The 72,089-nt window shown below is 36.9% G+C and overlaps 1 protein-coding gene across 2 annotated transcripts; it reads left to right on the top strand.

Annotated features, from left to right (window-relative positions):
- Positions 1-17,299: 17,299 nt before the first annotated feature.
- On the top strand, positions 17,300-45,462 carry MYL1 (myosin light chain 1). Of its 2 annotated transcripts, none has more exons than XM_056111810.1 (7): positions 17,300-17,542; positions 28,813-28,840; positions 33,599-33,742; positions 41,026-41,199; positions 41,909-41,986; positions 44,813-44,855; positions 45,304-45,462. In XM_056111810.1, the coding sequence occupies exons 1-6, from the start codon at positions 17,429-17,431 to the stop codon at positions 44,839-44,841; spliced, it is 567 nt and encodes a 188-aa protein (XP_055967785.1). In that variant the 5' UTR covers positions 17,300-17,428; the 3' UTR covers positions 44,842-44,855; positions 45,304-45,462. The 2 variants fall into 2 exon arrangements, with proteins under 2 accessions (XP_055967785.1, XP_055967786.1); XM_056111811.1 differs by lacking the exons at positions 17,300-17,542; positions 28,813-28,840 and adding exons at positions 27,738-27,810; positions 28,534-28,558.
- Positions 45,463-72,089: the final 26,627 nt, after the last annotated feature.

Below are 72,089 nucleotides of genomic sequence, written 5' to 3'. Positions count from 1 at the left end.
GGTCACCAGTTGCCCCCCACGAGCGGCTCTCCAGCACAGCCACAGCCCCAGAAGCACAAGGGCTTAATGCAGAACCCAGCAGCTTGGAGCAGAAAAGTGAAAGGACTATGCGTTAATCCAGGCAATCATTTCTGCCCAGAGGGGAAAGGGTGTTGCTCCCTTCCGCCCTCCTCCCTCTGGAAAGAAAGATGGCGGCCACATGGGAGCCTTGTGGACAGCAGGTATGAGCCGGGGGTGTGGGGGCGACTAAAACTTCATGGGAAGGGGGGCGTTCCGGTCCGTCCTTCACGCCCTACCGAGGTCACCAGTTGCCCCCCACGAGCGGCTCTCCAGCACGGCCATGGCCCCAGAAGCACAAGGACTTAATGCAGAACCCAGCAGCTTGGAGCAGAAAAGTGAATGGACTATGCGTTGATCCAGCCCATCAAGTCTGCCGGAGGGGAAAGGGTGTTGCCCCATTCGCCCTCTCCTCTCTGGAAAGAAAGATGGCGGCCACATGGGAGCCTTGTGGACAGCAGGTATGAGCCGGGAGTGTGGGGGCGACTAAAACCTCATGGGAAGGGGGGCGTTTCGCTCCGCCCTTCACGCCCTACCGAGGCCACCAGTTGCCCCCCACGAGCGGCTCTCCAGCACGGCCACGACTCCAGAACACAGAAACCAATTTCTTAACTATCTGACTTTCAGTAGAAATACTTCCAGGGTCAATAAGTAAAATAGCAGAAATCCAAAACCAACATTTAATTCTTGAACCCAGCTGGAGAAAGCAAATCACTTCACAATGCTTTTTCAGCATGTCTGATTTGGGGGGAGGGGGTAAACTCTAAATAATAGTGGTGAATCTTTTATTGAAACAATCTAATCAAAGCGGATAGAGTGTTAACTAGAATTCATCTGCCTCACAGAGACGGGGAGGGGTGGGGGGTGGGGTTTTATTGGGGTTCTTCATGGGAAAAAATAAGTATTGGTAAAGGGAAATGTGTTTGATATTTGCATGACTGAGACATAAACCTGAAAGCTTTGTAACCTTTCCCACAGTGATTCAATAAATAAATAAAAAAAAAAAATAATGTGTATGCCCCCAAATTACCTATTATAATTCACTTTAACAAATGGAAGTAAGGGAGAGGCCCAAATGATTTTTTATAAATTAATCACCCACATATACGGTGAAGTCAATGTTGGGGGTGGGGACAAAAACAAGTTCTATGAAAAAACATGGAAACTGTAGGAAAAATTAAGAAAGTTTTGTTTGCAAGAGTTGAAAACTGTGATAATCCTATCCCAATTTTAACCTTCAAGTAATTAAGCTTACAGTTTTAAGATTTCAATGCTTCATTATTTTTCTATTTATAAAATATTACATTAAGTATAAATAACAGAGTGAAGGGGACAGAGCATTTGCAGTGGGTAGGGCATTTGCCATTCACATGGCACACCTGGGTTCAATACCTGGCATCCCATATGAAGCCCTGAGCACCACCAAGAGTAATTCCTGAGGACAGAGCCAGGAGTAACCTCTGGACATTGCAGGGTCTGACCCCAAAACAATAAGAAATAAATGAATAAAATAAATAAAATGAAATGAAAGTCCCTACACTGTCAGCTTAAGACATAAAACAAAGAGATAGCACAAGAAAGATGTCAGAACAGTGCCTTGCATGCACTGAGCCCAGTTCAAAACCCCAGCACCACATATGGTCCGCTAGTTACTGCCAGGAATCAATCCTGAGTCAAGGGCCTGGAATAGCTCCTGGGTAGCTCCCGCTGTCCCTCAGCCTCAAATAGAAACTAAACATTACCTCTACAATTTAATCCCTGTGCCACTTTTCCCCCTCCCTCCATTTATATAAAATTTTCTCTATTACATTTGTGGTTTGCCATTTTTATTAATAGTGTATTTTATTCTATTAGGCCACAAACATTACCAATGTTGCTTTTTACATTTTAAGTTTGGTAAATAATATCACATATTATCCAGACTTTTACAACTTGTATCTTTCAATGTAATGTTTGTGAGTCTCATTTCACCGATATAGATTACATATTGTTTTTCTTTTCTGAGTTTATAGAAGATATACATTATGCATTTCATATTTTAACAGTTTGTGTTGTCATATGCTATGTTTATGATTTTTAAGCCTACACTGTGCATATTTTCATGTTCATGTTAAATACATCTAATAAGTTTACCCAGGAATGGAATCACTGTGCCATTAGAGCTGCAATTTCAGCTCTACTAACATTATTAAATTGATCTACAAAGTTGTTATTTCATAAATGTGTATTTCCACAAGCATCAGATGAGTGTTTATAATTATAATTTTCATATAGAGCTCTAAAAATTCTTTTTGGTAAGGTATAGCCACTTAAATGAGAATTATAGTAAATGGTATTCTTATGGTATAGAATGTTAGTTCACGTTCCATTACCAAACAGAGCAACCATTTGAAGTTTACAGTCTCTGAGATTTCCATGGAAGGATAAATCATGACAGTATTATTGGAATGTGGATATTTTTAAATTTCTCAAAGCATTTTTCAGATAAGTAAAATGTAAATTTAGCAGGGATGTAGCCTCTCTGAGAATAACACATAGAACAGTTTTGGTGATAGATTATGACTAAAGTTAAGCAAGTACAGGATTAAAAATGTCCATTCTGTGTTTTAAGCATTAAGCTTAATGATTGAAATAAACTCAAATGAATCATTTTTTTAACCAAAGGAAACAATGATAAAAATCCTCATTCACTAATAAAAAAAATTTAAAAAAATCCTTATGAGTGAAAGCAAAAGAATTACCTGGTAAGCTGAGTGGGTTTTAAATTTGATAAGCGTGTACCTCAATTATGAAGTTAAAAATTAACAGTTTGTTTAATTCTTCTTGATTAAAATTAATGTCTATTCCTGAAGGATGACAACTGTGCATATAAGTCACAGTCACGGTCACGGTCCTCCCGTTGTTCATCAATTTGCTCTAGCGGGCCCAGTAACATCTCCATCATGAGACTTGTTACTGTATTTGGCATATTGAATACATCATGGGTAGCTTGCCAGGCTTTTGCTGTGAAGGCGAGATACTTTCGGTAGCTTGCCAGGCTCTCTGAGAGGGGTGGAGGAATCGAACCCGGATGGGGCGAGCGTGCTGCATGCAAGGCCTACTGCTGTGCTATCGCTCCTGCCTATACATATAAGTAATAATATAAAACTAGCATATTTATGAGAAAGAAAAAAATGCTATCTTTTTTTAATTTTTCATTCTCTCATTTAAAAAATACGGTATTTGTGGAGAAACTGTGATATACTTGCTATCAAGATACAATGGTCACATAAGGAGAGTTTGTGCATGTAGAAATTAATTTTGTCGGTACCAACAATAACATTCTTATCTCTGCATTGGGTTTCTATGCCATGAGATATCTTACTAGATTGGCTTACTGAAGAAGGAAAATGGAATGAACTCCCCACCCCCAAACTAAAGGACTTAACCTTATAGGATAGCCTCCAAAGTGGTCTTGTGATTCCTGCCTTCGGGGAACCATAAGTAGCCCCTTTCACATCAAAGAGGTCTGACATGAGGAACAAATAACTGATAACAAAGATGTGCATCTCTTGGGGCTAGATTTTAAAACAAAGCCAGATACCACTTTGTGAAGATACTCAAGCAATTTCATAGCAAGGAACTGAGCAACTCCTGTCAAAATCCTACCATCTGTCCTTGTGGTTGTGCCACCCTAAGATATTACTACTAATATTAGTATTAATAATTAATATCAATATCTCATTAATTGGGCTCGAGCGATAGACAGCAATAGGGCATTTGCCTTGTGCGCAACCAGCCCTGCTAAGCCAGTTCAATTCCTCTATCCCTCTCAGAGAGCCCGGCAAGCTACCGAGAGTTTCTTGCCCCCACAGCAAAGCCTGGCAAGCTACCCCTGACTTATTCAATATGCCAAATACAGTAACAACAAGTCTCACGATGGAGACGTTACTGGGCCCACTCAAGCAAATCGATGAATAACGGGAGGATAGTGACCGTGATCTCATTAATTAATGAGAAACACTCATTTATATTGATCCCAAGTTCCTGATTCACAGAAAGTGTGTCAGATGGTAAGGTTCTTTGTTGTTTTGAGTTGCTAGTGGTTTTTTGGGGGGAGACTTCGACTCCCAAGCAATGTCCAGGTGTTCCAGGGTCCACGCCACCTGGCAGTTCAGTGCTAAGGCCTAACCAGTAGAGTGCTAGAAAGAGGAAACAAGAACAATCAATGTTTGGTTTTTCCCCAAAACTGTAATGAATGTTTCTCTTTAACACTTCTATTTGAAGAATTATAAATCTTCCCTGGAAAAATACATCTGAGATACATATATCAAGAAAAACTTTGTCTAGTAAAGAGAAAAGTGTGTCTTCAGAGATGAGTTGGTATATTCATTTATTCAACAAATACTTATAGAGCATACTACATGTCAGGTACAAATACTTTTAGAGAGCTACAATAATAAATAGGAAAACCATGAATACAAACTCATGGAATTTGCTGTAGAAAAAGTGAGATACAGAATACTCAAGCAAATAAATTTACCAACATTTTATTAATGTCATGTTTCCATCAAATAAGCTGTTGCAATATGGAATGGGGGAAGGAATAGAGTTTCCTACTTTTTGGAACACAGTCATTAAGTCCTCTCTGAGCTAAACTAAGACTTGAAGGGTGGGGGGTGGAGGGAATCCTTGAAAGAAAAGTGGAAAGGGCAGTTCAGGGAGAGATTAGCATATGCAGTGCCCTGAGAAAGAGAGACAAAAGACTAATGAAACACAAAGGATGAGTTAAAGCAAGACTGTGGAATCCAACTTGTGGAGAGGAGTCACCTGGAATGAGGCAAGAGCTCATGATTTCTCCAACAGTCTAAGAAAATTAGATCATTGTGAGAATGCACCAATAAGAATAATCCTACTCCCCTCCATCTTCTCTCACACCTAAAGAAATCATTATAATTGGAAAAAACAAAACATCCAAACATGAGAAAATACACTGCAGTGAAAGGCAGATGCCTAGAACACCTTTGACCTTAATCTAAGGTCAGAGAAGGTAAAGAAATCTAGGGGGAAAGAGGAGAAGGAGAAGAAATGTGTGAACAGGCATCAGAGCGTCAGTTACACTGGAGATACGGGTGAGTAGAGTAGCCATATATTCCAAACGCAGACTCAACCAAATTGAAAACATGAGATCTAAGCTTCAGCCACTGGAACTTTGTAATGTGCCTGACAACTTGACAGGCGGGGATGGAATGGGGGTTGGTGTGGGAGGGAATATGGGAACAATGGTGGAGGGAAGTTGACACTGGTGGTAGGTTTGGTGTTGAAATATATGTGTAAAATGTAATTATCAATCACTTTATAAGTCGCATTTCTTTATTTTAAAATGACGGGGAAAAAGAGAGAGAGAAATGATCCAAATCTACCTCAACTTGAGTATTCTGGTCCTTCACTCCTCCAAACACCCAATATAGGGGTTTCTCTCTTTACTAGGGTATCTTGGATTTCCAGACAAGCAAAATCATTACAAAATCCTGCAAAAAGGTCTTTAAACACGCTGATATCTGAGACCCACTTTAAAGCTGGAGAAATGCATTAAGTGGTATGTATACACCTCCCCAAAGTGAATTTGAAGAAAATCCTAAGGCATGTTGAATTAAACCGTTACCTGGTGACTAAAAAGATTTTGTTGGAAAGTTTGTGGCACTTCTCAGGGGATTGTGTGACAGCTTTAGAGTTCGAAGAGCAAGTTTCCCGAGTGTTCGGACTTAAAATTCTGTCTTTGTGTAAGACCTTTCAGAGTCTGTTTGCTGAAGAAAGAGACTGTGAAATGCAAAGCCTGGAAGACACATTGTAACTCTGCCGGCTGGCCAGGTGTGGAGAGGGACCCCGTGCTATTTATTTAGCCATGTCTTAATGCCCTTTCCAATCCCAAATTCATTCCTGCCTCTAGAAGATTATTGAAATGGGACTTGCGATATATACAGCCTGTGTCGACAAACAGCAATCTAATTCTTCCTTTACACGTTCCAGGGGGAAGGGGAGGGGAGAATCCCCTTGCCTGCTGCAGTGCAAGGAAGCCTCAAGAATCCTAACTGCCGAAAGGGCACCTAGGGGATTTTAATATATACAGTGCGGATGTGTCAGAAGCAGCATCTTATGAGCGGTTTAATCTGTTCATTTGAAGGAGCGCGGCGAGAGAGATCCCAGGGGCCTCACCTCCAGGCAAACAACGGTTTCACTCGGTAAAGAATCCCACTTGATGAGAATCAATACATGTGCTGGGCTGGACTGCAAACAGTTCATTACCAGCTCAGAAAAGGATCTCTGCCACTCCATTTCTTTTTTTGCCCTTCCTTCCTAGCTCTCTGGGCCTCAATTCCTTCCTATCAGAAAATCCCGAGATTATTAATAGGAAAAAAATGTGTCCGGAAATTAAAAGCTTAAAAAATGTATATTGACATGTATAACTCTAGAAGAACAGGTGTCTGGCCTTTTTTCCATTCAAGTGCGAGCTGACGTGGGAGAATGAGGGAACCCTTTGTGCTGTCCCAGCTCCAGAATTCCTGCACTCAAAGCACCCGCTGTGAAGCTGGTCCCTGGAGAATGCGTGGTGCGCTGCAGCAAGGCCTCCTGAAGACATGGATACCCTCCCGGCCCAAATTAGAAAAGCTTGCCCAGACCCAAAAGAAACAGCCGCGGGCTATTTCTGTCCTTGCAGTTGCTCCCCAGCCTCAAAATGGAGACAGTCATACTTGGGCTCTCAGAACACCCCCCCACCACCACACACACACACACACAGAGCTTTGAGAAGTATCCCTGTCTCTCTTTGATTCCATCGGACCTCGCTGCACCGGACTCTGCAAGACAATGTTACTGATTAGCTGTTTATTCAAGGGCAATACATATTTTAGAAAGTGCAAAAATCCTGTGTACAGACGAATGAATGATCACAAGAGGACATAGTCCTGTAGCCGTCTGCCCTCCACTCCTCGCTGGCGTTAGAGGCTTTCTCTCAGAAGTCTGACTTTGAATGACATTTGCTTCACATGATCTTGGGAATGGCATTGTGCAGTATATATTTGTCTTTGTAATCTGAGTTCTTGAACTCAACACAATAAGAGAATGATCTAGTTATCAGATGTACCTGCAGTTTGTTCATTTGTATTGCCATGTAATATATCTGGGTTTTATTTTTTGTGGGGCACAAACCCAGTGCTGCTCAGGGTTTATTTTTGGCTTTGTATTCAGGGATCACTCCTGGCATCACAATGGGGTGCCAGGAACTGAACCCAGGTCGGCACGTGCAAGGAAGTGCCCTATATGCTGTACTGTCGTTCCAAGCTTTGTCATATCATCAGATTAATTCACCACATTTTTCTTCCTCTTTGCTACTATTGTTGGATATTCCAGTTGTTCCCAAGTTGTGACTTTATGAATAGTATTGTTAAGGTTTTTCAGTGCACATCTGTCAAAACAAATGTACAATTGTTTGCAGAACATTCATGGAATGGAAATACTGGCTTTTATGGTACACACACCTTTCTCTTAACATTTTTGTCATGGAAGGTACTTTGCACTTTATTACCCATAAAAAACAGCCCTAATTCCCAGATGCCTCTTTTGCCAGTTTTGTTTGCTTATTTATTTTTTGAACTATACTAAATATTTCAGGATGATATTGGATTCTGCATAGTCATTGCCTTCGGTTCTCCACAGGAGACTACAAGAAGGGTCTTCCCAATTGTTAAGCATTTTCTTATGGACACAATCCATTTTGCTTAGTTTTATTTTTTGTTTTGTGTCTACAGTCAATGATGCTTCAAGAGCTACTCCTGGTTCTATGCTCAGGTAACCATGCCGTGCCAGGGATCAAACCCAGGCCTTCCACATGCAAAGTTTGTGTTCAGCCCACTGACCTATCTCTTGGCCTATAGCCCCTTTGCTTGAAGTATTGTCTACACTAAATCCTTCCTTGTCATCATCTGGGATATTCTGTTCCTTTCATGTTCCCCTCTTAACAAAATCAGATATTATAGTATCTGAATTACACAATGAAGCAAGCTCTGAGCAATTTTAATCACTATAAATGTCCTTCCTTGAGAAACCATATACCCATAGCTCCAAAGGATCCAGAATGAAAACTATGCAGGGAATCATGCTGACTTCTTTCCCACATGGCTCACTATCTCTTTTGGAAAATAAGATTCCAAAGCCCTGGCCTGGCCTGCCCTGGATATGGTATGACCTCTAACAAGTAACTCCAAGATCAAAAGAAGAAAAATAATACCAAGTCTCCAACTTACATGGATGGGATTTGTTGGGTGGTAAAGAAATAGTGCTGAATAAAAATTAATGATGAAAGAAATAGAAATATTTTATTGTTCACTACTATGGTTTGGAAAGATTGTTCTTAAATATATATTCTTATAAGTAAAGTTTATATTATTTCACAATAGTTGGAGTTGTGGATGGGAATTAACTAGTTATAATTTTCACTGAAATCTTTTCAATCTTTTTTTATCCCTATTTCAAATGAATAATAGCCAATGACTAGCCCGGCAAGCTACCCGCGATGTGTTCGATATGCCAAACACAGTAACAACAAGTCTCACAATGGAGACGTTACTGGGTCCACTAGAGCAAATCGATGAACAATGAGAGGACAGCGCTACGGTGCTATAGTGATATAGTCTTTTAAAAATGTTACTTTACATAATATTGTTTTTAAGCCACTATTTCCCATTTCTTTTTTTTGTTTTTGTTTTTTGTTTTTGTTTTTTTCAATTTTTTTTATTAGTGAAACACCATGAGGTACAGTTGTAGATTTACAATTTTTTGTGCTTGGGTTTGATTATACAATGATCAGATACCCATCCCTCCACCAGTGCCCATTTTCCACCACCATGGATAATATCCCCCCACCCCCATCCCCCCATCCCCCCCCTGCCTCTGTGGCATGGCAATCCCCTGTGTTCTCTCTCTCCTTTTGAAAAATGTGCACATACTTTTGTAAACTTATTTATAGAATAACGTCTCCATTGGAGACTTTGTTGTTACTGTGTTTGGCATATCGAATACTCTCAGCAGCTTGCCGGGCTCTCCAAGAGGGGCGGAGGAATCGAACTCGGGTGGGCCATGTTGGCCGCTTGTAAGGTGAAAGCCCTACCCGCTGTGCTATCACTCCAGCCCTTATTTCCCATTTCTTCAATTAACTTTGTGCCAAAGCCTTTACCTACATTTCCCCTTTCTTCTCATCTTGGTATCTATATTCTTCCTGAAGTTTGGGATTCCAATCTTTCTTGGGCCATTTTAAACAATTGAATAATACTAAGACCCATGACACATTTAGTCTGTTTTATTTACCCATTCAATAAATAAATATTTCTTCTGAGCTTACTATACATTGGTAACTTAATATATAGCATGACTAGGGAAGTCCTTTCTGAAAAGGTTTAGATTTCAATTGTGCTGCATCATCTTAGAAGGCAATCAAGAAAGGTATACAGAAAGTGGTCCAGATCAGAGATGCAGCACAGCATCCTGAGGAGATGTATCAGTGTGACTCAGTCATGATCTATTAAAGGAACAGTGCAGTGAGAAGATACTAGGAAGCGGAGAGGAACCAGATCAAATCTAGCCTCTTAGACATCATTAGGAGCTCGTCTTATAAGTTCCACATTTAATGATTTTATGAATGAATAACCATAAATAAGTTTTCCCTAGAGAATCGATTCTAGAAGTAAGATACTATAATATTATATATTTTCTTCTAGTTGTGGTTTCCTCTAATCTTAAGATCTCTCTGCCTAACAACCTTGCTGGACCCTAAAGCCTCTTTTCCATCATTGGGTCACTCTTCCAAAACATAACCTTCAAATGCATCCTCTTTTACAAGCCAGGATTTAATTTCACCACAATGAAGTTCACATTTTTTTACATAGAATGATCCTTCCCTTAGTTAATTAGAAAGCAATAGTTAAGAACTTAAGCTTTAGACTCAAAGCCAGGTTCTGTTTCTGCTTTGTTCAATTTCACCTTATTCTATTTACTAGAACATTACCTACTGAGGTTTAGTTGATTTTTTAAAGCTTAAATTATAAACTCACCTCAGAGTTGTTGTAAGAATCAATGTAGATGATACATATTAATCCTCTCCAGATGGCCATTATAATAATGATACTATTCAGAAAGCAAAAACCATAAAACTTTGCAGTAAAAAGACCCTATTCATTCCTCTTGTTTTGTATATTGGCTTGTCAGAAGCTAAAAATAATTGTCAAAGCCCACATAGTTAGAAGTAAACCACATTTCCCTAGCCAATTGTCAAAGGGATATTTCAATCATTCACCACATGCTTTAACTTTCAGGCTGGACTTTATGAACTACATAATCATTATCTGAATAAATCACAAATACAATATGATTCCTGATGAGGCAAGTGGAGAACTGTTGCTCATTAGTGCTTGAGGGATTCAGAACCATCATGAACTCTACTTTTTATTCAATTTGTTAAGTGGAAAAAGTCAATAAGAAGATGTGCTTTCCATTTAAATCTCATCCACCAAATATGGATTGTAATTTATAGATAGCTCTCAGACAGGGAAATAAATTGCCAGTGAGAGATGTGCTTTGGTAAGCAAATTATTGGGAAGAGTGTATCTGCCAACTAGGGGCTAAACTCTAGAGAAGCAGCAGTAGTGGCATGGAATAACATGAAGCCCACTTATTTCAAGTGCTAATCACGGGCAATTTTTCTCATAGTTCTCACACAGAAATGATATAAGCTGTATAAACATGGAAGGGAGATACTATGAGTCTTAAGTGAAAGTTTAAGTAGCACTGTAGCACTGTGCTCCTGTTGTTCATTGATTTGCTCAAGCAGGCCCAGTAATGTCTCCATTTTGAGATTTGTTGTTACTGTGTTTGGCATATCAAATACACCACTGGTAACTTGCCAGGCTTTGCCGGGCAGGCGAAATACTCTCAGTAGCTTGCTGAGCTCTCCAAGAGGGGCAACCGGATTGGTCGTGTGCAAGGCAGATGCCCTACCTGCTGTGCTATCACTCCAGCCCAAAAGTTTAAGTAGGGAGTTTTATATGAACTCTGCATTACATGCTTACATCTAATCCTTATTGTGGACTTTTAAATGACTTATTGTTTATTTATTATAAAAGCAGACTGCAATAAGAGAAAAATAGGAAATATATAAGCAAAGAAAGTTTACAACTTTGCAACTCAGAAATAACTATTATTTATATAATACCATTTATATTTATACATATTAGTCCTGACATACCTAAGTCAATTCTTGTTTAACTTAAACAGGTGAATCAAAAGAAAACTTTTTTTGGTAGTAGTGGAAGTTTGGGATACACCCAGTAGTGCTCAGGCCTTATTCCTGGCTCTGTGCTCAGGAGAGAGCCCCTACAGGTCTTGGGGGCATCATATGTGGTGCTGAGATAAATAGCTTCCTATACTATCTCTCCATGACATTTCTTCCTTATACCAGAACAAATCTTGATTGTCATTAATGTATTTTATATGAATAACTTCAATTTTTATGATTATCTTTTACTATATTCTAGATTGTTTGGTTTGGGTTTTGGGTCTTGGGTCACAGCTGTTGGCATTCAGAGGCTACTCACTGATATGTGGTCAGGGCTGTGCTCAGGAAACTGCAGTGCCGGTTTGCCAAGCACATGCTTTAGCCTACTGAGCTCCCTCTCTTTCTCTCTCTCTCTCTCTTTCTCTCTCTCTCTTTCTCCCTCCCTCCCTCCCCCCCCCCCCCTCTCCTGTTTAACTTATTCGGTTTTTCCCTTTTCTTTGTTTTTCTTTATTTTTTGGTTTTGGGGCCATACCTTCTGGTACTCAGGGCTTATTTCTGGCTCTGCACTCAGGATCATTCCTGCTGGTGCTCAGGGAACCATATGCAGAGCTGGGGATCAAACCCTAGTCAGCAGTGTGCAAGACAAATGCCCTACTCACTGTAATATTTCTCTGGTCCTGTTAACTGTGTTCTTCTATATTCTTAACTAACCAACAACCTCTTTCCTTTAGAATGTATACATGAGTTATAAAGACCACATTCCAATGAAATTAAATAAAACTTTACTAAATACCATCAATGTCCTAATATTTGGGGAAATATAAAATAATGTCCATGGTTTTTGATGAATTTTATGTGTAAGAAACACACCTAAAAAACTCAGTTACTTCAGAAAATTACTGGCATAAATCAAGAGACATGCTGAATTTCTGGTGCTGATGAGATTGCTCTTTCTCTTACTCAAAGTCTTCACTATCAAATTGAAATGATGTTCTATGCCTCCTCCTTTGCTCACAAACATCAAGATTTTTTTTGAGTATGCCACAATCTACTCTTTGTTGTAACCTGTTGAACATATAGTATTAAGTTGTTCTACACATACAAAGTTAACAAAGTCAAGTTTTTTTCATTGTGAATATTTTATTTGAAGTGTATATGCAGAAACTTTCAATCTACTTTTTACTTTCATTTAATTTTTCATTGCTTTGATATTTATTTTGCATAAATATTAGATCTATTATATATGGCAGCCCATTTTTTTTTGCTTTCTGGGTCACACCCAGTGATGCACAGGGGTTATTCCTGACTCTGCACTCAGGAATTACTCTTGGGGTGCTCCGGGGACCACATGGGATGCTGGGAATTGAATCTGTGTTGGCCACACGCAAGGCAAACGCCTTACCCACTGTGCTATCACTCCAGTCCCTGGCAGCCCATATTAAGATGATGTGTTGCTCTTTTCTTTCTTTAGAATCCTTCTTCTCTACCCTTTACCTATTATTTCCTTTCTTCTTATTCTCAACGCAACCCTTTACACAATAAGTACTTCATTGATTCTCTATTTTTCCTGCTTCAAAGTCTCATAGGCTCATGTATCACGGTCACGGTCCTCCCGTTGTTCATCAATTTGCTCGAGCGGGCCAGGTAACGTCTCCATCGTGAGACTTGTGTGTTTGGCATATTGAATATGATACTCTCGGTAGCTTGCCGGGCTCTCCGAGAGGGGCGGAGGAATCGAACCTGGCTGTGCCGAGCTGGCTGCATGCAAGGCAAATGCCCTACTGCTGTGCTGTCACTCCAGCCCAAGACATGAGTCTTGAGGCTCATGTATATCCTCTATCAAATACTCATCTAAATGATAGAATTATATCTGCTTAGATGAAGATTATATCAGTGCTTCTTTCCCTCACCAGACAACAAGCTCAAGTTTTTTCTCACTACATTCCCCATGTCCAGCACAAAGCCTGGAACATGGTAGCCACTTAATAAGTGTTTGTTGAATAATAAATTTCCTGAGGTCACAGATGCCTTTTTTATGTTTTAGACCTATCTGATTGCTTTATTACTTTACTACTGTTTTTCACAAAGTTCAGTGTATAGTAAATTAATAGATAAATAAGGAAGTCTAATGTGCATCTGCATTAAAATCGTTTTCCAAAATCATAAGTAATGATTTCACATCTAAAGTTAAACCCTCTTTGAAAAGAATAGCTTATTCTAAACCTATCTCAATCAACTATAGCAATAGAGATAATAAACTTTATATACTGCAGTATCATCAAAATAGGAGTTTCAATGAAATCTAAAATCTGTGTTTATAGCTTATGGGAAAAATGTGACTTTGAGCTCTGTAATAGTTTACACTGTATCTAAGAAATAAGAATAATTGACTTCGCTCAAGATTAAAAAGGGAAATGAAGAGTCTATTAAAAGTTGTTGCTGTTTATTTACTTGTCAATATTTACACATTTTTAAAAAACTTACTTTAAAAATGATCTTGACTTTTTTTCTTTTTGGGTCACACCCGGCAGTGCACATGGGTTACTCCTGGTTCTGCACTCAGGAATTACTCCGGAATTACTCCTGGTGGTGCTCAGGGGCCCATATGGGATGCTGGAAATCAAACCTGGGTTGACCACATGCGAGGCAAACACCCTACCTGCTTTGCTATCACTCCAGCCCCTAAAAATGATCTTGCTTTTTCTTATGAAAAACTCATTTATATTTTTTTCCATGGAGTTGACTGGATTTGATCCTCGGAACCACATCTGGTTTCCTGAGCACTGCCAGCACTTGCCCTGAGCACAGAGCTAAGAATAGATTGAGCGCTGCAGTGTGTGACCTCAATTCCAACCTTCTCCCCAAAAGCTCATTTAGTTAATACAATTACACTTATTATACCAAATTACATATTCATTATAAAGTTTGAGTACCTCACAACATTTATTAAAATTAGATCCAGCTTGCCAAGAGTTTCTATATTCTATTCATTTCTCTTTCTCTCTCTCTTCCTTTCTTGCTTTCTCTATTCCTCAGATCAAAGAAATTGAAGAATTTAATCCAAGACCATTCTAGTACTATTTCCTATCATTTTACTCTCTAGTACTTCAAGTTTCTCCTTTTCTCTCTTTAATTATTTGAGAGCTATTTGTTCTGTTCTTTCAGTTCTCCACTCATACTGAAGTTGAAAACTCAGATTTTCCAAAATCTTCATAGAAACTGAATAGCTATACCACATTAAGTAATTGTTTTCATGGCATTCAATTTGTATTCTTTGTATTATGTATGAAAATTTACCATCATTGCATTTAGTTGCTATTGTCTATCAGAGCTTTAACCTATCAGCACCCAACAGAATAAACACCAAATCTGTCTTGTTGCTCCAATAATCTTGATGGCTAATTAGAGTCAGTGGTCAAAAACTATAAAATAAGTATCACTTATGAAATAGATGAGGTTTCCCCATTAGTGTGGCAGATTGTGATAAGGACCAGTGAGAGGAAGAAAAATTACTGAAGGCTCTCATTTCCTAATCCAGTATTTCCAAATAGAAAACAAGAATTTTATCTTAGCAGAAACACTCAAAAACCTACACTGTCATATAAGAAATGGATTAATATGTTACAAATGCTGACCATATGGTAAAAAAAATTGAAAGCAGAGAATAAGTTGAGAAGGTCATATATGGAAGCATCTTTGGTCTTGAATTTGTACCTTCTTCACCATTCCACTGTGCTTTGGCAAACAGCTAAAAAAAGAATCTTATATAGCAAATAGTACAGTTAAGCATGAGGAACACTTGCAAGATCTGGGCAGGGAGTGTGTCAGCTGTCGCTGAGAATATGATTCCTCAGCTGTTGTCCTTTTTCCCCCCTTACAAGTCTTGTCACATCATCTTACAAAAAGTAGAGGTCAAGAAAGAAATTTCATATTTATTCTTATTATCATATTAAATTATTCAGAACTCTACTTCTAGAAGGTCTCTAGATTATTTTTTCAGTATTATCTTCTTTCTCTGTATGTAACTAATAATTACTTAATAAGTGACATATGAATTGTTTACAATGACTCTTAACATTTAAAAAAATCACTGCAGTGCTCTAAGTGATGATTTGTTTCCATTTCTTTTATACACCTATACAGACCAAACACAAAGAAACTTAACCATAAAAGAACCTTACTCCTTTTTGAGATTTCAAGATCCATTTTTTAATAAAAGTTTCAGTTCTTGTTTTGAAGAAAGTTTTCAACTTTGTAATCATTTCATATTTACAGAAACATTGAGTTCCCCACATACTTTACCCGTAATTTCCTCTGATGATAATGATTAAATGAACAAATGTCAATATAACATTTTCACTAAGGAGCTAAAGAGATTTCCTCAAATCTTACCTTCTGTTCCATTTTCATGCTAGGACACTGCATTACATTAATTTATTGTGCTTTCTAAGACTCACATAACTTGGGACTTAGAATTTTCGCTTTTAAAAATTTTTGTTAAGGGAATTATAAAATGACGTCCCTCAGTTTAGTTTTGATTGGTGTTTTTCTTACATCTGGACTAGATTTCAGGTTTGGGGGAGGGGACTATCAAACAATATCATAGCCACATGGTCAAGGTTAATATTCACAGTAAGGTGGAGTTGCCAGCATATACCCTTAGGAAAGGTGCTTATGCACGACATATTCTCCTCTTTAAATTCATAGTTGGTACCACAAAGGAGTTGATATATATTGCAAAATCAAACTACCTCTTTCTTTATATGAATTAATATGTTTTAATTTCAATATTTTGCTCAGATACAGCAAACATATGAATATGCATACATAGAACTTTTTTAGATGCTCATATATAAATGTTTAAGTGTACTCCTTTTAAATCTTAAATCCCAAACCAAATACTTAAAAAATCTATTTAATAACTACACAGCAGTTAAATTTATTACAATAATTAAATTTTATTACAGAACAGGTAAGAATAATACATTGTATAACCTTATGCCTCTTAATATGAAAATCTAGGCTTACAAAAAGAAAAAGTCATTACCAAAAAAATAAAAATTTCAAATTACCAAAACTTGTACATCTTAATAATTAAAATAACTTCTCTATTGAAAAATATTGAGAAATATTTCTCTAGTGAGGGAAGCTTAAATTTTAACATTCTAGTAGTATTTGAAAATGAGTGATAAGTAATTAGAATTTATGCCATTAAGAAACTTAGTGGAAAAGTATCCATTTTGGCCTAAAGTCTGTTTACCATAGTAAAGTTGCCTAGCAAAATGTTTAGTTTTATGTCATTTTCCTTTCCATCTGCCTTTCTTCATCATAGAAAGGAAACTAGTAGGAAGTAGTTTTGATTTTGGTGGTGTTTTTTTTTTCTCGGTATACTGTACAACACACACGAACAGTAGAGTTTGTGCTTGCTAGAAGGGAAATTAAGACTAGACGGGGACTTTCCTTATACGTCCCCTGTTTATTTTTAAACACTACCACATCTTTGCTGACCAACGTTTTCCTGCAAATTATGGAAAGAGGGAGGAGCATGAGCAAAGGCTGGGTGAAAGTTGGTGATCCTCCCTGCCAAACGTCCAAGTTGAAATCAAATCCTTCAGTAGTTTCTTAGGCATGGAAAAAAAAAAGATTTACAACCTCAGCAGAAGTGTAATTCTACCAAGAAAAAGTATCAATCTACTTTACTGTCACCACAGGATCTGAAGCGAGCTTTGTCCTACAACTTTCTCCCTTATATATGGAGGTGAAAAAAACGCAAGAGGAGCTTAAAAAAATTGATGAAGCCCTGACCCTTTAGATTCCATTTATAGTCTGAGCCGGAATGCCATCCCCCTTGACTAGCGAACTGTCCAATCCAGCCGCATGTGTCAAGATTCTATTAGGCACTAAGTGAAATATATATGCATGCCCTTATACCATGTAACACTCTGGACCCACCTTCACGACTCTGGGCTCTTGATCAACCGAACCAGCACTCCTCTTCCAAGAATCATTTTGACAGGTTCTTTTTGAAGGTGCTCTTCTTTTTTTAACCCATCCTTTTAAACAAAAATGGCACCAAAGAAGGAGGTGAAGAAACCCGCAGCGGCGGCTGCCCCAGCCCCGGCTCCTGCCCCCGCCCCAGCCAAACCCAAAGAAGAAAAAATTGACCTCTCTGCCATTAAGGTAACGAAATGGGTGAATTGTTTGGTCACTGAAACATCTTTCAACAGTAAAGAACTCTAGGAACTTGCAGACGAATAGATTTTTTTCATTGAGGGAAATATGAAGTAGTATTACTGAATGAACGGGTTAATTTGAGAGTAGAGTTCTTATTTAAAAATAAAACTCAAACATCATCTGAGCAAAATAATTGTGAACATGGCATTGTGTGTAAACCTGGATTTGTTCATTTGCTCCATTTTTTCTTTCTTCTCTGTTGTTCTTTTCCTCTTAAATTGTGAAAAAAATGTAAGGAAAGCATAAAGTACACAAGGAAAAGGATGTTTTATAATTATTTGTTTTGGATCTATTCTATGTGGAAACCTTACTTTAACACTACATCAAAAGGAAAGTTTTAGCCCTGAATAGTTTTCAGTGTTTAAAAACAGCTGATGACCCAGTTGTCCTGATTGTATTTATTTGACAGCTGCTTATATTTCAACTGAAAAGACACTTTTGCAATTCAAATTAATTCCCTCTTCAGTTTTATGTTACAAATCCTAATACTACACCAGATGAGGTCTCGGTGCTTATAATTATGCATTCAAGTGTTTCAGTGACTATAACTGGCATCATGTTTACTTAAGTACAGTCGTTAATTCCGAATGTGTGGGTTGCTTCTAAATGAAACTAAGCCCCTCTCAAATATTAGAAAAATGTTCATTGTATGGCTTTTAATTTTTGTGCTCTTGCATATTGATTTTGAAGTGAGAGTGTGATTGATTTTTGTGTCAACATTTGTTGTGACTAAAGTTCTGCACTGATGAAAGATTATCTGATTTTAGTAAAAGGTGCAATGTATGGACTGATTACTCTCAATGATGTGATCCCTCAAATGTGCACCATTCCCTCATTTTCTGGGATCTCATTGGTTCAAAGGACAGTTTGAAAATCATCTTCTAAACAACCTTCCTTATATGGAAATTAAAGGGTGAAAGTTCCTATGAGGTTATCTTTTTTGCATAAGCCAAAAGTTTTGTACATAATAAATCTGAATTGTACTAACAACATTATTTCCTTGCAATGATAATGCTAAAAGTCAACATTTTAATCACTTTTATTATAATCATAGTTTTAATATTCCAGACGTAAATGTTATTAGATCATCCTTAGATATTTTCATGGAAGTTAAATAGATGATTCACAATTCTATAACTTTCTAACTAATCATAAAATTTTATGTTTCAGAGTACAAGTTGCTTATTACACTATTTTATCATAAGTATGCAGGTATCTGAAGTCATATGTGAGAAAAGTTGATAATAGAATCAAATACTTATTTAAAACTATTCTTAATGAATATTTCTTTTAGAGGAATATGTTACATTTTAGAACTTTTAATCAATGTTTTTATGTATGAGGACTATATATAATAGAGGAAATCAAAGCTTTAATACCCAACAATGACTTGGAAATTAGTCTATCCTCATAGATTCACATTGACTAAATTATTAAAGAAGGTGGTTACAGACACGACAGTTATTTGAATTGTCTCTATTCTTTGAGTTTCTGATCTATAGCAACACTAGATGTGAATCAGTGTTAAAGCTACCTCTCTTTATACTATTGTGATTTATAAAACAATGTCATCTTTTTTTGTCTGAAATTACAAACATCTGGAAAGCGGAATACTGCCTTTTTGACTTAAGAAGCATAAGAAGCATCCCACTAAGAAAATGGGCATGCATACTCTTCTCCAAGGAGCTATCTAAGAATAAGTAAATAAGGGAGAAATGAACCCAAATTAAAATGATTCTCTGTTCATAGTAGAGAAGACATGCTTTAAAAATTTTGACATTTTTCATTTTCTATATATGTGCTGACTTAATGCTAGTATGAGTTACTACAACTAAGTGAAAGAAGGAACTGCTCCTAGACACATTCTGTAAAAGGGTGTATGTTCCATTTTCATCATTTTATTGCCAAACCTGAGAGTGAAGGATCCCAATAAGGGACACAAACCAAGGAAGAAAAACTAAATAAATATAAGGAAGAAAGTAACTTTTAGCTTTCACTCACAAAGCTCATTTCAAGTAGAATAAGAGTGGTGAGCCAACATAGGATTAAAACGAACATATTTTAAAAAAGGGATTTAAATGCCTTCAATGATTTGTGCTCATTAAGCATAAATCATGCATATTTAAAAGTATTATAACAGAGCCAAAGAATTTGACACAACTGAAAACTTTGTGAATTTTAATTTCATCCATGTAGGTAACAAGACTAATTAAAATGTACATTAAAATATTTTATATTATGATGCTTTTAATCACTTAATGATGTTTCTAGCTACATTGCCTCATAAGTTATAAACTTTTTTCAAGCAGAGAAAATGAACTTTAAAGAAATTAATAGAGCTATTATATATGTTCATTAACTTTCTAAAAACTCAATAAAGGATACACTTTAATTGGATTTTAAATTTACTTTCATAAATCAAATAAGATTAGAATACTACCTGTCCTTTAGACTTTGAGAAGTGTTAAAGTTTATGCATAATAGACTTTGTATAGACATAGCAATGGTAATATTTAATTCTTCAATGCAGGTTCCAGAAAATACCTATATTTCATCAATTATTTTACCATGTTCAGTGGGAATATATTTGACAACCCATAATATTAAAATCTTGGATGTTATGAATTAATTTTACCAGTTCCTGATGGGCTTTCCAATCTGATTTTCTGGTTAGGTGGTTATTTGTTTAGAACATGTTTTCAGTTGCTCTGATATAAAACCTTTGATGTTTTCTGAGGTAATGGCTACTTGATGTTCTGCCCCCACGAATTTCATGAGTATCCTTCCCAAAACTAAATACTGCTAATAACCTACTGCGGTGGGCAGTCCTTGAAAAATCTGATACTTCCAATAATGATGTAGGATACTTCCTCACAAAATTTCAAGTGTAGAAATTAAAATCTACTGTGAATGTGATAGATGTGAATATACTAAACTTATTATATAAGTTTACTTATGAATAAATTTATTTCTCCAAACTGAAACCAAATGAAATAACAAAGTGGTTAATTAAACAGATAGCATTGTGCCTAGGTTTGAATATTTAATGTGTGATTTTTTTTGCATGATGCATGCCTTAATTTATATACTAAAGTTTATTTAAGGAATTACAATCATGACTATCACTATGCTGCTTAAATTTTAATTCTCATTGTATTTGCTACTTAATCTGGTCATCCCTGATGGTGGTCGATACTACAAACAGTGTTGTAACATTTCAGAATGCATTGACAGAAGTTCATCACATCACAAATTACACAGCAAAGATAACTTTAAAATATACTTATGAGGTGGAGGGGTCCAGATTTAAATTTCTAGTTTAATGAGTAAATGGAAATCTAGCTTACCCAATAAATGCATGTATTTATTGTTTCTTAGTAAAGAAGCAATAAATATTGGTTCTTAGTAAAGAAAATAGGTATTTATACAACACAATATTGATTCTGGTCCAGGTATAGGATATTTTTCAGGCTAATCTGTCTAATTTTTTTCCTCCTTTAACACAAAATCACACTTCAAATTGTTAGGAAAGTCAAATGATATCCTATCATATAAAAGGCTTTGGAAATATCTTTTTTTTCTTTTTGTGTCACACCTGGCGATGCACAGGGGTTACTCCTGAATCTGAACTCAGGAATTACTCCTGACGGTGCTCAGGGGACCATATGAGATGCTGGGAATCGAATCCGGGTCAGCCACGTGCAAGGCAAATGCCCTACCCACTGTGCTATTGCTCCAGCCCAGGCTTTGGAAATATTTTAACCCCTTTTAGTATACTAAATGTTAGTCATAGTGAATGGGCTATATTTCATATTTTATTCTTTCATTTTCCAAACAATACTTGTGCTTTTTTAATACTAGCTTTGCAAGAAAAGAAAACTAAGCATAAATAAGGTTCTGAGCATATTTAAACACTATTCACAATGAATCGATTATCCAAGCCTTATCCATGATGAAACAATTAGTAAGTGGGAGAAAGAATTAGGATTAATCATATCAGGATAAGCCAGCGTCAGCTGTGTTAACTATAACCTAAAGTGATTGAATTAATTATAAAAAATGGGTATAAAGCATAAAATTGACAAAGCAAAGGGTAAAATTGTACCCTTAAAATACATACAGTATTGCAAACTAAAGCTGTATCGATAAACTTCCTCATCACAACAAATTAATTAAACATGTAAAATGATGATAAAATATTGTGGTCATTATTTTGCAATATGTAAACGAAATCAACATATTTTATAATTTGAACTTACGTATGCCACTTATATTTCAATAAAGCCAGAAGAAAAAATGACATCAGTATATATTTAATGCTCTTAAATGTAGTGACTATTTTTTTCATTTTTATATATTTATTCATTTATTTAATTTTTTTCACATTCGCAGCTGTGCTTAACCCCGGTCCCATGCCCAGGGGTGCTCAGAGGAATTGTTTGTGGTGCCAGGGATCAAACCTAGGTCAGCTGTGTGCAAGGGAAAGACCACCCCACCTGTGTTATCACTCTGGCCCAAATAATAAAAATTAGTTTTAAAAGCAAATATAATGTCAACCAATTGTAATATTAATCCATGAGTGTTGTGAATATCAAAATTAAAACATTTGAGATTCAGGAAGCAGATGCAAGCTTTCTCATTCAAACACCTAGGTTGTGAAAGAAATGAATAGTGGAATGGAGTAGGAAAATATTAAAGGACAGTCCAAACTCACCAACATTACATTTTCAAATTATAAAAATTTAAGGTCTTTGTAAAATAAAATGAAGTTTGGAATGAGGTAAATATGCTTACCAATCAATAATAAATAGCACTTTTTAATTTTAAAGATAATAAAAATCTTTCCATGACAAGGAGATCACAAAGTGACAGTGCCAAATTTAGCCTCTCAACATTTTAGTACTGCAAATAAACCCTCTGGCAAGACAACTTCAGAACTTGTTTCATAATTACCTAGTATTAAGTACCATCTGACTCATGGAAATTGAGGAAAGGATTATATTCAATCTGCTGACACTAGATTTCTTTGCTTCTCTTCATACCTGTCTCTATATAAAGAAGATATTCTAGATGAAAATAGGGTTTGAGGGCCAGAAAGATAGTATTGGGTTAAGACATTTGCCTGGCATGCAGTGAATCCTAGCTCTATCCTTGCACTGGAGTGACCCATGAACACAGAGCCAAGAGTAAGTTCTAAGCACCACAAGGTACAGCTAAAACATACAAAAGAAAGGTTGGAAGGAAGGACGGAAGGAAGGAAGGAAGGAAGGAAGGAAGGAAGGAAGGAAGGAAGGAAGGAAGGAAGGAAGGAAGGAAGGAAGAAAGGAAGGAAGAAAATTGGCCATCTATAGTTAATTTCTACATCAACCTTTAAAGTTTGTTTTTCACTCCAAAGAGGAATTTGGATGGAAAAATTGCACTAGTTAAAGTAGTTAAAATTTGAATTATATTGATGGTAAATTTTTGTTATTGAAGTGATAAATTAATATTAATGAGTTGATGACAGAAAGTTTCTCTCAAATATAAAAATTACATAATTTTCAACTTAATATCCTTCCTTCTACTATGGGAAGTGAAATTTTTCATAATAAAAAATGCTCAATAGTATGCTAGCTCCTATTTATAAAACTTACTTGAACACATTGTATGAAATTATACTTTGTTTAACTTCTTTTTATTTAATAATATGTTCACTGTCACTGTCACTGTCCTGCTATTGTTCATCAATTTGCTCGAGCGGGCCCAGTAATGTCTCCATTGTGACACTTGTTACTGTGTTTGGCATACGAAATACATCACGGGTAGCTTGCCAGGCTTTGCCGTGCGAGCGAGATACTCTCCGTAGCTTGCTGGGCTCTCTGAGAGGGGCGGAGGAATTGAACTTGGGTCCGCTGACCCGGCCGCTTGTAAGGCAAATGCCCTACCCGCTGTGCTATTGCTCCAGCCCAACAATATGTTACATCTTGAAATTCTAAAAATTTCATTTACACTTTTTAAAATGGGTAGATTGTAACAAAAAAAGTATGGGAAACTCACAATGTAAAATCATAAGAAGTTGTAAAAATCATAGAGAATCAAGTTTTATATCTGAGAAATAATAAACCAGATACAAGGAGCATATAATGAAAGGAGGCATAATTTGAAATAAAAAATCCAAGACAAAATTATAAGTACTTTGATTATCACCTAATTATCTTTCCATAGTATTAAAAGACCTCAAATCTTGGTAATATCAATATCCATAAATTTGTGCTTTCACAAAAGCAGCTTTTTTTTCCAGATAGGTATGGTAAGACAAACATTTAAAATTTCTTAACACACATGCAGAAATTTTTTTAATGCTTGTATTTTCAAAACAAAAAATAACATGTAAAGGAAGAAAAAACACCACTGGACCATAATATCTCATCTGTGGGCCTTCTATGCCTTCTAGTAAATTCTAGTAACTATGAGATGAGTGTAAAAATTAATGACGTGCTCATTAGGATTTAAATTATCCATATTTTAGACCTCTGCCAGGTGCTAAATCAGACAACTTATAGTAATGTTTTCTTGATTGAAAACCTCCCTGCTTAACTTAATTTCCTCATTTAATCTTATCAGCTATCAGACCCTTTGTGCCTTGATGAAGATCTTTAAAGCTGTAGTCTATGTTCCCACATAGGACATTTTCCCCTTAGTATGCAACATGTCATCTCTTCCATACAGCTTTTAATCAATATCTTCTTGTATTATTCTATTTGCGAGGGACATTTGATCATACCCAGTTGTACTCAGAGGCATTCCCAGCTCTGTGCTCAGGGGTCTCTCCCAGTGGTGCTTGTATGTTGCCTTGGATTAATTGCAAGAAAGGCAAGAGTCATAATTCATATAATATCTCTCTGGCTCCAGTTTTTATAGATCTTATTTTAATTCCATCAATTTTTATAGATAAAATTATTATAGATTCATCCATTTTTCATAGATCTAGTTTTAATTCCATCAATTCCAGGTATTGATTAAATACATCTTAGTATTTTTCCTATAAATCAACTCCTTCTATATTTCATCAATTTTACTTTTTCTATAATCATTTTAGTAAACTAAATGAATTATATTAGAAAACTGCCTCACAAAGAAAAACTGTAGGGGCCAGAAAGTTAGGGATTAAAGCACTTGCATATATGCAACTAACCCTGATTAGATCCTCAGCAACATATATGGTCCAGGAATGTCCCCCGAGCAGAGAGCAGGGAGTAGACCCTTGCACCATTGGGGTTCAAATTCACAAAAAATAACTAGATAACTATGCAAATAAGCATTTATATGCTATTAAAAATCATAGATGTTGCAATAAGAAGTTATAATTCACTACCTTATAAACTAAATTCAATACCAAGTAGAGCACAAGCCATAAAAAAATGTATGATAAAGTTATTCTCAAGTTTCTAGGTTAGGAAAAAAAACTTTTTCTAAAAATTAAGGAGCTAGCCAACTCCCTTCCTTGGGAATATGATATTCTAAAGGTGGCATTTCTGTTTGAAGGAAGATTTTACTATACATGAATTTTAATGGTTCTAACAAATGAAAATCTATTGAGCATGTAATATAGACAAGGTATTTTTACAGAGCTAGAGAGGTTAAAAACCTTAGAATGATAATCCAAATTAGCTAAAATTTTGTATTCAGATCTGACTTCATTCAAAGAGCTAATTACTTCATCATTAAAACACCAAGAAAGAGATAAGAAACTTTTGTTATATGCAAAATGAATCAATGGAATTTCCGTTCAGTATCTTGAAATTGTAAGTTTTACATTACAGTTCATTTTTTTTAAAACTAGGCAATACTCTAGTCCTCTCTACTGTTGTCAATAGCTTGCTTGTATGTTTACTTTGTTTCTTGATAGACTTTTTTAAAGTAACATACTTCCTAGGTAGAGAAAATATACATAGAAAAATCAGAATAAAATAGGCTGACAACTGTCTGCCATTTTAATTTTAATAATAAGAAAACTTTACACCAAATAGTTGGAAAAAAGCTTATTGACAAAAGCTCTAGTAAAGATTTTTGTTTTGGCTTTGGGCCATATCCAGCTGTGCTCAGAGCTTACTCCTGATTCTGTGCTCAGGGATTGCTCTTGGCAGGGCTCAAGAAGACTATGTGGGGATCTGGGGTATGAACCCAATTGTCTTCTTGCAAGGCAAGCACCCTACCAGCTATACTCCATCTCCAGCCTCTCTACTAAAGTTTTATGTTAACTCTTAATATCAGTCAGATACAGTTAATTAAATGTGAATTAAATTCACATTCAATGACCCTATTATAGAAATACAGTAAGACTAAACACATACACACACACAACACACACAACAGTCAAAACTCCTGAGGCCTCAGGGTTAGAAAGATAGTATATGGGGTTAAGGAACTTGCCTTGCATGCAGTTAACTCTGATTTGATCCCTAGTACTGGCATATGGTCCCTTGAGAACTGCCAGCAGGGATCACTAAGTACAGATCCAGGAATGAGCCTTGAGCACCTTATATGGCCAGAAACCAAAAAACAGCAAAGAAAAAAAAACATTAGGCTTCAAATTATACTTGATTAAAGGTCATAAATTTTCATCTGTCTTTTCCACCACCCTTAAATTTTCATGGTATTTAAAAACTTTTCTGGTAAATCTATTTCCTAATAACCTCTCAAACTATAAATCTATTTGTGAATAGTTGCTTACATAGGCACTCATAATTTTTAAATTGCACTTCTAATCTTCATTTTGAGATTCAAGACTCTTGGAGATTTTCCTCACTACTTGCAAACTTTGGACAAAATGATATGCATTTAAATGTTGATTTCTTCTCAGATAATCTGAGAGAAGGCTGCAAGTATACATTCATCTCATATGCTTCTATGGAGACTTTATGACGTTTGTAGCCATTCCTTTTAAAAAGTTGCTGAAACTACCTAAACTCAAATTTATCTGCAACATACTTTATAACTGTGAACTACTTAAAATTTGTACAAACTCATAAACAGATCTGAATTTTTGTGGCTAACATAGGATTTAATTTTCCTCAGTACCTCTTCAAAATATTCAAGTATTTTCTATGAAGGGCACTGCCCTCTACTTAAAGATAAACTGACATAAAAACTCATTTCCATCCCATTCCTTAGATGGCTATAAGATGCTAAGCTTCAACTTTGCATTCCACAGTCTTGCTTTGGGGTTCTTTCTGTTCTAAGTGTGGAGACAGAGTCATAAGTTTCACAAGACAGAATCATTTTTCACAAAAACCTACTCAAAATTTTTCAATTTTTAAAGACAAAGTTTAGGAGAAAAGAAGATAAAATAATCTGCCTTCCATCTCAGAAGAACTTCAGACATTCCAAAAATATAAGGAGGGAGAAAAATACCCACCATAATGTGATAACTAAGAGAGAACAATTTAAAATGGAGATAAAAAGTAAAATAAAATAAATAAAAAATAAAATGGTGATTAAAAAACATTTGTGTTTTACATAAAGTCCACACTTCTGAGAAAGCAACTTTCCAGAGTGGTCATTACTCAAAGATTTTAAGACCAGACTGGATTGTCACCTATGTGAATCATGAAAATACATGCACACAGTGTGTGTGTGTGTGTGTGTGTGTGTGTGTGTGTGTGTGTGTGTGTGTGACCTTCTCAAAGTCCTCTGAACTTTGCCACAAGAGACAACTTCAGACCATGTTCCTTCTATAGCAGCTGTCATTTGAAATTCCAAACCAGTTCCACCCAAGAAGTTCCATTAATACTGAACCTTGATCGTTTGATGTTTGAAAAGTCCATAATTTATGAAAAGAAAGCGTCAGTCAGAACCCTCTGGAAAACTCTAAGCTCCTCTTTGGGGAACAAGTTAGAAGCTCCTCCAAAAAGGAGGTTCTAAGAGAGTATCTCAGGGTTAAAGACCATAAAAGTAAAAGAGACTCCAGTCTCCCTATGGCTGTCCACTCCTAGGTTCTGGTTTCCTAAAAATAGTCCTCGGAGTGCAGATCCCTCTTTTCCTGTGCCCTAAGAAAGCTAAAGAACTCTCCAGGGGAGTGGCCACTTCCCTCTGAAACCTTAAGCTAGCTGTGAGGTCACAGCTTCCCCAGAAATAAAAGGAAGCCTTAGCCAGGGAGGCCCCCACTAAGGGACAGCCGCAGCCCTCAGCTCTCCAGCCTCTCCGCTGTCTTGCAACTCAGCAGCTCCATCATGGTGGGTCCTGTGAGAAACTGTTTGCCGTTTATCAGAGAATCTATGTAGTGGATTTGATTATATTGAGAAGAATGGGGGAAAGAGTAGAATTGAAACGAGAATCTATTTAATAGGAGTCTCTAAGAATATTTTTGATTTTTTTTGTCGAGGGGGATTGCAGAAAGAAAAGATTAATTGCAACTACTCTGCCAACTGAAAAAAAACGCATCTTACCACCCAAAGTGAAACTTTATGCTTCACCACCTTTAACTCTCTATCATATTAGATTGATCATATTTAAACTAGAGGGAGTAACCTGCAAATATTGCAAAATGCTCTGCCTTTAAAACATTCAGATGTTAAGAAAGCTAAAACTAAGTAAATGACTTTCAAAGCATAGGGTAAAAATCAACCGGTTAAAGGAAAGGAAGATTTAACTTGATCTTAACTTGATCTTCTGTATTTTTTAAATGCAGTGTAGCTCTATTACACATGTCTTAAATACATCATTCCAGGAAATATTTGAGTTAGCATTTGTTAAATCATTGATTAATATGTAGAGATGTTCCATCACTATCTTTTGCAATAGCTTTCTATTTTTCCTAGATTCAAAAGTATCTGCAGGAACACTCTTATTCTATGACACTTGTAGGACTTCCTAAAAACCACAGATCAGAGAGCAATCATTCTGTCAATGTATTTGAATGACTACTAGTTGTTTCTTTCTCTTTTTCACCTCTGCAGTCCTTCAGTGCTGACCAGATTGCTGGTAAGTGAATTGAGCTTTTCTCTATGTAGGCAGAGCACTGCCTAGCTTCTGAAAAAAAATCACTTTTATCTCCAAGGCATGCCACTGCATGGTTCAACCTGTTAGTGTCCAAGCTATGCCTGAACTCTGAAAAGTAGGCTGATTTTTGAGTCTTACTTTGAAGATTTCTCAGGGAATGAGCTTGGATACATTAAAAAATCAGGACATTTATGTTTGGTTAAAATACTTTTTTGTGGTTAATTTCTTTCTAACAGATCGAGTTCTCTAAGGAACAACAGGATGGTAAGTTTAAAAGATACAGTTGTTGATATGTGCACACTCATAAAGATGGCATGTGAGAAAACCAGCTCCCTTGAGAAGAGATTAGCTCTTTCTAATTATCCCCACTGGTGTTGCCACTCTAAATATAAGATACTCTCAATCACTCTAAATATAAATGATCTCAGCCTGAAACCCTTGCTTATAATCAGTAATCAAATGTTTAAGAAAACAAAAAATATCACAAAGTAGGTCCTTGTAGTCACTGATGGCTAAATGAAACCAATTTGATGCAGTAGGCAAAAGCAAATATATAATCAAAAGAAGATATATTTGGGGTAACTAATTTGTTGAATAATCCAAAAATAGGATTTGGTAGGTTTGAATCATTCAATTTGGAAAGGATAATTGATTATGAAACTGTCTTTCACCAAGTCTGCATCATTTCATGGGGCACCATAGTGAATTGAGAGAAATAATAAGGAAGTGGGTGTGAACAAAACTGAACTGAGAAAAAAAGGTGATATCATTTATCATAAAATGATAGATGAAATATTAGACATTTTTATCTACCCTTAGGCATGAAAGATAGTTCCCAGAGAGGTCTTAGTTCTTGCCCCAAAACCCAAAAGATCAAAAGGTCAAAATCTTTTACTGGTTAAAATTATTAGAGTTTTCATCATTTTTATTAAAAATTTTTAAAATATAAGAATTATTTTGAATTAGTTCCTAACTATAGGTCTCATTCCCCTGACCCTGAAAGAGCCTCCAATTGTTGGGAAAAGATGAGTAAGAAGAGGCTGCTAAAATCTCAGGGTTGGGAGGAATAGAGACGTTACTGGCACCTGCTCGAGTAATTTGACAATCAATGAAATGACAGTGATACAGTAATAGTTCCTAACTAGAAAACATCAAACTCTTAAAGAGTTCAGAGATCTGAATAGTTGACCTAGCACTTTCAGTTTTCCTTGTTTTGGAAATTTGGATCCAAAAATTCCCATGCCCTAGAATCTTGTTTGCTTCATTAAGAAATAGAGAGGAAATTGTGTACTGGAAAGAAAGTATCATATTTTCAAATAAATGGAGACAGCAATATATCTGTAAACGAGTAAGAAAAAAGGTTTAGTAATTTGGAATATTATTTATACTAATATCTATATGTGTTATATGCAATGTCACTGTCACTGTCACTGTCCTCCCGTTGTTCATCGATTTGCTCGAGCAGGCCCAGTAACGTCTCCATTGGAGACTTTGTTGTTACTGTGTTTGGCATATCGAATACATCACGGGTAGCTTGCCAGGCTCTGTCGTGCGGGCGAGATACTCTCGATAGTTTGCTGGGCTCTCCATGTATAAATAATAATTATATATGCTTGATAAGAACTTACTTAGATATTCCATTCTCTTCCTAAAGGATTCCACATTTTAAGTCTGTTTCAATGTCTAAATATGTTTGGACATCATTTAAGGAAAAATGGTATTTTCTGTAGTACAGACTCACAACTATCTGCATTATGGCTGATGGCCTCAAGTAAATAAATTATTTGAGTTGATGACTGACAACTCAAAATAATCTAAAAGTATACTGCAAAGTCTATTTTTCTTTTTTAAAACAATTGGTGAGTTTACATTTTGTTTTAGTGCATAATTAGATAGTAATGCTGAATCATATTCAACTACTATATCCCAATCCTTTCAAATATCTGATTTATTGTGTCATTGTGACTGCCAAATTGTGATAGGATCAAGTGAGGAGGCTTAAAACTCTTAGCAGGGACAAAGGGACTTACTATGGATTATTAAACCTGTTATTCTGCCCATTATTCTGCATATAAAACCAGTTGGATATAGAAGAAATTTCAGTAAACATTTATATGGTGGACTGGTTTTCTCATACAAGGCAAACAAATGTAAGTTTTTAAAATTCAATTGAAACCTGTACTTTCAGAGATTAATAAAGACTTCCTTTGTTTGCTTCTTTCCTTGTTTGTTTGCTAATGATTGCTCTATTTGAAGGTACTTAGGTTTGGGACAAAAGAAGAACAAAAACAACTAGAAAACTATAGCATATGTTTTCTAAATATTTTTGCCTCCCCCAACCCCTTTTTAAAAATTTAGGCGACATGATTTACTTAAGGTCCAACTCCATTGCTATCTAGTAGAGCTGCAACTGTTCACGAGTGGCTGTTTAAATGTAAACTTTAATTTATAACAAATGTTTATTAGAATCCATTTTCTCAGTTGCATTAGTCTTACTGTAGTGCCCAAGAGCCATGGGTAGTGAAATGAAGTTACCTTTTTGAGCAGCCTAGATACAGAATATTTTGGCTATCACAGAAAGTTCTAGAACAGTGTTGTTCTAGACAAGAACTGATAACCTTTTCCTCATTTTCCCCAAAGACAGAGTGGTAAATATATTAATCTTTTCTGGTAATATATATTTTTTATAAATAACTCAGCTATATTATTGAGATATAAAAATAGCAATAAACAATATATAAATAGGCATGGTTTATCCCAATCAAAAAAACAAATCCCAAAACATACTTATATGCTAGCCCCTAGGCAGTAGTTTACTAACCTTCATTCTAGATCCTAAAGTCAGTAATTAAAGTTTCAAAATGTGAATTAGACTGAGCAATATCTTTCTGTTCTTGGTTACATCAGCAAAAGGGTTAATGTCAGAGCGATTTTATTACAGCCCATAAAAATGCTATTTCTATATCAGCATCTGACCAGAGTAATAGAGCCCTTTGAGCAATCTGTGCACGAACGACTGGAGACAGTAACAAGAATAGTTCAGTTTCACATGTCCACTAGAACTATGAAAAATAATATTTGACTTATGACCACACAATGCCTGCAGCATGCTTTTGAGATTTAAATAAAATGTTATTGTCCAGTTTCATAGAATTCGGAAAGGGGGATTTTAGCAAAAACAATGACATGTATAGTTGATTATGGATATGTCTGGGTGCAGTCAGATAGGGCGATGAAGGCACAACAAAGTAGAATTATTTACTCAATAATCTAGATAGCATCTTTTGATTTAATATCACTAATGGCCTAAAAATAATGCTTTCACCTCTGCCAATTTATTCACAAGTAGTTTTTTGAATGTTGTTGGTTTTTAACTACAACAACTTGCCATCAAAATTTTTGGATTTCCCAGAAATTTTCATTTAGTTATTCTAAAAGTTTCTATTAAAATGACTTTACTGACCACTAAATCCATAGCAGCAACCTATATTCTCTCCATGTCTCTGTGTTCCTCTGTCTTTGTCTTTGTCTCTGTCTATGTTCCTCCATCTCTCTCTCTCTCTCTCTCTCTCTCTCTCTCTCTCTCTCTCTCTCTCTCTGTTTCTCTCTCTCTCTCTCTCTCGATTTTTTTAATTCCTTGTTTAGGAAGAAAAATGACAAAGTTTAGAAAAAATCAAAAGACATGAAAAAATAGAAAACACTTTAAAATATGTACTACTACTTGCATACATACTTAAATACATACACGACTAAATGAGAAATCTGAGTATATTAGTGGTTTGTCAGTGTGAGCCATCCTGGTTGGGATATAACTTTACAAAGTTGTAACTTTGTACAATGTTAATATTGGAGAAAACTAGAGTATAGTACTTCAATGATATATGTTTTCTACGACAACTATATGTGAATTTACCATTTTTCCACAAAACTCTCATTTTAAAATGTGTACTTAATTCTAAACAAATTTAGCAACATATTGCCATATGTATTATCTGAAAAACAAGTAAAATTCAAAGAGATTATCATAGTGATATGTTCAAATAAATATTCCTCCTACTTGAAAGTTACCTAGTGTACTTTGAAAAAAAGAAAATTACTATAGAACTTAGGGATTGTCTCACTTTTCTAAGTTCTTCCTTAAAATAAAATTACTCCTAAAATAAGCTTAGTAGATTACTTAAAGTACTGAAGTACATGTTTTGCATGTCTGAGTCCCAGGTTTGATTCCTTATACCACATGATCCCCTAAATAAAACAGAAATAAACTACAAGCACCACGAAAGGGGGATAGGGGTGCTCTACACAGAGAAAAAATTAATTCTGAAAAAATTATTAATTGGAGAACATAAAAATTGTACCTTAGGATGAAATATTGTATTATAATTGAGAAATTTGTATGAACTTCATATACTGTAACCACAATTGAATTTTTGAAATTGTATTAATTTTGATAACTATGTAAGTCATAAATTATATAAATTATATTATTTTTCTTGTTTTTTTTCTTTTGGGGTCACACCCAGCAATGCTCAGAGCTTACTCCTGGCTCTTCTGTGCCCAGGAATTAGACCTAGCAGTGCTCAGGGGACCTTGCAGGATGCTGAGAATCAAACCCAGGTCGACCAAGTGCAAGGCAAACACCCTACCTGTTGCATTATAGCTCCAGCCCTGATTTTTCTTAAAATTTCTTGATATCTCAAAATTTCTTAAGCCAGACATTTTAGTTTCCAAGCAACTAAAGAATATGCAAATAAATATGACTAGAACCATCAGCTTCCACTTATAATTATTAATAACATGAATTCCCGCTGGAAGTGGTGCTTTAAAATTGTCCCCAGAGGAAATTTCAATTGATCGAAGATTAAGCAGGAAAGGGGAGAGTCCAAAAATAGCAGATAAGCTTGTTATTTGGCAAAAATTTTGAAAAAAGGTAATTTTTAAAAAATCTTTAATCAAGTTGGGGTTACTTTAGAGATCTGAGATAGGAAGGAAAGCCATCCTAATACTTCTTGCTTCTTGCAGATTTCAAGGAGGCCTTTCTCCTGTTTGACAGAACAGGTGAAAGCAAGATCACCTTAAGTCAGGTTGGTGATGTCCTTCGGGCACTGGGCACAAATCCCACCAATGCAGAGGTCAAGAAGGTGCTGGGAAACCCCAGCAATGAAGGTACGCACATATTTCTGAATATGAAATTGATGGAAAGTCTGTGTCCATCTATGATTAAAAATTAGTGACATTTATTAAGAAATAATTTCCATATGATGTAGTTTACTTTGCTCTTGATGCTAAGTGTACTGCTTGATCATCTGATCTCAGTTTTTCTGTCATAAAATAAGTTAACTTCCTCTGAAGTTTTGCAAGCATGATAAAATGTTTTTATGCTAATAGAAGGAGATCATTTCTAATGCTAACATCATTAGAACTGGTGTTTAAAGTTCAAGGATTAATTATATTAAATATGCAAATATAAATGTTTTGGAACTTTCAAAGGCAAAAACACATTTTTATGAAGGTATAGAATATCTCCAACATTTATCAAGAAAATGTTTAGACACAATGCGCCTTACAAATAACTCATGAAATTATACTTCCAGTAAAATAAGATGAACACATCTAGAGAAGAAGAAAACAGGAAAAGTAGTCACAGTGTTTCTATGAAACTGAAAATATCTGCTGACTTTCCAATATTCCATCATCATCACCCACCATCTTGGATGAAACTCAACTGCCTTAGTTAGGAATAGATAGAATAATATCTTACCATGAGTTTTCAGTTAAAAAAAAAAACAAAACATTTAAGGTCTAAGTCAAAAGCTACATTCAGTCAACCAAAGTAAATTTTGGGACAAAATTCTATGAGATACAGAAATGGCAAAAAGGAAGTGGCATTCCCAGGTATAGAAATTCAGTATATATATAATAAAGTAAAAACAATTCTATTGATTTGTGGCAATACTTAATCGTCTATTAAAATATTCTACCCTATTATTAAAAAATCCCACCCTAAACTTAAAAAAAAATATTTTTTTCAAGATGTTTGGGCTATTCATATTTGTTTTTGAAAAAAAGAAAAGAAAAAATAAATAATGTTATTTTTCTTGATAAGTGTTGGAGATATTACTCTATTACAGAAGTAAATTAGTTCATTTTAAGGACACCTGCTCAAAATCAACCAAACTTTTCTTTCTTTGCCTGAAAATTTCCCGCTTGAATGATGCAATAAGTAGTCAAGAACATGAAATAAAATGAGACAGCATTAAGCCTAATCTTATTTTAAATACTGTCATCAAACCAAATTTCTATCTTCAATAAAATTGTTGGATAAATATTTACTCATACTAAACTTAAATTTAATTCTTTTAATATTATTACTTAATGAACTATATTTCTATCCTACAAAGAAAGACCAATAGGAATTTATTACTTAAATATTTAACTACATCTACTTGCAAAAATCTGGAAAATCTATTTTATAACTATGTGTTAATGTGATATTTTTCACTTTTTGGGGGTCACACCAACAATGCTCAGGGGTTACTCAGGCTCTGCACACAAGAATTACTTCTGATGGGACTCGGAAAAATGTGGGATACCCAGGATCGAACCTGGGTCAGCTGTGTGCAACACAAATGCCCTACCTGCTGATTTTTATTTTTTGTCTTAGCAGACAATACTGCAGAAAGTTCTGTCATTCCTGTTCCTCTAAACTGCAAATAAGTCAGGAGATCATTAAGTGTTCAACGCACATATTGTCCTCCTAAACTTTTTAAAGTTACTTAAAATTTGAGCTGGAACTGAGGTTGAGCACAAAGGCATATGCATTGTTTGTGGGAAGTTCTTTAGTTGATCCTAGGCATTGTGAAAACCGATGATGAGTATATATGTCCTATCTAATTTCACTACTTTTATAGTACGATGGGCTGGAGCGATAGCAGAGTGAGTAGGAAGTTTTCCTTGCACGCAGCCTACCTACGTTCAATTCCTCTGTTCCTCTCAGAGAGCCCGACAAGCTACCGAGAGTATCCTCACCTGCACGGCAGAGCCTGACAAGCTCACCGTGGAGTATTCAATATGCCAAAAACAGTAACAAGTCTCACAACGGAGATGTTACTGGTGCCCGCTCAAGCAAATCGAAGAATAACAGGAGGACAGTGTTATAGTGCTACACTTTCACTTGTATAAAATAACTTGTGAAAGTTTATGGCTAAGTTTATCATTATTACATGACTATGACATCTATATGCTGATTTCTGCCAACCACCATATCTCTATTTAATTTATTAATCTTACTTTTGGAACACACTCAGCTATGTTCAGAGCTTACTCCTATCTCTGTGCTCAGGGTCATTCCTAGAGGGCCTCAGGGGATCACATAGAGAGTTAGGGATCAAACTGGAGTCAGCACTATGCAAGAGTGGAGGTTTTTGTATATAAATTTATAAAACATACGTAGTTGGATTTATCAAAATATATAATGCTTCCTGCTTCAATAAATGTTTCAAGGCTTTGAGAAGCACTTTCTATGGATTTTATTTGTCACGCTGAAATTCTGAACCCATTTGAAATTCACTGTGGAATAAAAGCTAAATCTGATTTTATTTTCTAGGCACTTTCATTTATGTGTATATAAATGTACACTACGCCTTATCCACTGTGCTATTACCCAGGCCCCTCAGCTCTATTTTTAAATGACAGATTTAAGGCACAAAGCAGTTAAGAAACTTGTCCATGCTCACATAGTTTTTTTTTCTTTTTTTTTTTCCCTTTATTTTATTTTATTTTTTTTAAAGTTGTAGATTTACAATTTTTTGTGCTTTGGTTTCAATTATACAATGATCAGATACCCATCCCTCCACCAGTGCCCATTTTCCACCACCATGGATAATATCCCTCCCACCCCCATCTCCCCATCCCCCCATCCCCCCTGTCTCTGTGGCAGGGCAATCCCCTGTGTTCTCTCTCTCCTTTTGGGTGTTGTGGTCTGCAAAAGAGGCATTGAGTGGCAAACATGTTCAGTCCATAGTCTACTTTCGACATGCATCTCCCCTCCTGGGAGGATCCTCCAAACATCCTTTATTTGGTGCTCCCTTCTCTATCTGAACAGCCCTTTCCTCTAGGATACCCGGCTGGCCTCTAAGTTATGGAGTAATCCTCCTGGTGCTGATCTCAGCTATTCTTGGGTATTAATCTCATACTTTGTTACTTTATATCCCCCAGATGAATGCAATCTTTCTATGTCTATCCCTCTCTTTCTGACTCATTTCGCTTAGCATGATACTTTCCATATTGTACCACTTGTATGTAAATTTCATGACTTCATCTTTTCTAAGAGCTACATAGTACTCCATTGTGTAGATGTACCAAAGTTTCTTTAACCAGTCATCTGTTCTTGGGCATTCAGGTTTCTTCCAGTTTCTGGCTATTGTAAAGAGTGCTGCAATGAACAAACAAGTGCAGATGTCACTTCGACTATACATTTTTGCCTCTCTGGGATATATTCCCAGGAGTGGTATTGCTGGGTCAAATGGGAGCTCAATTTCTAATTTTTTGAGAATCGTCCATACTGTTTTCCAGAGGGGCTGAACCAGTGGACATTCCCACCAACAGTGAAAGAGTGTCCCTTTCTCGCCACATCCACGCCAGCATCGGTTGCTTTTGTTCTTTTGAATGTGGGCCAGTCTCTGAGGTGTGAGATGGTATCTCATTGTGGTTTTGATCTGCATCTCCCTGATGATTAATGATGTAGAGCATTTTCTCATGTGCTTTTTTGCCATTCGGATTTCTTCTTTGAGAAAGTTTCTGTTCATTTCATTGCCCCATTTTTGGATGGGGTTGGATGTTTTCTTCTTGTGGAGTTTAACCAGTATTTTGTATATCCTGGATATCAACCCCTTGTCAGATGTGTATTCGGTGAATATCCTTTCCCATTCTGTAGACTGTCTTTGTATTTTGGTCACTGTTTCTTTGGAGGTGCAGAAGCTTCTTAGTTTAAGATAGTCCCATTTATCTATCTCTGTTTTCACTTGCTCGGCCAGTGGCGTGGCATCTTTGAAGATACCATTAGCTTCAATGTCATGGAGGGTTTTGCCAACTTTATCTTCAATGTACCTTATGGTTTCTGGTCTGATGTTGAGGTCTTTAATCCATTTTGATCTTACTTTTGTACATGGTGTTAGGCAGAGTTCTGAGCCTATTTTTTTGCATGTAGCCGTCCAGTGATGCCAACACAATTTATTAAAGAGGCTTTCCTTACTCCACTTCACATTACTTGCACCTTTATCAAAGATTAGATGAGCATATGATTGAGGAGAGATGTCAGTGTATTCAACCCTGTTCCATTGGTCTGCAGTTCTGCCTTTGTTCCAGTACCATGCTGTTTTAATTATTACTGCTTTGTAGTACAGTTTGAAGTTCGGGAGGTTGATTCCTCCCATTTTCTTTTTCCCAAGAATTGCTTTAGCTATTCGTGGGGGCTTATTGTTCCATATAAATTTCAAGAGTGTTTGCTCCATTTCTTTGAAGAATGTCATGGGTATCCTTATAGGGATTGCATTGAATTTATACAATGCTTTCGGTAGTATTGCCATTTTGACAATGTTAAGTCTCCCGACCCATGAGCAGGGGATATCTTTCCATTTCCTCATGTCCTCTTTTATTTCCTGAAGTAGCGTTTTGTAGTTTTCTTTGTACAGGTCCTTTACTTCCTTAGTTAAGCTGATTCCTAGGTACTTGATTTTCTGGGGCACAATTGTGAATGGGATTGTTTTTTTCATGTTGCTTTCTTCTCTCTCACTGTTTGCGTATAGGAAAGCCATGGACTTTTGGGTATTGATTTTATAACCTGCAACTTTACTATACAAGTCTATTGTTTCTAGGAGTTTTTTGGTGGAAGTTATTGGGTTCTCTAAGTAGAGTATCATATCATCTGCGAATAGTGAGAGCTTGATTTCTTCCTTTCCTACCTGAATGCCCTTAATATCTTTTTCCTGCCTAATCGCTATTGCAAGTACTTCCAGTACTATATTGAACAGCAGTGGAGAGAGTGGGCATCCCTGTCTCGTCCCTGATCTTAGAGGGAAGGCTCTCAGTTTTTCCCCATTGAGGATGATGCTTGCCGTAGGCTTGTGGTAGATGGCTTTAATTATGTTGAGGAAGGTCCCCTCTATACCCATTTTGGCTAGGGTTTTCATCATAAAGGGGTGCTGGATCTTATCAAATGCTTTCTCTGCATCTATTGATATGATCATATGCTTTTTATCTTTTCTTTTGTTGATATGGTGGATTATGTTGATTGATTTCCGGATGTTAAACCATCCTTGCATCCCTGGGATGAATCCTACTTGGTCATGGTGTATGATCTTTTTAATGAGTAGTTGGATTCTATTTGCTAGTAGTTTGTTGAGGATCTTTGCATCTGTGTTCATCAGGGATATCGGCCTGTAATTCTCTTTCTTTGTGGTATCTCTGTCTGCTTTTGGTATCAGTGTGATATTTGCTTCGTAGAAACTGTTTGGAAGTGTTTTTGATATTTCAATTTCGTGGAAAAGCTTAAAGAGCATTGGGAGTAAGTCCTCTTTAAAGATTTGGAAGAATTCACTAGTGAATCCATCCGGGCCAGGACTTTTGTGCTTGGGGAGACTTTTTATTACCATTTCAATTTCCTTGATGGTGATAGGTCTGTTCAGATATTCCAGGTCTTCTTGGTTCAGCCTTGGGAGTCTGTAGGAGTCTAGGAATTTATCCATTTCCTCGAGGTTTTGATGTTCCGTGGCATAAAGCTTCTCAAAGTATTCCCTGAGGATCCTCTGAATTTCTGTGGTTTCTGTTGTAATGACCCCCTTTTCATTTCTGATTTGGTTTATTAGGGTTTTCTCTCTCCCTTTCTTTGTGAGTTTTGCTAGAGGCTTATCGATCTTGTTAATTTTCTCGAAGAACCAGCTCTTGGTTTCATTGATCTTTCGGATTGTTTTTTGGGTTTCCATCTCGTTAATCTCTGCTCTGAGTTTTATTATTTCCTTTCTCCTGTTCGGGTTGTGCTCCTTTTTTTGGTCCTTCTCCAAGCTCTTAAGCTGTGAGGTTAGGTTACTTATGTGTGCTCGCTCCTCCTTCCTGAGGAATGCTTGTAGAGCTATAAACTTTCCTCTTAACACAGCCTTTGCTGTGTCCCATAAGTTTTGGTAACTCGTGTTCTCATTTTCATTCGTTTCTAGGAATCTTTTGATTTCCTCTTTGATTTCCTGTTTAATCCACTCGTTGTTCAATAGTGCCCTGTTTAATTTCCAGGTGTTTGATTTAGTTTTCTGTTTTTGTGTATGATTTACTTCTAATTTCAGCGCATTATGGTCTGAGAAGATTGTTGATACAATCTCTACCTTCTTAATTTTATGGAGGCATGTTTTGTGGCTCAGCATGTGGTCTATCTTGGAGAATGTTCCATGTACGCTTGAGAAGAATGTGTATTCAGCTTTTCGTGGATGAAGTGTCCTGTATATATCTACTAAGTCCCTTTCTTCCATTGTTTCCCTCAAATGAAGTATGTCCTTGCTAAGCTTGAGTCTGGTTGATCTATCAAGAGGTGACAAAGCAGTGTTGAAGTCTCCCACTAGTATTGTGTTGCTATTGATGTCTTTTTCCAAATCTATGAGTAGTTGTTTTAAGTACTTTGCTGGTCTCTCATTAGGTGCATATACATTTATTATTGTAAGTTCTTCCTGTTGTACAGATCCTCTGATCAATAAGAAATGGCCTTCACTGTCTCTTATGACCTTCCTCACTCTGAAATCGATGTGGTCTGATATAAGGATGGCTACCCCAGCTTTTTTATGGGAGCTGTTTGCCTGTAGGATTGTTTTCCAGCCTTTGACTCTGAGTCTATGTTTGCTTTGACTATTGAGATGCGTTTCTTGCAGGCAGCAGAATGTTGGGTTCAATTTTCTAATCCATCCTGCCACTCTATGTCTTTTAATTGGTGTGTTTAGCCCATTGACATTGAGAGAGATTATTGTTATGGGATTTTGTCCCATTGTTATGTTAAAATTTGGTGTATTTGAGGGGCCTTTCTTGCCTTAAAGTAGCCCATTTAGTTGTTCTTGTAACCATGGTTTTGAGTCTATGAAGTTCCTGAGCTGTTGTTTGTCTGTGAAACTGTGTGTTGTTCCTTCTATTATGAATGAGAGTCTTGCTGGGAAAAGTATTTTGGGGGAGGCCATGCTCACATAGTTGTTCATGTGATTTGGGGACTTAAGCACGAGCACAATGATTCCATAGCTCACGTATTATATACGACCAGCGTAGTAGTTGGTGGTACTAACTACCATCTGAACTACTTACCAAGTGAAATTACTGATATATAAAAAACGTTTTAGGTCGTTGAACTTTCAAGTTCAATTTGTTACTTAAAGATGCAAATTTATGGACATCAATAATTCTACAAATTTAAATTCTTTCAGAGATGAATGCCAAGAAAATTGAGTTTGAGCAATTTCTGCCCATGATGCAAGCTATTTCCAACAACAAGGACCAGGGTGGTTATGAAGACTTCGTGGAGGGTCTGCGTGTCTTTGACAAGGAAGGCAATGGCACGGTCATGGGTGCTGAACTCCGCCATGTGCTGGCCACACTGGGTAAGAAAAATTTACTTTATTAGAATCAATAGACAAAAAGTAAAGGGAAGCATAGAGCATAAGAAATTTAATAATACAGCTGGCAAGGCATTCGCCTTGCATGTGGCCAGCCTGGGTTCAATCCTCGGCATCCCATATAGTCCCCCAAACACCGTCAGGAGTAATTGTGGAATTTATTTATTTATTTATTTAATAGATTTATGGTTTAGGAGAATCTTATTATGACTAAAAGGGATAGGAAGGACATTTTTTTAGTAGTCAAATGTAATGACCATCACTTGGCCTTGGTGACAACAAATTACTTTTGGGAAAGTGAACATTCAATACTCAATATTTATAATGCATCAGTCAAAGAAAACGTTGTCTTTGTTAAAGAATGTAGTCTGTATAATCTGAGATAATGTACATTATTCATTCAAATTTAATTTATTGCTGGATGTTCGATTCTTGTATGAATGAAGCTCAAACATGAACGTTTTATAACTGTAGTTCATGGTGATTCAATAAAAAAAATTTTAAATAAATTGTAGTTTCTGGTGAGTAAAAACCTTAATTTATTGACAAATTTATGTAAAGTGCAAGAGAAACAAAGGGCATAATTCCTAGACCCCAAAAGTTTGGTAAAGTCTCTAGAAGTCTCCAAGTAATCACTGGAATTCTGAAAATATTATCTAGCCTTCATTTTTGAATAGACACTTTTGTTTCATAGGTGAAAAGATGAAAGAGGAAGAAGTAGAAGCTCTGCTGGCAGGTCAAGAAGACTCCAATGGGTGCATTAACTATGAAGGTACAGTTCCATGTGTTCTGATAATCTCAGCAATTTTTTTAACTGATCATGTTAATTATGCACTTCATTTGAGCATAAAATAACTTATTTTCTTCCTTTAGTGCATATATATACATTATTTATTCCCATCAATTGCATAAGAAATCTAAAACTATGCTCTATAAGGGTATTAATAGATATATAAACATCTACCTAAGTGCACTTTAATATTCCTGTGCATTGATTTGTAGTTTAAACTGTGCTTGCACATGTATTCTTCTTGTTATAGCTTTACTCCACTTTTTTTAAATGAACAGGACTGGGCTGGAGCAATAATACAGCTGGTAAGGCATTCGCCTTGCATGTGGCCAACCTGGGTTCAATCCTCGTCATCCCATACAGTCCCCCGAACACCGTCAGGAGTAATTTCTGAGTGCAGAGTCAGAAATAACCCCTAAGCATTTCTGGGTGTGACCCAAAAAGCAAAATAAATAAATAAATAAAATAAAAATAAATGAACAGGGCTTATTGAATTGGAGAGATAGCACAGGCATTAATTAATTTGCCTTGAAAGCAGCCAACTGAGTTTGATCCTTAGCACCCCAGCACCATATGTAGTCCCCTCAGCATACCCGGGCGTCATTCCTAAGCACAACTAGTTAGGCCTAAGTCATGAACACCAGTGGATTTGGGAAAAATAAATTAACAGGTTTTGTATCAAAATAAAATTTACTGAAATCACAAGTTCTAGGGGCCAGAGTGATAGTAAAGCAGGTAGGGTGCCTGCCTTACAAATGACTGACCTGGATTCGATTTCCAGTACCCTACAATTTCCCCAGATCTCCACCAGGAGTGATCCCTGAGTGCAGACCCAGTAGTAAGCCTGGAGCACAGCTGGGTCTGACCAAAAACAAAACAAAACAAAACAAAACAAACCCACAAGTTGTAAAGACCTCAAAATACACATTAATCCATTACAAATAATAAGCAAATATGAAAATGAGTAAACTGAAGACCCAAGAGGTTTGGTTACTTAATAAAGGTCAAATCATCATTGTATCTCTGGTATTAAAATTTAGCTCTTCTCATCTACTGTTCTCATTCATCTCTTGCTGCCAATTATCCTTCCCTGCTACCAAATTTATAATGTTAAAAATTAATCAATGATTTTCATTTTTTTATAAATATATACATAAAGGAAGGTCATTAGTAAGTAATGTACACATAAATGAAAGTGTCTAGAAAATAAAATCAGATTTAGCTTTTATTCCACAATGAGTTTCAAATGAGTACAGAATTTCAGCGTGACAAATAAAATCCATAGAAAGTGCTTCTCAAAGCCTTGAAACATTTATTGAAGCAGGAAGCATTATAAATTTTGATAAATCCAACTACATATGTTTTATAAATTTATATACAAAAACCTCCACCAGAAGTAAAATCAAAAGACAAACCAGAAAAAAATGCAATTTATATTAGAAATAGCTCATTTAAATTTTTTAATATTCTTATATTAATATAATGACCATAACCTAAATGAAAGAATTGTTAGTAAAAGGAAAAGTAATTCATAGAAAATTAAATATATAATATATGAATGGAAAATGCTGTTCACATTTGTCAGAATATTAAGAGGTGCAGATTATCATTATACGATCACGATCACGACCACCCTGTTGTTCGTCGATTGCCTCGAGCAGGTGCCAGTAACGTCTCCTTCGTCCTAGCCCTGAGATTTTTTAAAAAGTGCCATATTCAAGGCTCTTTCAGGGTTAGGAGAATGAGACCCATCATTGTTACTGGTATTTGGCATATTGGGTATACCACGGGGAGTTTGCCAGACTCTGCCGTGTGGGCATGTTACATTTGGTAGCCTGCCAGTTTGACCAAATTAGGAATGAGATGATAAGATGTCGCGCGGCCGCAAATGCGGGAGCTGAGTGTGATAATCTCTGGATCCTGGTCGTTGTTGGAGTTATCACTATACGGATACCATTTTTTAAAGTAAACCAATTGCCCAAGATTACAAAACATTTGAAGATATTTTGTGTCAAGGAGTGTGGAAACAGTTGAACTCATGCGTTCCAGGTGGAAATACAGATCATTAAAATCCCCACATGGGGGGCCAAAGTTATAGTACAGCAGGTAGGGCATTTGCCTTGCACACATCTATCCAGGATAGATCTCCAGCACCCCATGTGGTGATTATACTATTATTTGACAAATTTACAGTGAGAACTGTAAATAATCTTCACAGTAGCAAATGATCCTTTATACATTAGATCATATATGCATATACATTTCTTCATTACTGTGTTGTTCACAGCAGCCAACTTCTTAAACAACTTACTATCAACATATAATACATACTATAAATTCTTGATATATCCATGCTGAAATACATGCAGCCCTTAAGAAGAATAAGGATATTCATATTTATGTTTTTTGAAACATCTCCAAGATAGATTAATTAAAAGAACGAAGGTGCCAATGTGTTTGTTTAGTCACCATTTGCATAAAGAGTGTTTTATATACCTAAATTTGTATTTTATTTATATATTCAAATTAACTATAAAGAAATAAACTATGAGACAGGGAGACTTTTAACCATGTGCATGTAATCGATAAAAATATGCCCGTAAAGGAGTGCAAACTCTACAAAAATTAAATCTATCAAAACAAGAAAAATTCATAGATTATTAAGAATAGCGGGCTGTATAGAACTTCTTAAAATAAACTCTATGTTATGGCTGAAAAAAATAAGGAATGAGATTATCTGCTAATTTATCTTTCTTTTCTTAAGTTGGACAATCTTTTAATGCTACACTATCTGAATTATCCCCACAGCTTTTGTCAAGCATATCATGTCTATCTAAATGAAGCTCTCAAGGTATATTATCTGTCCTTTTATTAATACTAAAAACTTACTTGAGATCATGTTTCTTTTATTTAACAGCTCCAATTTACATGCTACTTATTTAATTATTGGTTCTTAGTGAAGTTGCTTATATTAGCCAGAAAAAAATCTGAACTTCTTTAAAAGTAGAGCATTTTTGTAATGATCTAAATGCAAAAATTCTGATGTTTGTTTCCCTATGTAAACAATATTAATAAAAATATGAGCTTACATTTTTTAAGTAATCTAATATTTGCTAATAATAACTGCTTTCTAATATCCTGCCTAAAGTTAGGCACCTTTAACTGGCAAGTGCAATGACTTACCTTGGAAGTGCTGGTTTATTTATATTATTTCTTTTGCATGTCACATTATTTCCCCTCCAATTTCACTTATGAAAATATATAATTAACTTTAAGTCATATTCTCTTTATCTCTGCAGATCAAACATTGTCTAGGAAGACTGGCTGGAACATTATTTTAATAACACCTAGGACAAAGGTCCAAATTTGTTTACTGTCATTCAAGTGAAAAAATGAGCTGTTCTAAACTGAGCTGTTCTACCTGAATTTTTATGTACCCTACATTTCTTTTGAATTTTAATTCACACCACACAAACCAAACATTTGCTGATCAAAAAAAATATATTCTGACAATCTCATATCCAAATATCTCTCTTTATTTTCTATCATGAGTCAGTGAACATCCTTAAAATAATAAATTAATAATTTTGGTCAGTCTAGAATGTCAAAGTCTCGTGTGTTTCTATCTTCTTGCTTTGAGAAAATTATTGTTATCACTTTATTCTTTTGTTAATGTTTAATGATTTTAAAACCTTTAAAAGAACAAATTATTGTAACTTACATAATAATAACAGCAATAATGAAAATCATATTAGTGAAAAGGTGAAATTGAGAACTGAAGAGATTTTGATAGGATCAGAAACATTTTACTATGTGGAGGCTGAAGATGGATGGTTTCTTAGGTTTTGAATTAATCATAGTGAACATGACTTGATCTAGTTGACTTCTAGTGCCACTCTGATCTTACAGATTTTTTTTTTTGCTTTTTGGGTCACACCCGGCAATGCACAGGGGTTACTCCTGGCTCTGCACTCAAGAATTACTCCTGGTGGTGCTCAGGGGACCCTATGGGATGCTGGGAATTGAACCTGGGTTGGCCGCATGCAAGGCAAACGCCCTACCCGTTGTGCTATTGCTCCAGCCCCATCTTATAGATTTCTTTAACCCTTGATTTTTCTCACTGAATATCGTTTGCTTAGTTTTATTTTGTTTCTTTTGGAACCATCTCCAAAGAAGTTCAGAGTTTCTGCCTGGTTGTGGACTTAAGAATCATTCCTGGTAGTGCTAGAAGACAATATGCAGTGATGGAGATCAAACCAAGGCAGGCCATGTGCCTTATCACTAAATGCTAGGACTAATTTATCATAACAGAACTCTGTGATATGTATCAATTTTTCTTTTGAATAAAGGCAAACATGTAAGGTTAACGATTGACTGGAAAGCATTAAAAGACAATAGCTCTCCCATCTTCTAAAAGATATTTGTAATGTGAAATTATAAAATCGGAGTACCTGCCTGCTTCTTTATTTGGGGGAACTGAAACAACTTTTCTCTAATGTTGGGATCTTGTCTTCAACACTCTCCTGTTTCCGTTCAGTGAAGGTCACTCCAATTAAGTTTTCAACAGCTTCAACTTTGATCTGTGCTTTTGTAGCCAAGGTGTCGGGCTCACTTTTCTAAAAATGACTCACCTTGGCCACCTGATCTTTAAGACCAAGTTTGACGGGAACCAGGAACTTGACATTTCACAAGGTGTTGTCCACTAGAGTTTCCTGTGAAAATGAAAGACTGTATCTGCACTGTCCCACTGTCCCACTAACCACAGGTCACATATGGCTATTGAACCCTTAAATTTATGCAAAGTAATGCAAATGAGAACAGAATCTTTAGTTATATCACATTTTGATTGATTAAAATCAGCACAACTGGCTCACAAACACTATATTCAACAGTGTACCTTTTGATATATATTTGTATTTGGTTGTCTCATCAGGCAATACAAAAATGTTTCTGAAAAAAATTACAAATGTGCCCTTAATGGAAAATTTGACCGGTGCAAACAGTCCATTTATAGAAGGCTCATTTGTTTATTGAAATATGTAATTAAGTTTCCTGTCATCTACATTTTTCAGAAAAATGTTATGTCTACAAGGTACTGAAGTTTTCATCTCAAGCTTCATATTTAATGCTTTTCCCTTAAGACCTTACAAAATTGTTTCTGACTCTCAGAGGGATAACATGTAGTACACTAACTTGAGACCTAACCTTATTAAATTTCCATGAGTGAAGTGTCCATAACTCAAGTAGTAGCAGGTGCAGAAGAGAGTAGCAGACAGAAGAGTGAAAGTATTTTTTAATATCTACTCCAGCTGGCAAAAACAACAGGTGCCTAATTCCTCTATCTTTAAAAATAACTTTTGAAAAGGCTACACTGCATAAGCAAATATTTTCAAATTTGTGTTTAACTATATCCAATTTACCTCCTTGAATAAGTATTATATATTAATTTTTTCCTCAAAGTATATTTAAAGCTTAAATAGCACACAAAAACTCAAACCAATCACTATGAATGAAATAAATGATGCTTATTAATTTGGGGAAACTATTTTTAGACCTTATAGCAATGTTTCTCTAAAAAACACGAGATATACACACACATATATATATATTTCCTCACTGTATATGGACAAATATCTTTATCCATAGTAGCAAATATAACTTAGGCCTTAATAAAATGAAAAAATATATTTAATGTTGAAGTCTAATTCTAATTAATCAAGAAATATTTTTTAAGTAGTCAGATTCAAAAACCATTTCAATTGGTCTCAGTGACAATGACTTTGGTTTGGACAAGTAGAAACTATACATACTAATATAAATAAAATGCATTACTGTGTTTCTTACAATTATTTTTTATTCTTATGCCTTAAATATTTAATAATACACCATATTTAGAGGATAAACTTCAAAGATTATCAAGTCACATCATATATTCTATAGTTTTTCAAATTGTTTCCTAGTATTTCTTCTTGAATATTCTTCTTCTTACTCATACTAAATATCAGTAGAGTAGAGCATAGATGAGTTTCAATCTGTTCTGTAAAATATTAAATGGGAAACTTTGATCACATAACACATAAAATAGAATATTATGGAGTCTTCTCATAAAAATTAAATGAGGTGCCATAAACTAAGTAGCTATGTAAGGGACATTTATTATAAGGGACAAGTAAGTGAATGGTGACTATTATTGTAATCATTACCCTTTAAACTGTCACAAAAGTTTTTACTCTCTAATGATTTAATATCTTCTAAGACTGTTCAGGTTTCATATCCTCCACTGACTTTTTCTCATTGCATCCACATACAAGTACCCACCAAGGTATACTTTTATCACTTGCACCAACTGTAATATTTATAACACAGAATAATTATTTGCATCACAAAATAACTGTATCTCAGAACCCAGAATGATGCCTTACATATGGCTAGCACTAAATAAATATTTTTAGCGTGAATTAGTGGATAAATTAAATTATTTTTTATGTCTTCTATCCAGTTTATCTTGAAACTATGAAATATGTCTAATTGACAGTGTATACTGAGGGTTTAGGAGAGTAATAAAATCCAATCAGTTAGTGAATTTGTAATAATAAATGATTTAGAATGTATTGATAAATTAAATTTTCTACAACTACATAAGATAATTCTGAAGTGCATATATATATATACATATATATATATCTCCATTCTCTATCTTCTGTAACTAGGAGGCAAGTGGGTACAAGTATGTATAAATTAAATAGTGAGTACAAATCAACCAGATGATAAGTGGGTACAAGTTAAATAGTGGGTACAAATTAGATAAATGTTCCAAACACTTTTTAATTAATAGTATCTAAAATGCTAATTTAACCAAGATATGGATGTAACCAAGTTCAATGGAAAATGGTTGAAAGAATTGTCTATGTTACCAATTCTATCATAAAATAAAGGTGTGGGGGATGAAATAGGTTTGAGTTCAGGGCCCATGAGCTCCTTATGGGTCCATGAACTCTTCAGGAGCCATGAACTCCTTATGAACTTCTCTAGGGACTAAGACTTCCCTGGCACTGCCACTGTAGCTTACTATCTGGCTGGTCCTGGCAATAAAATATACAAGCCAGTCAGTAATACTGGGAGTGGCCTTGTATCCCTTGAACACTGCTTGGGAACCCTCATTTACCACCATCCCCCCAAAAAGATAGTAACCAACAGGCCAAAAATTTTCTGCTTCTAAAGTTTTCTTTCATTCGCTCAATTAAAATAATATCAAATATTATGAGGACAATACTGAATTTACAACACTTTAAAATTATTCATTTGGAGAATATCAATGAGCCAATGAAGGAGGAAAAGAAGGATAAGAAGGAGTACTTCTTTTGGATTTATAGTCTGTTGTTGGAAAAATAGTTAAGTAACCAAAGGCAGAAGCAACTAACATAAGTTACAATGTAACATAACTATAGAGAAATACAAAGTAAGGGAGAGTAAATGAGGAATGCCAAAGAAAGAGAAGAATTAAGAAAAGAAAGATTAGGGAAGACCAGAAAGACTGGGTGAGGGGGAATCCAAACAGTGTAATATATCTAATGCTTTTAATTCCAAAAGATAGTTTCTTCTCTATAAACAAGCAATCCAAATCATTGTATTTCCCCTCCCCCTTATCAATATGAGTCGATATTTACTAAATTCCTATTTTTCTAGTCCAAACATCAAGTGCCAAATAAAACCTTTCCTCTCCCCTTGGAAATAACAGGGACCAAACTCAGGGTCTCTTAGATGCAAGAAAAGTACTCAAGCTTTGAGATACATCCCCAGCCCATATTTTAGCAATATTAAATGTTTAATACTGGGCAGGAGCTTTGACTACTATCTGATTTCTTCAGCCCTTTTGCCTTTGCTTTTTCAGTGTGATTTCTGCATTACCCATGATTACAGAAAAACTGTGTCCTATTGTTTCTGCATGAAAGTAGTCAAGAAGCTCAGAACAAATTTAATGTATTATAAAATTCTCTCATAATTTTTAAAATATTTTCTCTACCTCTTTTTAATCTAAGTTTTTCCCTGTTAAAAGGGCTTGCATAATAAATCACAAAAAAATTGTTTGGAAGTATTGGAGTTACAAATTATAATAAGCATATTAAGCATATTTGTAGACTTCATGGTTTCTTTTTATTGATATAAATTTCATTTATTACCTATGAAATCACATCCCTGGATCAAACAGAAAAAAAAGATGATAAAATGGCTCATAAGGTTCCTGGACATCAAGCATTTTTCTACCAAATAATATTTCAATGAGTAATGTGTAACTGAATCAGAAACACATTTAATTCTCCTTGAAATTTACCTGACTGTAGCCTGAGTTTTACCCTTATTATCTGCTGACTTTGCTAAGGCCAAATGAAAAAAAAACAACTAAAGTTTCATTTTTTTTTTCTTTTGGGGTAACACCCGGCGATGCTCAGGAGTTATTCTGGACTCTGCATTCAGAAATTACTCCTAGTGTGCTAAGACGACCAGATGGGATGCCAGAGATTGAACCCGGGTTGGCCTAGTGCAAGGCAAATGCCCCACCCACTGTACTATCTGACCCTCAACTAAAGTTTGTAATACCAAAATTCTATTTTTTCTACTCATCAGAAGAGTATCAAAATTGATAAATGTCATAATAAGACAGAAAATACTCACTTTTTTGAAGAAATATTAGAAATTTTTAACAACTTTGAGAAAATAGTAAGGACAAATACTAACTTGAAAATAGGATATACTAATTTTATTGAGATTTATACGATCTGGCTGGAGCGATAGCACAGCGGGTAGGGCGTTTGCCTTACAAGCGGCCAACACGGCCGACCCGAGTTCGATTCCTCCGCCCCTCTCAGAGAGCCCGGCAAGCTACCAGAGTATTGGATATGCCAGACACAGTAACAACAAAGTCTCCAATGGAGATGTTACTGGGCCCGCTCGAGCAAATCGACGATCAACGGGAGGGCCTTTACCTTTACCTTTTAATTTTATTGAGAAAATAGCAATGATAAAATAGATTCTTACTTCTAAGGCCAACTTCACCCTTCATAATAATGTAGATGGAACCAGAATTTAAATAATGATTTCCTGGCATTCTTATATACTTTGTTTCACCGTTAACTGTTTGCATTCTTCTCTTGAACTCTGCTAAACTTGAGAATAGGCATTTCATTTGTACTTAATACAAGCTTCTTTGCCAAATTTTGAGTAGGCTTAGAGGCTAATCTTCTCATTCGATAAGTGTCTGTACTTCATTAGAGAGATTGTGGAGAACAAGAAACAATTGCATACATTGAAAACATTTTTCCAAAATGGCAATCTCTTGAGGCTGGAACTAAGAAATTAAATATCATATCACATAGGTTTTCCTTTTCAAAGTAATTCGCTCAGTACCAGGAACAATTGGTATGTCAAGAATCAGTTTCTAGTTTTATGGCACTGGAAAATTGATAATTTCTTTTTCTTTGCGGTACATACAACTCATCTCTCTCATCTGTGTATAACTCTGTGACATGAGTTTCTATAAGATTCAGCTTTTGAACAAATTACTCTTTGAGCACTTTTTAAAATCTCTCCTGATATTTATTTGTGAGTCTCTGTACCATGGTCATTAATGAGCTTACATGGTGCCAGAGGCAGTTTATGAGTGTGACTGCCAGGATCTCAGAAGAACAGAGAGTTGAGGTAGTTCGCTCGTTCCCAACTCCATGAGAGCCTGGAGATTTCAGTCACAGAACCTGCATACCTGAGTTTTTCAACAAATTCACTCATGGATGAGGCTCATCCTGAACCTGTGGAAATAGTCTGTGAGCATGGTGGCTATTGTGTTCTGGAGATTTTAGGCTGCTCGGGCTCTATTTGGGTGAGTAGTGGCCTCACCCACCCCACTCCAGGGTGTTCCAGACGAGACTTTTTGAGCACTTTCAATGACATTTGGGGCTATACCTAGTGGTGTTCAGGTGTTTAGGGGGCATTTCTAGCTGTGTTCAGAGAAACATGATGGCATTAGGAATAGAACTATAGCCAACTTGGGAAAACATGCAAGGCAAATGTGTTTCCCCATCACTACTTCTCTGATTCCTCATTGATATCCTTTAACCACTTTTCCTATGCTAAATTAAGCTTTTATTCCCCATCCTATAAAATGGCAACTTCCATCATTTGGTTGTATCATTTATCACCAACTAACACTTCATCTTTACTCAACACTGTCTGGGTTTCTGAAGTGGATTGCTTGAACCTCTGTCTTTCTAAAATCACTTGTGTGTGAATTGTGTTTTCTACATATTTTATAAAAATAAGTGAAAAACTTAAAATAAAGACAACTTATAACACTTGTAAGTGCAGATTTTATAAGTTTTAAGCCAAATTGTACTGGAGAGCTAGCATAATGGATAGGGCATTCTACTTGCATGCAGTCCACTGGGTTTGATACCCAGCACCACATATAGTCCCACAAGTCCCACCAGGAGTGATCACTGAGAATAGATATGACACTGATAAAAAAATTTATATTTTGGGGCTGGAGCAATAGCACAGCAAGTAGGATGTTTGCCTTGCAGGCGGCTGACTCGGGTTTCATTCCCAGCATCCCATATGGTCCCCTGAGCATTCCCAGGTTAATTTCTGAGTGCAGAGCCAGGGGCAACCCCTGTGCATCGCCTGGTGTGACCCCAAAATAAAAAAAGTTTATATTTTGTAATATCTAAAACAAATTCACAGGCAAGGGGTGGTTGGGAGGAGGGGTATACTGGGGTTCTTGGTAGTGGAAAATGTACACGGGTGAAGGGAACGGTGTTTGATCATTGTATGACCAACCTAGACTTGAACTGAAAGACTTTGTGACTGTTCTTACGGTGATTCAATTAAAAAAATATCTAAAACAAATTGTATTAAAGATCTAGCACAATAGCTAGGGCGTTTAACTTACATGCAGCCCCCCTCCCCCCCGTTTGACTCCTACCACCATATATGATCCCTCAAATTCTGTCAGGAATGATTACTGAGCACAGAGTCAGGAGTAGACTGAGCACAGCCAGATCTGGTCCCCAAACCAAGAAAACAAAAATAAGTTCCCCGAGATGGGAATTATTAAATACAGCAATGCATCAAGCAACTTCAATCCTATATTCATTCATTGGTTGCCTACTCAGTTATAAATAAATGAACAACTAGTGCACATATAAAATAATGGAACGGTATTATTTAATAGTATGACTATAAGACAAGGAGCATTTCCCTTATTTATAATTTTTGAGTACATAATTGAAGTATGATTTTATTTTATGTACATGGTAGTAACATTCTCATACTTTTATCTATTTTGTTTTTGTTTTTTTTTATAAATTTTATTTCATCTGGTATAGCCTATTGGACTAGCTCAATTTGCTCTGACAAGCTTTTTTTATTTTACTTGGAATGAGGTGGAACTTATAATTATGAATTGAATATTTATTGAATAAATCTTACCATTTAATAAAGTTATTTACATTTCTTTTACTCTTTGGAAAGACTGTTGTGATGAAAAATTTTAAACTAAAAAGCCTGAAGAATTGAGATAAAAGATTATAGGTAAACCACTTAATCTAACTGAATTTCTATTTCCTTTTCCTTAAAAATAAGGATAAAATCTCTTTGAGAGGAAGGTGAGGATTAAATAGCTTTTTGCTTCAGGAAACCTGGCCTCAAAATTGGTGTATATAGCCCTACTATCTAAGTGTAAGCAAGTACTTTGATGACCATATGCAGTTTATAACCATATGTTAAAAAATTTGCTGCAGGGCCAGAGGGATAGTACAGAGGGTAAGGTACTTGCCTTGCATGTGGCTGACCCTGGTTTAATCCCAGTGCTGCACATGGTCCCTTAAGCACCTCCAGAAGTGATCCATGAACATAAAGCCAGAAGTGAGTCTTGTTGGGTAGGGCACAAAAGCAAGTTTTGTTGCAGCTAATGTATTTCTGCTTTTAATCTCAGCAAACACCTCTAAATCCTAACTTCTCTTTTTAAGTATTTGTGGTGCGTTCTTTCTGAAATATCCCTTTGGGATTTAATAGAATTTAGATCAGGAATTAAACCATTGTGATTTTTATCCTAATTGCGTCCCCACACTTTGGGAGCCATCTGGTCATCTGTCATAAGAGAAAAAATAATGTTGGAAAGAAAATTAGAAAAATTGGCCTCTGAGTGAATACCTAGACACCATAAAACCAGTCTTTCTAAAGACGGGAGAAAGCCAGGTTGTTCTCTAGTGACTCCCTGTGGCATTGCAGTAGGGCAGAGCTGAGCTTGCAGAATGAGCAGCAGACAGCTTGCTCTCCCTGAGCCTGTCATTGCAATGACCCAAGTCTTTGAAGTGGAAGAAAGTGGAAGAAGGATTAATATATTTCAAGAAGTAGAATAAAAAGCTCTCCTCCTAGGAAAAAGTCGTAATTTACTTAATTACTGACACTTATTATCTCACCTTGAGAGATCTAATTATGGAAAGCAAATGTATTGGTAGTTATCTTTTAATACTGCTATTTTGGAACAGGAAAACCTATTAAATAATGTAGAAGTGGAGTTGGTCTCTGTCAGGAAGATTCCTCTAATCCAATGCATATTCCATCAGACAGGGAACAAAGCCAACAAAAGAGAGGATCATTTTCACCACTAGCAATTCACCTGTCCACTTTACTCTCCATGTTTTACACAGCAAGGTAGAGAAAACTGTAATTCGTAGAGCTCTTTGGGGGAAGAGGGTTGGATATTCCAGAAATGTATTAGTGATCAGGGCCTTGTCTGATGATAGAAGGAGTTCAAGATCAGATCCTAGAAGGCTAACTTGAGTGATCCTAAGGAGACATTAACTCTGGGAATACTTAAGTGTCTTGAGTCGAGTAGGCCCCCACCAGAAGCCGGACAACATGAGCTGGGGAGGGGGATTCTAAACTGATTTGGTAGAAAAGACTAAATGTTACTGCATTTCATTGACTGTTCTTTCTTTTTTCATTTTCGCTATCTTTAATTGAGGGGTGTCTCATTAGTGATGATAGCACAATTTAAGTAGATTTCCCTACTACTTTAGAACATAAATCATTGTAGTTTATAATTAGTGGTAGAACTCAGTACCTCTTCCTCTGGGAGAATTTGCACAGTGCTTTGGGAAGTATTGCCATTTTGACAATGTTAATTCTCCCGATCCATGAACAGGAGATATTTTTCCATTTCCCTGTGTCCTCTTTTATTTCCTGAAGTAGCATTTTGTAGTTTTTTTTAGTAGAGGTCCTTTACTTTCTTAGTTAAGCTGATTACTAGGTACTTGATTTTCTGGGGCACAATTGTGAACGGGATTGTTTTCTTCATGTCACTTTCTTCTCTTTCACTATTTGTGTATAGGAAAGCCATGGACTTTTGGGTATTGATTTTATAGCCTGCAACTTTACTATACAGTCTGTTGTTTCTAGGAGTTTCTTGGTAGAGGTTTTAGGGTTCTCTAAGTATAGTATCATATCATCTGCAAATAGTGAGAGCTTGATTTCAATGCGCTTCTTTTTAATTTCACAAAAATGACGCTTTAACAGTAATCACCAATGGGTACTAAAATTTTGGGCAAGCAACGTGATAAGAGAACTGTAGTTTTACCTACTGCAAAAAAGAAAAACAGAAATTTACTATAGAAAAGTCTGACAAACACCACTTTTGAAGTGTATTCTTAGTTAACAAGATTGAAGACTTATCAACAAATCCTTCTAACAGCAGGTCCTCCAAATTCATGCAAAGCAGAGAATATCATGACTGTGGCATTTCTGCCGAACATTAATAGACTCACCCTAATAAGAAGAAGGCATCCAATAAACCCAGTGTGAAGGACAATTGACAAAGGAGGATCAATCTCTGCCAAAATATGATGGTCATAAGAGGCTATCTGAGACATCATTCCAGAAAGGGAATCAGAGATAGGGATAACTAGATAGATCCTGCTCCAGATTTTTCTGGTCATCAGTGGGACACCTAATGAAATAATTCAATTAATGGGTCAAAGAGATAGATAGTACAAGGGGTATTGCAGTTACCTTGCAAACCCGAATCTGTGTTCAATCCCAAGAATCACTTATGGTCCCTGAACATTGCTGGATGTGGCCCCCAAACAAAAAAAATAAATAGTTCAATTAATCATGTTGTTATTGAGGTGTATCCCCTGGCATTGAAAACTATACTATGACCATATTTAAGACTTTCACATTACAGGCTTATGTGAGAAGTGTCAGAAGGGCTGGAGTGATAGTACAGTGGGTAAGGCGTTTGCCTTGCACGCGGCCGACCTGGTCAGTTCTGGTTTGATTCCTCTGCCCCTCTCGGAGAGCCCAGCAAGCACAGCAAAGCCTGGCAAGCTACCCATGATGTATTGGATATGCCAAACACAGTAACAACAAGTCTCAGAATGGAGACGTTACTGGGCCCGTTCGAACAAACTGATGAACAACGGGAGGAAAGTGCTTACGGTGAGAAGTATATATGGAAATTTTGTGTACCAGGTTTTGCAACTTATTGTGGTAAATCTAAAATTATTTAAAAGTCTAAAGATGGGCCAAAGAGATAATAATATAGTGGACAAGTGCTTGATTTTCATGTTGCAAAACCAGGTTCTATCTGCAATACTGCTAAGGGTCCCCTTGCATCACCAGGGTGATCCCTAAGCTAAGAGTCAGGAGTAGGTGTGCCAAAAATCAAAAAAGAAAAAAACAAAAATGTAAAAAGTAATAACTATATATAAACTTTAAAAAATATCATAATACTGGATCTGGAGCAATAGCACAACGGGTAGGGCGTTTGCCTTGCACGCGGTCGACCCAGGTTCAATTCCTAGGCATTCCATATGGTCCCCTGCACACCGCCAGGAGTAATTCCTGAGTGCATCAGCCAGGAGTAACCCCTGTGCATTGCCGGGTGTGACCCAAAAAGCAAAAAAAAATTATAACACTATTTGAGTTTCTAACCTTTGGATTTAAGATAATATTAATTTTTATCTGAATATCCCATCTGCCAAATTTCCAGGCAGGTCAATTAGACAGTGTCTTTCCTTTAAGCAGCAAAGAATCATGGTAGGGAATGAAAGACTGGCAATTAGAATGATAACTAACACAATGTTAATAAACAAGCTTGGAATGAGGTAGGAATATTCCTGAAAGACAATTGAGCTTCTATATGACCCAGAAATACTACTTCTAGGATTATATCCCAGGGGTGCAAAAAAGCACAGTACAAATGACATCTGCACCTGTATGTTCATTGTAGCACTGTTCAGAATAGCCAGAATCTGGAAGCAACCTGACTACCCAAGAACAGACAGCTGGATACAGAGACTATGGCACAACTACACAATGGAATACTACACAGCTGTAAGGAAAAATGAAGTCATTAAATTTACGTATAAGTCGTGGATATGGAGAATATCATGCTAAGTGAAATGAGTCAGACAAAGAGGGACAGACATAGGATGTCATTGTGGAATGACAATACACTCATTTGTGGAATACAAAATAACATAATATGAGTGAGACTAACACCCAAGGACAGTAGAGACAAGGTCCAAGAAGATTGCTCCACAGTTGGAAGCCTGCCTCATGAGCTGGGGGAGAAGGCAGCTGGGATAGAGAAGGGATCACTAAGTCAACGATGGTTGGAGGGATCGCTAGGGTTGGGAATTGTGTGCTTATAGTAGATAAAGGACCAAACATGATGTTCTAAGCATCTGTATAACAAACTATAATGCCAAAAAGTAGAAAGAGCATAAAAAGAAAACTATCTGCCATAGAGGCAGGGGTTTGGGTGGAGTGGGGGTGGTGGGCAGGAGGAATACTGGAAACATTGGTGGTAGAAAATGTACACTGGTAGAGGAGTGGATGTTAGATCATTTTATGACGGAAACTCAATCATGAAAGCTTTGTAACTGTATCTCACTGTGATTCAAATTAAAAATTGAAGAAAGGGGGGATAAATATTCCTGAAATAGTTGCTAATTATTTAATATAACTCTCATGGATATTCATTCTATTATGGAAGATTGTTAAAAAAAATTCTGCTTTTTAGGAAGCTAGAAAGTGTCTAATCCAGCTGTTTTAGGTAAACAGGAAACCCTTAGAGGGATTGCTAGGAGATTTGACCAAGTTTGTTGAAAGCAGGATGACAATGGGTACTCAGACATTCTCTGTTTATGTTTCTCTTCAGGGCTTCCCTGTGCCTCTGTTATTTGACACTGGGTGTTGAGATTCTTTCTTCTGACTAGATCAGTAGTATCGTATTTCAGCTAAAATATAGATTCTCCTTACTCCTAGAGGACAAATTACTATGAGCTTCTCCAAATCTATTTCTCAGCTCCACATTGTTCTCAGTCAACATGTCCCCTCCTCCAGCACCACCAGGTGTGGCCCTAGATGCCCTAGATTCTTGAGTCCTAATCGAACTGCCCAAGAAGTCGGTCAAGTATTTCAGGAGTGGCCATAAGGACCCTGGGCACTGCTTGAAAAGGCCCCATCCCCCTTCTCTAAAGACTGCTCAGGAGGAAGCATACACTCTTCTTGGCAGGGCAGGAGGGCAGGGTTTTTCAAGGGCCAAGTGAATTTGTGGATGTTATTATCTGAACTTGATTCATATCTCACTAACAAGGACTGACTGGAAGAATGCTGTGTAGACTGGGCTTTATTGTTGTTATTAATATAATTTTATTTTATCACTATTTCTGTACAAAGTTGTTCATGATTGAGTTTTAATCATACAATGTTCCAATATCCATCCCTTCACCAGTGTACATTTCCCACCATTTGTTTACCCTCCTTTCCACCCACCACCCTCAGTCTGCCTCTGCAGCAGGCCCTTTTCCTCTCTCTCTCTCTCTCTCTCTCTCTCTCTCTCTCTCTCTCTCTCTCCTCTCTCTCTCTCTCTCTCTCTCCCCCCTCTCTCTCTTTCTCCTTTTTGGCATTATGGTTTGTAGTAAAGGTACTGAACAGTTATAATTTGCTTACTTTCAGCATGCAGTTCTTGTCCGGAGTGATCATTTCCAACTGTCATTGTCATAGTGGCCCCTGATCTACCCTGACTGCCCTCTCACCCCACTTGTGTCAGGCTTCTAACAGTGGGTCAGTCCTCCTGGCCTTCATTTCTACTGTCCCTGGGTAATAGTCTCATGCTATGTTAGCATGGGATTTTAAAGCTCAATCACAACCACGCTAGCAACTGAAAGTTGTGTTGCTCTTCCCCTAATTTTTTCAATATCCCACTCCCCAGTCCTGACTGTCAAAGATCAGAAACAAACAGCAGTCACAGGAGAGTGAAAAGGATAGACTTAAGCCCTTTTCTTACTATGAAATCCATGACTAAATTAGAGGTAAAAGGGGAACATTTTGCAGTGGATTCTTAGTTATAACAAATAGGATATTTTTATTGCTAAAATAAAATTTCTTCTCACTGAAAATACTGAGGATTATTTTATTGCATAAGATAAATAAATGAATGGAAAAATTGTGGCTAAGTGATTTTTAAAATTGATCTAAGTGGGAAGAGACTCAAGAGTCTCTAATGGAGAGGCTGAATCTTGAAGCCTCAAAGGCTTTAAGATTGTTTTCTGCTTATACCTCAAGGTCGGACCACACACAACGTACTGCTTTTTGAACACTGATTCCTTGTTAGCCTGCCTCTTTTACTGTTATTGTACTGAATCATGATATCTCTTTTCAAAATTAATTACTAAAATCCAAAAGAACATCTCTAGGTGATTTTCTCACCTTCCAAAAAAAGTCATTTTCCTCTTCATTGAATTTGACTACTCAGTTCAATTTCAAAATCTATTATTTGTGCATCATTTATACAATGACCCCCTTTCAGTCACATCCTTGTCAATTTGTACCTGTTCAACTAGCTTATTTTTATTGAAGTTATTTATGGTGTGTGGAGAATCACTCCTTCTTATTTTAAGAATCACTTGTAGAATTATTTTATTGTAACTTGTACAAAAGTAACAAAGCCTATCAAATTTTCTTTCCCAGAAAAAAAAATGTATAAGGTTCCTGTAAGAATATCAAGCAAGGGACAGAGAGATAGTGCATAGGAATACAACACTTGCTTTGCACACAACCAACCAGGGTTCAATCTTGGGCACCCCAGATCATCCACCAAGCTTTATGGGGAAAAATTCCTTAGCACAAGGCCAGAAGTAAGCCCTGAGCACCGCCAGATATGGGCCAGAAAACAAAAAGAAAAACAAAATGAAGTTATCAGGCAGCATTTTTTTTCTAAAGTTTTTTGATGTTTCATTTTTTAAGGATGAACTCTGTTAAGTAGTGTGTCTCTCCTGTTTTAGTTCTATGGCCCAATTTATTTCAGACTATTCACCAGATTCTGGAAACAGATGAATTGACATATGTGAGATTAAAAAGCCACATCTCACTAATGCTTCCTTTTCCTGTGCTGCTTTGTTAAGACAAGACCTCCAGGTTCCATTTGAAGACCCTCACCTCACTGTGCAACTAGCCAGTGTTTCTAGGAGCTTTGGAGGCTGTTTTCACAGAAATGCAAAAAAAAAATTCTTTCTTCATAGTCCTACTTATTATTTATTAAGATCCACATCTCAGTCAAACCAGTTGGTTACTATCAAATTTCCTTAAATTTTTCATTCACACCCAGTGGACACCAGTATGTATTCTTGACACTCACAGCTCCCCATATCCATCTGCTACATTTGGTCATGTCTACTACGCACCCCAACCTCCTACTATATGAGGAAATCTGTTTCCCCTTGCCAACCATTGCTTGTAGCTCTGTTTTTGCTAATTTCATTCTACATTTTGTGTATCTACCAATTCCTGATCTCTCTCTGAGACTAGATGTCTTACACTTTCCCAAGACCGTGTGCTCACAGGAGACTAAGAGATAATGGGAGCAATACTTGGGTATATGATGAAGCATATAACCTAAAGGATATTAAATAGACTGTCCACACCAGCCAAAGTGGCAATGCAAGATGTTAATCTTACCTTAGCAACACAAATGACCCTAAATTAGAAATCTCTGGGAAGCTAAGATAATCCTCTGATACTTTGATAAGTAACATGAAGACCAAGTTTTCCTATAAAAATCCCACAAAATGAGGGGGTATGGTGCCGCCAGCAGGTCAATCTGTACCTGTGAGGCGAGTGCATCAGCAGCCTGATGGCGCCTTCAGACTTCCAGATACCCCAAAATTGCTCCTGTGCCTTTGGCCAGACCCCAAAAACTTGGAGCAAAGTTTACCAAGAAAGTAAACGGCCAAAAGTTAGGTATGTGGGAAACACACCCACAAACCACCTCCCGCTCAGCTATATAATTGGAGGCAAGGCCTCTTTGGTTCCTGATTGAACTGCTTAATGGACATGATCCCAGAGACTCAGAAACGAATCTCAGAACCCAGTGGCTTTAGGTAGAAATGCGTCTGGTCTCTGCAGTAGGCTACCAGTGCTGGACCAACCCAGGTGGGAATAGGTTTCGTGCCTTGGCCTGTTCCCCCTGGCGGCCCAGTGGCCGCCATCCGTCTGAGGCCACTGGATAGTCACATTTGGGCCCCCAGTGACAAGACACACAGGGCCTCACGGGATGGGGGTGGAGCCGGGCTTGTCCTCCCAACCCCAACGAGACCCCAAGTCATCGCCCACGAATAGCCTCTCTGGTCCTGATCAAGCTGCTTAACGACCATGATCCCAGAGACTCAGAAACAAATCTCAAAACCCAGTGGCTTTTGGCAGAAATGCATCCGGACTCCACAGTACGTTACTGTCGCCAGGCCACCCCAGGGAGGAAAGGGTGTTGTCCTTCTGCCTGCTCCCTCTTGTCTACTTGGTGGCTGTCATCCTCCAGAGGCCATTGGACAGTCAGGCTTGGGCCCGCAGTGACGAAACTTGTTGGGCCTCACGGGACGGGGCGGGGGGGTTGGAGCCGGGCCTGTCCTCCCCACCCCAGTGAGACCCCAAGTCATCGCCCACGAACGGCCTCTCTGGCTCCTCATCAAGCTGCTCAACGACCTTGATCCCAGAGACTCAGAAACAAATCTCGAAACCCAGCGGCTTTTGGCAGAAATGTGTCCGAACCCCGCAGTAGGTTACTGTCGCCGGGCCACCCCAGGGGGGAATGGGTGCTGTCCCTCCCCCGCTCCCTCTTGGCGACTTGGTGGCTGTCATCCTCCAGAGGCCATTGGACAGTCAGGCTTGGGCCCACAGTGACGAAACTTGTTGGGTCTCACGGGATGGGGGGAGAGCCGGCGTGTCCTCCCCATCCCAACGAGACCCCAGGTCATCGCCCACGAACGGCCTCTCTGGCTCCTCATCAAGCTGCTCAACGGCCATGATCCCAGAGACTCAGGAGCAGATCTCGAAACCCAGTGGTTTTTGGCAGAAATCCCTCCAGATTTAAGTGTTAAAATTTCGGAATTTCAAAACCACATGGCCCTACTGCAGCCACACGACATCATATGTTATTCATAACTAGCAATAAAACACAAATTGTCTATTGTTGCCTTTTCAGCAGATCTGAGTGTTGGGGTAAAATCTCAAATAATGGTGGGTCTGATGTCGAAATAGTGAATGTGATCAAAGTAGAGAGAGAGAGTAATGTGGAAATCATCTGCCCCAAAGGCAGGGGGAGGGTGTGGGATGGGGGTATACTGGGATTTTTGGTGGTGGAGAATGGGCACTGGTGAAGGTACGGGTGTTTCATTGTATGACTGAGACTTAGACCCAAAAGCTTTGTAACTGCTCTTACGGTGATTCAATAAATAAAATTATAAAAAATGGAAAAAAATCCCACAAAATGAGCCACACTTAACTTAGTCCTACACTAAGCTCTTAGTCCTATACTAAGTTCTTCCCCTGGTGGGAAGTTTCTTTCTCTTCTGCTTTCCAGTATTTTTAAAATTTTCTAACTTTGAGCCTGAGCATCTTTATTACTCAATATTTTCATTCTTGAAAATGTTGAAGAACCTGGGAACCAAGGATGCAAGCAGCAACCCACAGTCACTGCTCCTGTATCAGTAACCCAACTGAGTAGTTGAAGCCTCATAAGTTATCAAAGTTACAATTTTCTGTTTAAAAGTGGTAAACAATTCCATCATCTTCTTGAATTTTCTTAGAGAGTACTTGCAGTCTGACAGTGGTGGTAAATTGAGTTGGAATTTGTTAGACAAAACTATAAATTGATGCTTAAATTAAAAAATGTACTGGATCTACGATATACTCAGTGCTAGAGTCCATTTCTCATGTAGGAATCCATGGGTTTGATCCACAGTACCATAAAAATAGATTAAAGTTTTTGAAAATAAAATTATTGGACTATTTTCTAAGAACTACACTTAAATTAGTAATCTTCTATCATTATGGGACATATGAAAGCTCACTGAACATGGAATTTGGAAGCTTGGATCTAACTATATAAATTTGAGTAAGGTCTTCTGATCTTATTTCCTGTATAAAATTTCTTCTGAATCTTATGATTGTAAGAAATTAAACAAGTCAATCAAAAACTTGATATAGTCTTGCGTACAAGTACATTGCCTAACAAATAGCTGGTTTCTTTCTAATAATCAGCTGTATATAAAAATCCATGTTTCTCTCATAGGTGGTCAGTGAAATTACGGAACAAAAACTGTTCTACAAGAAAGATATTCTGATAGTTGTAAGATTGAGCAGAAGCAAATTATGCTAAGAATAAGCTGATCATGATCAAATGTGCATGAGAGATTATAGCAATTACCTAATTACTGAAATATGCAGAGAGCCACCAAAAAACAAAAAAGTAGGCATAATTGACAGGGTATACATTTACAGCTACTAGTACCTAAAAATTATTTTTCTTATTTATTTTCTTATGAATGAAAATTATCTATTTTTCTTGAATATGAAACGTTTTAATATTATATTTTAATTTTAACTTTCTGAAGAGTTGAGATAAAAATTTTGTCAATGACGGCATCTTCCCATGTTGCTGTAATAGTGCCAATAAGCTCCCAGTTGGTGGTCGTTCTGGGAGTTCTTTTCTTAAACTTTGCAGTCCTTTCTCCCCACTCCATGAAGTAGAATTTTCATGAAGGAGACGGTGGTCCAATCCTGTTTCAAATTTTGGGACAACAGTTCCATCGGTCAAACAAAACTATTGATTGAATATGATGTGGTCAATTTCATTATGGAACTGTCCACCGGGAAACTCCCAAGTCCAACGTTTAGATTCAGCCTTCTGGAACTGTGAGTTACCATGGATGGTCTTGGTTGACATGATGAACTCAGTCTCTCACCCTATTCGTTCCATTCTAGGCCATGGGTCCCAATGTAGAGTTCTTTGGCTGATCTTCTCAGTCCTATCTTGGCATTAAAATCACTGACAATGATCTCTTAGAAGGTGTGGTCTTCTTTATAGAACTTCTCCAGCTCTGTGTAGAACTTCTCAACTTCTCTTCATATAATTGGATGTTGGTGCATAGACAACGAAGATAGAAACGCCAGCAGTGAGCAGCATGTATTCAAGTGTAATTGTCCGATTTGGGTTGTTAGGCATTCGGATGAATCAATGCTTATGGCCAAGTTCGTGTTGACAAGGACACCTATACCTCCGATGCCTCTTTTGTCACATGCTACCTGTCTGAATGCAAGGTTCCATCCCAGTGGAAAACCAGCAGGACTGTACTACTGTACAAGAAGGGAGATATCCACGATATTGGCAACTATTGCCCAATTTGCCTATTGTCTGTCATCTACAAGCTGTTCACTCGAGTCATCCTGAATAGGATTGGCAGAACACTAGATGAAGGACAACCATGCGAGCAAGCCGGGTTCCGCAAAGGATTCAGTGCCATTGACCATATCCACACGATAACCAAGCTCATTGAGGTTTCTAGGGAGTTCAAGATGCCGCACTGTCTAACGTTCATTGATTTAAAGAAGGCCTTTGATTCTGTTGAGATGGAAGCGGTCATTGAAGCCCTAGCCAATCAGGTCATTCAAGCTCAATACATCAAGATCCTCCATGAGCTGTATTACGGATTCACTACCAGGATCTCACCATTCTACAAAGATGTAATCATTGACATCAAGAGAGGGGTTTGGCAGGGTGATACCATTTCACCGAAACTCTTCAGTGCCACCCTCAAGAACATCATGCTACAACTGGAATGGGAAGGAATGGGAGTAAAGATAGATGGTCGGCAACTACACCACCTCCGCTTTGCTAATGACATTGTTTTAATAACACCAAACATTAGCCAAGCGGCACAATTGCTGGTCGACTTCGACTGTGAATGTGGAAAGGTCAGACTACAGCTGATTCTTACGAAGACAATATTTATGAGAAACAGCCTCGTTCCTGACTGTCCATTCACTCTCAATGGAATGACCATCTCCAAATGCAACAGTTATGTGTACCTAGGTCGAGAAGTCAACATGACAAATGACCTGGCACCTGAGTTGCATAGGAGGAAGAGAGCAGCTTGGAACGCCTTCAAGGGCGTCGAAGAAATAGCTAAGAGGACAAAGATCCTCCGGCTCTTGCCACATCTCTTTGATTCCGCTGTTCTTCCTGCATTAACATACGCCTCAGAGACCTGGGCCCTACTAAAGAAAACAGGCTGAGAATGCTATTCGGGTCTCCCAAAGAGGAATTGAAAGAGCTATGCTTGGAGTATCACATTTCACTCAAATGAGAGAAAAAATCCGGAGTTCCGACCTCTGACAGCAATCAAGAATCAGGGACGCTGTCTCGTTTGCCAAGGCGTCAAAAATCAGATTGGCTGGACACGTAATGAGATTTAGAGACGACCGCTGGACAAAAGCTGTTACCGACTGGATTCCACGGGACGTCAAAAGACCGCATTGCTGCCCACCTACCAGATGGTCAGACTTCTCATCAAGATCATGAACGATCAGTTTGAGGCTCTTCGTGTTCCTGGAAAGAACAGATGCCATTGGGCTACACTAGCACGTGACAGGGACAAATGGAGACGTTACTGGCGCCCGCTCAAGCAGATAGATGATTAACGGCAAGTTAAGTGATCAAGTGATCAAGTGGTACTTTTAAATTTCATACTATCCTTCCCAAACAATTCACTACTTCATTTCTTAAATTACCTATACTTTGATTCCTGTTATTTTGCTTGTTTGTTATATTTCTTAGATATAGATCTTACATTATGAACTTTTTTATTGACACTTAAAATTACAATCAACTATACATATAATTCTGTAAAGCCTCTATTCTGTCTCTGCCAATAACAACATATTACATAACTGCTATATACCAAAACCACCAATCTGACAGTAGAACAATTCAAAGACTGGATTCAGATGTAACTACTTTGACTAGCATCACAATCAAATCATAACCACGAGTCTTCCTATTTTCCCCATTTTACCACACTTACTTTCTCCGTTAATACTAAATCCTTGATGTTTTTTATCTCTTTAATTGTATTGCTTCAAGAGTGCCATGAAAAATGTAATAATACATTATTGAGTTTTTCATCCATATAATTTACTTAAGTTATATCAATTTGAATTGCTGAAATTAAAATGAAGTTGTATTATTCTGATCCATTTTAAAGCCAATTTATGTAATCATGAATGTTTATTTTTATTTGGTAGATAATAAAACCTCATTCACTTTTAATTTTGTAAAAATGATCCTACAATTCCTGCCTTTCCTTATTTTATTTTTTAACATCCATAGATATTTTATTTCAGTCTTTTACTTATTAATAGTGACATTTCAGGAGTATCTATAACAATATTTTCTAAAATAAAGCCAATATTTTTTCTTAGAATAAAGCATTTTGAATTTTTATAGACTTATTCAGTTTTCCCTTTAAAACTTCCTTTTTCCAATTTTATTTAAATACCACAATTCACAGAATAGTTCATAATATAGTTTTTTCATTCAATGTTCCAGCATCCATTCCACCCCCAATGTGACTTTTCCTCCACCATAGTCCCCAGTATCACCCACCCACCCACCCCCAAGTCTACCCCCTTGGAAGGCAGAAACTAATATATTTAATATTGGATGTTACAGCAAAATGGCAAATAAAATTATCAAAAAATAGTTAAGGAAAAGAATATTTGTAAACATTGTTTTATCTTACAGTATGCTTATTAAAGTCATTGTCTGAAGATTTACTGAGATCTTTGTTGTGAGTTGAACCTTCTGTATTATTATTTTTGTTTATTGAACTTAGATGGCTTCTTCTATGCTACTTTGCCATCTAATTTTCTATGCTTTTAATGGCTGCTCAGTATTGCTAATTTTCTGCAGAATTGGGATAATTCTGACCATTCCCTTCTCTCAAGGGACCCCAGAGTTTTCAGCCAAAAGACCGGTGTACCTATGAGTTTCATCAGCTTAGCTTGGCATCTCTACAGAGACTAGTCATGAGGCTGTGAAGCTGGACAATTTACATGCCCATGCCTGTGGGGTTTGAGTGTCTACCCTCTTGTTTGACTTTATTTTATTTTTTAATGTAGGAGTACTGCTATTTATTCAGTCATTGACTAAATTGATTGAATTGGGCATGAACTCCACATAACTTTTTTATTTTAATTTTTAAACAAAAATTTAGTTGAATATTGTAAGATAGACCATTATAATGCAGTTCATAATTGGGTTTCAGCCAATCAATGATCCAGCACCCATCCCTCCACCAGTGTACATCTCCCACCACCAATGTCCCCTGTTTACATACTACCATCCCCCAACAACCCCTCCCCCACCCCTAGTCTCCCTCTATGGGAGGCACATTCCTTCTTGCTCTCTCTCTCCTTTTCCTTTTATGCATTATGCTAAGCTGCTAAGAAGTCATGATTTTCTTCAGGGCATTCAGTACTTTTATTGGGATAGTAAGGCTGGAGTAGCTTTTCAATTGGGTGGCCTCTTTGAGGTGTGGATGTGACTGCCGAGGGTTCTGGAAGTACAGGGAGGCAGGGGGAGGTAGCCCATTCTGACCCTGAGAAAATCTGGAGATTCCAGTCACAAAACCTGCATAACTGAATTTTCAGCAGATTGTATCTTGGTGAGATCTATCCTGAGATGGTGGAGTCAAGCTCGGGTTTGGCGATGATTTTAGATTATGGAAGCAATCGGCTGCCAGGGTTTCTGCTTGGGCAAGTCCCAGACTAACCTGACCCCTCTGATTTAACCCAGTCTCTTCAGTCATGCATGGACCTGAGAGTAACTGTAGCTTTTGATCTCTTTTGAGATGTATTTATGGGTCTCTGTAGCAAGAACGGTAGTAGAGCTTACATGGTGGCTCTGAAGTTGGTTTGTGGGGGTCACTGCCAGTGCTTCCAGGAGTATTGGGAAGTGGGAGGGGGGAGGTAGCCCATCGCAACTCCAAGAAATTCTGGAGATTTCAATCACAAAACCCACATACCTGAATTTTCAGCAAATTATACCTTGATGAGGTCTGTCCTGAGACAGTGGAGTCAGGACGGGAGTATGGTGGCAATTTTGGATTGTGGAAGCAACCAGCTGTTGGAGGCTCTGCTTGAGTGGGACCCAGGCCAGCCTGCCCCCTCAGATTTACCCCAGTCCATTCAGCCATGCGCGAGTCCAAGATTAACTGCAACTTTTGATCTCTTTCGAGATTTATTTAGGGGTCTCTGAAATAAGGTAAATAAATGAGCTTGTATAACTGAGCCGGAGGTGGTTTGTGGGTGTGGCTCCCTCATACCTAACTTTTGACCATTTCATTTCTTGGCAAACTTGGTCCCAAGTTGTTGGGGTCCAGCCAAAATCACCGGGGCTGATTTTGGGGTATCAGGAATCCTGAAGGCACCATCAGGCTGCTGATGCACTCGTCCCACAGGTACACATTGACCTGCTGGAGGCACCATACCCCCACGTAGACTTCCTTTTTTAAAATAATACTCTTTATAATCTTTATTATAACTTTACTCGGAATATCTGATTAGCCATACAGAAAATTGTTCTTACATCAGCCTTAAAGATTAATTGTTGCAATATGTCCTACATTACACTTCATTAGAACATTAACTGAAATTTTTGTAACAAAAGTATCTTTGTGATCACTTTATAAACATTTTGTCTCCACTAATGTAGTAATAAGCAGCAACATTCTTAAAACAATTAGTGTAATGAAGGATGTTAATCTCATAAAGGAAAATAAAAGAAAGAGAGAAAGAAAGAATATATTCTCAGTCTCTTAAATTTTCTTCAGCTTACTCTGACCAAATTTTGGTGGTCCTCTGAGAATTCTGTTTTCCTTACAACCTATTTTCTTTCTATACTCTCCATATTTAAGTGTAGAGATAAAATGAGTCATTTCCAAAATGGTCATTCTTCCCTTCACTTCATAATACTCAAGCTTTGAAATTTCTGCCACAGAACCATTCCTTCCTGTCATTTTGTTTTGCTATGATCATCTACAGATGCATAGATCACTTATTATCACAATTACTGAAGATTCACAAATAAATCAAATGAGCCTTGATATTATCTTGACACTTTCTATGTCAATGTTCTTAGCCTACCTCAACCATCTAATAACATTTTCATGCTCAAGTCAAATATAACCAAAAAATGAAGTTCTCATTTTTCCTTTCATGTAGTAATTCCCATCTCACTACTAATAATATTCCCTACAAATCTAAATTCAAATATTGTTCACTATTTCCTAACTTTCTATCTTACTGTCTGTAGTAGCTTTCAACAACTTTGCAAAGCACACTGATATTATATTATGTTAATTCTTTACTGTCTCTCACTCTATGTACTCTTTCCACATTTCATCCAGTTTAACTTCCAAGAAACATTATTATAATCATACAAGAGCCCAGATCTGTCCTCTGAATTTCAGATACACATAGATTTGTTTTGGGGTCAACCTCTTTATTTGAATGTATCTAGTGCAAATATAACCAAAGAATGAAGTTCTGATTTTCCTTTTTATGTAGTAATTACCATCTCATTTTCTAAACTTTGTTTATTTTATTCTTCCCCCACTTTATTTAAATACCTTGGTTTTACCAAGTTGCTAATGATGATTTGTTATAGGCATTCAATAGTCCAACACCATTATGACTTTCCCTCCTCTATTATCTCAATTTTTCCAACCACCCCTCAAGCCTGCCCCCAGAGCAGGTCAATGGTTATTTATTTTATATTGCTTGTTATCCATAGTGGCTAACAAAATGATCAAAAAATGTTTCCATGGTAGAAAATTTGTGAAAATTGTTGTATCTCGCCAAGGGGACTTTAAGTCCTTGTCTGAGGGTCTACTAAGCTGCTGTTGCAAGTTAACTTTCTGTGTTAATGCTTTTGTTAGTCCAGATTGATTGATTTCTATGTAACACCAGGATGTTAGTGTCATAGAAATTAGAGATGTTGTGGCAGCATGCTTCAGAAAACCCAGTTTTCTTACCTAGACAGTCCAGTTAGAGTTAAATTTTTAACTCTGAGAAGGCCTGAAGTTTTCAGCCATATGAATCCATACTTTAAATTTTTTGCACATTAGGGTCTCTATGAGGCTCAGTTCTTAGGCAATAAGATCCAGCCAGAGACATGGCAATGACTTTGGGATGTGGGAGCAGCTGCCAGGGTTTTATTTAGCCCCTCCCCATTCCAAAAGCACCTGGCAGTCTCAGCCTACCATTTACCATCTCCTTTTAAAAAAATACTCCTCAGGAAAAATCCTAATTTGTAATTTTTGCCACTTCCTACATTAGTATATCAACACATTCTATCATCTCTATCTTCAAAATGGACTACAAGCTGAGTTTCCTTGCTATTCCACCAATGCTAGCATTGTGCTTTTCAAAGTACTATAATTCAACTGGACTATAGAAATAGTTTCTGAATTCATCTATTAACTTCTATATTTATCTTATAATATATTATGCACACAGTCACAATTATATTTTTAAAACACAAAATTTTATCTTAATCCCTATTCAAAATCCATTTCCAGATCATTTGGAGTAAAACTCAATAACCTTACAATGTTCTAGAAGGTCTTACATTATCTGACTTCCAACTGCCTATCATTCTGTCCCTTATTTATTCTCTTTCCTTTATATATTTCTCCTGTCACAGCAGCCCTCTTGGTGCTTTCTGAAGTTGGTTAACACATTGATTATTCCTTATATTCCCCCACCTGTATAGCCTTTCTATTATTTATACTTATAGTTTTACTCCCACACTTACCCTCAAGTACCTGCTAAGATGAATCCTATCACTTACCTTGACAATCTTTCCTTCTTGTTTTGCTTCATTTATTCCTTTAATGAAAGCTGTATTATTTCTTTATTGTCTCACCTTGAAAAATATAAGGACAAAGACTATGCTCAGAATCTTGAACAATGCCCAGCGCAAAATAGTTTCTAGGCTTATTTTTTAATATTAATTTTTATTAGTGAAACACCATGAGGTACAGTTGTAGATTTACAAATTTTTGTGCTTGGGTTTCAATTATATAATGATCAAATACCCATCCCTCCACCAGTGCCCATTTTCCACCACCATGTATCCCAGTATCCCTACCACACCCATCCCCCCCATCCCACCCTGCCTCTGTGGCAGGGCATTTCCATTTGTTCTCTCTCTCCTTTTGGGTGTTGTGGTCTGCAAAAGAGGCATTGAGTGGCAATCATGCTTGGTCCATAGTCTACTTTCAACATGCATCCCCCATCCTGGGAGAATCCTCCAAACACCCTTTATTTGGTGCTCCCTTATCTATCTGAGCTGTCCTTTCCCCTAGAATGCCCGGCTGGCCTCTAAGCCATGGAGTAATCCTCCTGGTACTGATCTTGGCTATTCTTGGGTATTAATCTATTTTGTTACTTTATGTCCCCCAGATGAATGCAATCTTTTTATGTCTGTCCCTCTCTTTCTGACTCATTTCACTTTAGCATGATACTTTCCATGTAGTACCACTTGTATGTAAATTTCATGACTTCATCTTTTCTAACAGCTACATAGTACTCCATTGCGTAGATGTAAAATTTCTTTAACCAGTCATCTGTTCTTGGGCACTCAGGTTTGTTCCAGATTCTGGCTATTGTAAAGAGTGCTGCTCTA

This window comes from Sorex fumeus, unplaced genomic scaffold (genome assembly GCF_029834395.1).
Source record: "Sorex fumeus unplaced genomic scaffold, SorFum_2.1 ptg000014l, whole genome shotgun sequence".
Classification (NCBI taxonomy): Eukaryota; Metazoa; Chordata; class Mammalia; order Eulipotyphla; family Soricidae; genus Sorex; species Sorex fumeus.
Note: the sequence above shows the minus strand (reverse complement) of the source record. Positions and strands in the feature narration are given on the sequence as shown.

Excerpts from the sequence above, each read along its gene's own strand:
- MYL1 (XM_056111810.1), top strand. The coding sequence starts at position 17,429 with ATGGCACCAAAGAAGGAGGTGAAGAAACCCGCAGCGGCGGCTGCCCCA. Across the intron at positions 28,841-33,598 it reads CTCTAAGGAACAACAGGATG|ATTTCAAGGAGGCCTTTCTC; the intron begins GTAAGTTTAAAA and ends TGCTTCTTGCAG. Across the intron at positions 41,987-44,812 it reads TGGGTGCATTAACTATGAAG|CTTTTGTCAAGCATATCATG; the intron begins GTACAGTTCCAT and ends TTATCCCCACAG.